Below are 72,089 nucleotides of genomic sequence, written 5' to 3'. Positions count from 1 at the left end.
GCCTCCTCTGTGTCAGGCATTGTTAAAAGCACAGGTGATACACATTTTTGTCAGTAAAACAGGTAGCATTCTGTGCTGTCATGGAGCTTAGAGTCTAGTGTCTCTGTCGTCAGGACCTAGTCACGTTCCACTTGCTGGCTGGGTTCTGTGTTGCTTCTGCTGATGCACGAGAGGAGAGAGCTGGTCTGTGTAGGGTGGGGACAAGGGGACCAGGGGCCCTAGTTTCTTAAGCAGACTTTCAGACAGTCTTTCTGCCGTTAGGGTCCCCTCGTCTACTGCCAGTGCTGTTAATTCCTGAACCTTAGGGAGAGTCCGTGATGTAAATCTGGCTGTTTTTTGGCTTTCCCCACTGTCTACTTAGGATTCAACTTTCTCGAGTCTAAGTTTATCAATGATCCACAGGTTTTCCAGCTTCCAAAAGTTCGTGGCTATTGTCATTTCCCTTTGGTCCTTTCTCTTATAGGTTTATACCTTAAAATATTCCCTTTACTGTCTGTCATTTTAGTGGAATTTCAGAAGGGAATGAAATAAATGTATTTGTTAAATTCATTACAGTAATCAAAATGACCATTAATTTATTTTCATAAAATAAAATATATTGTGCATTTTATTATGATAAAATCAAGAGATGCTTATTGTAGGTAATACAAAAGTGTGTGAAGAAAAAAAGAACAATCCCTTCGAATCCCAGAAACACCATAGTTATATGACCAATTACCTGCTGAACATTTCTAATTTTCTGATATTTTAAACAACATATATTGAGAATCTTACAGCTAAATCCTTATGAACATCCACAAATATTCTTTTGGAATCAATTCCTAATCAGGGTCAAAGAGACTGCATAATTTTATTGCCTTCAAGAAAGACTATATACCATGTATTAATTTCTAGACAACAGAATTTTCTTTTTTCTTTTCATTTTTTTAAAGTTTATTGGGGTGACAATTGTTAGCAAAGTTACATAGATTTCAGGTGTACAGTTCTGTAATACATCACCTATATATCACACGGTGAGTTCACTACCTAGGGTCAGTTCTCCCTCCATCACCATATATTTGACCCCCTTTACCCTCATCTACCACCCCCAACAATAGAATTTTCAAAACTAGAGTGGATGGGGAGTAACAGCTAACAACACATAAGATTAATGTTTATATGCCTGAACTTCAGCTTTTGTAGAAAAATTTTTATGGGGGCGGTACACTTAAAAGTTATTATGAATAATAAAGAGGAAATTTCAAATTATTATTAACTGAAAGAAAGATATTTTTTAGTAGAAACAGTAGAATGAAATAAGAACATAAATGACTGTTTCAGCATTTGTGTTTTAATCCTTTGTTAGTTACTATCCACACGGTAAACTTCACCCTCCTTTTTCTTCAATAAGTTACCTTTTGTTGTTTTTAAGGAGCAACACTTCTCAGCCAGGAGTGAGGACAGGACCAGTGGGATCTGTGCCCCTTGGTGGAATATATCTTACTAGACGGTCATTTGCTTTGTGCGTAGGGGCTGGGATGTTGCCTTCTTCATCAATAGTTTGTTATGATCGTCATCATGATTCCCAGGAGTGCCTCTTACAATTTACTCTCACAATCACCATCTCCTTTTAATCTTCAGAACCACCTCGTGAAGTTGGTGGCACAGATTATTTTATCATTCCTAATTTACAAATGGGGGTCATGCAGAACCCAAGTTAAAGGACTCATCTCTCCAGCTAGAAAGAATCAGAAGAAGGTCTTTTATCTGAATCTTCAACTTCAAAAGTCACTGCTATTTCTACCAGGCAACACATGCTCCATCTTGTCTAGCACCAGGCCTTCAGATAATAATATTTGAGTGAATAAATTTGAAAGGTTGTGGAGTCAGAACTGATGTTCAAAAGGCAGTGACCATAAGAAAAAAAGTGGAAAAGTGCCAAATGCAAAATTGTACAATGTTTTTCCTGGCATCTCTATTTCAACTTGATTGCCTATAATGACTCCAGGAATGATATGGTTCTTAATAAATGGCTGAAGCTGTAATTATTGCAAATTTTATGCAGAACATCACCCCAGATGGTAGGAGAAATGCATATTTTCTCTTATATTTGTCTTAAGTTGTTTGCAAAGAAAATCCATTTTTATAGAAACAAACTGCTGCATTGGATTTGATATGCTGAACAATCTTTATAGTTGTTTACCAATTCCTGAAAAGTGAGAATTTACCAAAGCCGTCCTTCTCTTGGGGTTTGTACAGATTGCAAAGTGTTTTTTATTCTTTACCACTGATTAATAGACTAATAGGCAATTGGTGGCAATGGATAAACGTCTGAAATGCAATTATTAGTGGTGAGATTGGGCCAGGTTCACTGTCAGGGAGCTTCTCAGGAATACAGATAAAAAATTAAAAAAAAAACAAAAAACCTTTGGATAGTTTTCATGGATGATTATTTATTGAATTGACTTGAATCCAGTACACCTTGACTAATTTGATAAATTTCTCAAAATATTAATACTACCCAGATCTTACCCATATACTACGTCAGTCATTATGCCTAGAGTTTTAATAACAAAAAAGAGGACCCAGTTCTTTCACTTTGACATTAGTTGAGGATACTTTTTTGTGTTTATCAATTTCAAATAAACATTAATTACATTAGGCTTGGAGACTGTTTCTCCCCAAGGCAAGCATCCTTGGATACATGAGTTATTGAATAAATAGGGCAGTTTTTATAAGTCATTTCTGTAGAATTAAAAATGTTTTATTCTGATAAAATACACATAATATATAATTTATCATTTTGACCATTTTAATGTGTATAATTCAGTGTGATTTAGTACTTTTACAATGCTGTACAACCATCAGCACTATCTAGTTCCAGAATATTTTCATCACACCAAAAGGAAATTTGATTCTCCTTAAACAGACATTCTCTATTCTTCCTCATCCTAACCACTGGCAACCATTAATCTGTTATCTCTCTGCATGGATTTGTCTATTATGGATATTTCTTATAAATGAAGTCATAAAATGCACAGCTTTTTGTGTCTGGCTTATTTCCATAAGTGTAATGCTTTCAAAGTCCATCCATGTTGTAGCATACATAAAAATTCCGGTCTTTCTTACAGCTGAATAATATTCCATTTTATGTATATATTGTACCACATTTTGTTTATCCATTCAACTGTTGTTGGACATATGGTTGTTTCCACCCTTTGGCTATTGTGGATACTGCTGCTATGAACATTGGTGTACAGATATCTGTTGAAGTCCCTCCTTTCAATTCTTTTGTACATATATTTAGGAGCGAAATTGCTGAACCATTTGGTAGTTCTATGTTTAACTGTTTGAGAAACTACCAAACTGTTTCCACAGTGGCTATACCATTTTCCATTTTTACTAGCAATGCATGAGGGTTCTGGTTTCTCTATATCCCTGCCAATGCTTGTTGCTTTCCACTTTTTTCATAGGCATCCTGGCAGGTATGAAGTGGTATCTCATTGTGGTGAATTTCTGTTGATTTTTATTGCAGATTTGTTTACTCTCCCTTGCACCCTTGACTAGGCCATTGTGAATTGTAGCGCAAAGGCTCAGGTCATGTGAGCAGTATCGTGAGTGGTTTCACTAGGTGTGAGGGTGGGTGGAAGATGAAGCTGAAACAGTACATTGAGACCAGATTGTGCAGGGCCTTGAATGCTAAGTAGAGGCATTTCAGAGGGCGAAAGGTAGCTTTTAAGGAAAGAAATGGCAGGTTGGGAGTTGGGGATTAAAACAGTAAAGGGCACCATGATGTAGGCTGAACTGGAATGAACAAAGGCTGGGAATAAACAATGGATTGCTTCCATTGTTGACATGTTCTTAGGGCTCTAAATACATTAATTGCCCATGTATTGCCAGATAGCACCTTACAACTTATCAGATTAGCCCCAAAATGCTGACTGTTCCTACATTCCATAGGAATGCCAAGTATGGAGATAAACATGATTGGAAATAGTTTAGGCTGTGAGCAGTTCCTACACTAAGAACTGTAGGATTCTTTGAGTCTAAGTAGAAATCTCCTTTGAGCTGATGATGTCCATTGGCGTTCTCACATAGAGAGGGTGTTGTGGCTAAAAACACAAGACTTGGCATCTGACAGGTCTGGACCCTGATCAAGTACTTTACCTACTTTGAGTATCTGTTCTCTGTCTTTAAAGTGGGTAGATGATCTATCTCATTGTGTTTCTGGGAAAATAATTGAGATTACACATGTAAGGGGATCATGCCTGGGAAGAACACAGCAGAGAGCCTGCCACAGAGCTGGTGCACAGGACATGTACCACAAAGCCCCCAATACTTAGGCCCCCTATTTTTTAAGTGAGTGCTTGGGTTACGGTCAGGGTAAGGTCTGTAAGAGTAGAAGTCATCCTGGAATGCATAAAAAAGGTAAAAGGAGAGAGAGGGGGGTGGGGAGGAGAGGGAGAGCAGCATCTTTGCCCAGAGAAAGCCTTGGGTCACTTTGATGTGAGTATAACCTGGGAACAAAGGTAGGCTGGTGGGTTCTGATTCAAGTCCACCCCCCTGGTAGTTGCTTTAAATTTGGCTCCTTTTTCATTGACATTAACTGACATTAACTCATCTGTCAGTTGATATGATTTGCAGATTATCTATAGTCTGACTTTGGCTTCATTGGTAAATTAAAATCCCTGTAAAACTGTGGCTGCAGTTTATTCTCAGAGCAGATATATGATGGCAGGCAGCGGATTGCAGAAGCGTGTAGCACATAGCTGGGCCTCTGTCCAGCTCAGTTCTCCTCTCGGAGAGAAAGAAGTAAACAACAGAAGCATGATAAAACACCATCCCTTGCTGTTGGGAGGTGGTGATATTTTTAGCTCTTGGATGGGATGATTTGCCTAATATTTCTAACTATATATTTGTCAGAAAACGTGGCATCTAGGGGATCAGTCCCTGGCGCCAGTGTGGGGTACCATCAGCGGCAACCTGGTATGTCAGCTACTGGTGGGGTGTGTTGGCTAACAGTACTGAAGTAGTGCTGTTCTTAATTACCCTTTCCAATGGAAATTCCCGATGACTAATAACATTAACTACCCTTGACAAGTGTTAGGTTGGGTTTTTACATTTAATCTTCGTAACTACCAAATGAAGTAGGAGAGTGAACTGGGGCTCAGAAAAAATTAATTAGCTTGCACACATCCATACGGCTACTGTGGTGGAAAGGAAAAAAAAATACTACTCAAATAGATGACTACAGTCATTGCATTAATATTCCAAAACATCAATTTGATTCATTTCAGGGGAAGAGAGCTTGTTTTTTGTTATGTAAAGGAACCAACAAACAGTCTAAGATGGAGTCTGAGAAACTGGATGACTCTGTAACTAGAACATTTTAGTTTGTACACTTGCAACAGGAAAGGAGGAGAGGATTTCTGGAAGACAGAGGCATGAAGAGAATGGAGAGAGTACATGGAGACCAAGGATGGCCAGGCACCCAGTAGCAAGTCAGGGCCTGAGGAACAAAAAGACTATCTGATTAGAAATGGTCAAAGCATTTTAAAGGACAGTGAGATCTGCACTGAATACAAAGCTTCTCTTTGCACTGTGTTGAGTTATTCTTGGTTGCAATCAAAACTCAGTGAAGCCTTGTTACACTTAAGAGTCTTGTGTTGATAGTGCTTTGGCTGTGTGGGCTATGCTTAGGGTGAAGTGAGGGAGAGAAAGGAGAGCAGTAACAGGAGGGAAGATCTGCGTGGTGATTGAGAATTGAACTTAGAGCAAGAAGGAATCAAGACATAAGTTCCTTCCTCCTAAAATCCTCAGAAATGTTGAGGAGGTTGTGGACCTCTCTCAGAGTATAAGTTATTTTATTTAAATAATACAAAACAAGGCTAATCCTAGAAAGCAAGAATCTTTGGACTTTTTGATCACATTAGTGTGTGACAGAAGCACCTCAAGGCCGGTTCTGCCTGACCCCGATGCCCCGTGCTTACTGCCCTGTACTGAGCTGCAGCATTAGCACAGGATGAAAGGCAGATGGCTCATTTGTACAGTCTCTTACCACGTCCTGAGGTCCCAGGCTGGAGTGGACCCAACGCTGGGGACTCTCTTGTCTCTTCCAGCTTGTGAGAGTTCTTCCTCTTTTACACACTACTCCAAAGTCAATTTTTATTAAAACAGTTTCCTGGTGTCAAGGAATTTCTATTGGAGGGCAATGAAACACTAAAGAAATAATCATAGCTTAACAGCCACAAAGTTCTCAGATGATCTAAAAGTACCGGTAGATTTATCTTTTAGCTAAAAGTGGGTTTACTGTTTATGAGAAAGGGCTACTTTAAAGCTGAGTTTGTTCTATTTTATTTCTAGCAGAATCCCAGTGTTTCAGTTAAATATGAAGTGACACTGTGCAATATGAAGTGGATAGACCAAGAGGACGGGGCTGAATTGATGACAGTATTGTGTGGGTAACCGATAATTCCTACAAGTAGGGTTGATGACAAATATGGGTTGGACATTTTGAATTAATGTCACCTTTGTAAAGATTTTCCCAAAAAGTCTTTGTAAAAAAACAAATGTTTTTCTCTCTGCAAAGCAATGTTATATAGCAATGATATCCCTACAGCAATGTCATTTAACCCTTTAAAAAATTGGATGGATGTCCTTTAAATTGCATGTTCTCTGAGTGACTATTACAGTTTCCCCTTACTTATTCCACATTATGTGGGAAAAAACATTTATTTGAAGCCCAGCTGGGAGACAGAAAATAAATCAAGCAAGGTGTGTGAGTAGCTGAATCAGGTCTAACTCTAGCCTTTACTCTGAGTGATAGCCCAGAGGTAAATTCAAATACATGTTGGTTGAATGAAGAAATGAATGGATGAGCCTATTTATGTACTTATTTTAAAGAGGGTTCTAATAAACTTGCATATTGATTTTCCTAGTCAACAGGGCATTAGAAGAAGCACCCTAGCAGGAATGAAAGGAATTAGAAGACTAAGACTGTTAGGGACAGGTAGACTGATAGCTGACCAAAAATGTGGGGGGAGGGACAGCTGAGACATGATGCAGAATGACAACAAAATGCAGACACAAGAAAGAAGAAAGACAGAGCTGAGATCACCACTAAGTATAGTGCGTGCTTTTCAACATGTGATCCCAAGACCAGCAGCATCAAGATCACTTGGAAATTTGGAAATACAGATACACAGGCCCCACCCCAGACCTATTGAATCAAAAACTCTGAGGGCAGGGCTCAGCAATCCCACAAGCCCTCCAGGGGTCCCAATGCCCACCACAGTGTGAGGTTCCCTGGTATAGTGGGATGAAGCACTCTCAGTGCAGAGGGCAGCACTGCATTTCAACAGTGAAATGACTGTTCATGACTTGGATCAGAGTGGAGCAGTTTCTTTACCTGGAATATCCTGTCAAAGACCACAGGAGAGTTACGATCGGTGACCATATGTCTGGTTTCATTGGGACAGTCCTGGTTTAGGCAGGTTTTGCAGGCACATTAAAAATAGTATCCCCTTTTACTTTTGAATATGTGTCTATCTGGTTGGTGAATTATATGGTCACCCTATGAATATAGTAGGCTTAGAAAGATTACAGTCAAGATTGGTATAATCAACAGATGTATTGGAATTTAAATGGAAGTTGAGTTATTTGGTAAATTCCCACCACTCATCTCTTGATAATACATAATGTGATTTCAGCTTCTCAGTACTGTCCTTGCCCAGACATATTACTGACTTTATTTGGTTAAAGGTGGAGGGTCATCATTTTTCAAGCCAGGTTTTGGGCTGCTCTTATCCTTTGCAGAACAGTACCTAGAGACCTCCATGGTACCTAGGCAGGTCTGTTCCCAACCGAAAATCTGGGTTCTGGCCAGTTAGCCTTTGCATTCCGCCCTCTTCATTACTCACATTTTATTTTATTATTTTAATTAAAGTTTATTGGGGTGACAATGGTTAGTAAAGTTCCATAGGTTTCAGGTGTACAATTTTGTAATCCATCATCTATATATCACATTGTCTGTTCACCACCCAGAGTCAGTTCTCCTTCTAACACCATATACTTTTTAACCCCTGATGGTGCAGCACTGTCTGCTTTCTTCTCTTTCCTCATCAAAATGTTATCCAAAGAGAGAATCTTTACATTCATGTGTGCCAGGAAAAAACGAAATATAGTCTCATCTTAGGATGTTTGCTTTGGAGCTGGAGAGACTGTATTAAGTGATTGAAATACCCTGCAGGTGCCATTTAATGAGTGGCATAGTTGTAAGGTGCAGGAAGTGATGCAGTGATCAGGGGCCACAAGATTGGAGCCTCCCAGACTGAAGCTTTGAACCTAATCTTCTAACTAACCTACATAAGGTATCATGGGGCTAGTGACAGGATCTGACCTCAGCAGTGTCCAGCACTCAACCCTACTGTCAGTGATAGAGCAGGGCTGATAATCAGCTTGTCTTGCTCATCTCAATTAGTTCCAGATCCCAGTAAAAACATACTTTCTTACAAGTAAATGTAGTGACTGTATTCTTTCTTTTCTCTTAGGTCTCCAAACGCCTACTCCCTCCCACCCCCCAACCTGATCAGATGCATTCTTCCTAATGTCGAAACTAGAGATTGACCTGAATGAATCTGTACATGAAGTTTTTTCACTGAATTGGCTGTTAAAAATTATTTTAGTGCTATGCTTTTTTATAGCTAAAGAGATGGCACTTGGAGAGAGTCAAGTTCAATTCTGTCATTTTGCAGATGAGGCTCAGAGAGGTTAAGTGACTTGTCTACCACCACACAGATGGTTGTTTCAATAATGAAGAGGAGGAGGACCCAGGTTTCTTGACAAAATTTCCTCTCTTTCTTGCTCTTAGTTGGACACTCAGGTTTGAGGGTGGGTGGAATTTCATGTTTACCTCAATTCTGGTTTAGAACTAGAAATAAGGAGTAAAATGTTAACAGTGGAGACCGTGGCACTGCTTTTATGGGTGAAGATATGAGAATACTTTTCTGAAGCCTCTTTTGGGAATGAAAAAAGTGGAAACACCATTACATAGACTCTCACTGAAAAAAAACCTGCTGCTGTTTAAACAGAACACACTGTGTAGTCCAGTAGGCTTTCATGTTCAAGTGATAGAATAGAATAAGTTTATTTATGCACATTTTTACACCTCCCTTTATAACAGGAATCCTATGTTAGACAAACGCTTTTTTGAAATGAATGATCAACTTCTTCCCATTTTGGGTGAAACAGGAGGCTTCCCATGTTACAGTCAATGCTGAGAGTGGCATGGTTTGGTACTTGGGATAGTGATACCAAATAGTTGTATTTCTCTGCTTCCTCCACTTTCCTCCTGGGTCTAGGAGGAAGGGCAACTATTCCTTGAGCGAGCTGTCACTTCTTGTTCCTATAGGTAGTAATAGACAATGCAAGGGCATCACTCTGCACTGAAAGACAAAAGCAGGAGCAAGGATGATGACAAAACATGTTCAAGGTACAGAGTTTTGTATAGCAAAAATTTCTGTTTTGTTTTATGAGATAGTACAGATATTGGGTTGAAATTTAACATAAAATATGACCCCTCATTAATGGATAAAAAGTGTTATTAAGTGCTCATATTTCATTAAGTTTTAAAACATGAACAATGTAACAAAATATTTTTAAATAATCATCTAATACTGGGGAAAGGATTGTTTATTTCAAGGAAGTACATTTCTCAATTAACTTTCCCAACAGAAAGATCATTGGTTAAACTATATTTTGTTGTGCTACTCTATGCTATTTCTTATAAGTGCCACAAGCAATATAAATGGTTGTATTTTTTAGCATGTGTTTGATTAAAGACAAATTTTGTATCTGTAGGGAAGCTTAGAGCTTATTTATTCAACCTCTTCTTACTCAGAAAGCAAAAACAAAAGCAAAAAACCAAGGCTCAGGAAAGTTGAGATTTATATGTCCAACACAGGAGAGCAAGAAGAAACTGGCATCCATCCTAGGACTGTGGAGCCCAAACAAGACATGACTGCATCTTAACATAGTTTAGATTGTTAGAGTACTTTTTGTTCCTATCATTTCTATTTCCAAAAGGTTAAAAATGAGAATTTACTTAAATTGAACCCCAAGTCCTGTATTTAAAATAGAAGGTAAAGAAGAATATAAAAAACAAACAAGTAATAACAAAAAAAGATAGTGAAAAGAAAGGAGAAGCAAGAATGCCTCGTGGACTAGTTTATTGGCAAGAATATAAACAAATTTGTTATTCCCCTCATGAGAACCTTTAATTGTATCAAATGTAAGGAAATCTAGGAAGATTAGGGGTTTTTTTGCAACAAATATTGAAGATACTCAGAAAACATTTGAAAAAAATCAGTAAATAGCCAAAAAGAGGTCAGGATGGTAGAGGTTAAGGAAACCAGCCCTTAAGACCAAATATATAATAGTAAGGAAAGACCCGGAGGATGCAATTGTCTCTCCAAGGCCTCCACTCACTACCTCACAGGATAGTTTCTCATAAAGGTGAATTAAAAAAAAAAAAGAAAGAAAAAGAAAAAGGAGAAACCCTTAAGATATAATATTTATGGCTTAAAAAGAACCAAAAATGCAAATGCAGTTTTATTCAAGAGGAGAAAGACAGTTTTCATAGATGAAATACTTAAAATCATCCCAAGAAATAGAAAACAACTCAAAGTAAAGGTAAGAACTCATGAATCAATGTTATGAGCATAAACTTTATCTTCCTGACACATCATGCATTATGCAACCATAAAAAAATAGCAAAACAGTAACTGGAGAAAGTAGCTCATGTGAATGTTTTGTATTCTTCAGTTTAATAAAGATAAATGAAAAGAGAATTGAACTATATGTACAAAAGCCCAATATAATCCAAACTGGGAAATGTAATAAGTCAATTAGTTCAAGGTATATTTACAATATCGACCTGGTTTATTTGCAACAGAAAAAGACCAAATAGCCCGATTCAAACACATGTAAATACTTAGCAGTCAACGTATTATGAGTATTTATTATACTTATTAAACATGTATTATATATTTGCTACAGGCTAAATTGTGATAAATGCTTTACATGGATTATCTCATGCAGTCTTTTCAACAGTTTTTTGAGCGAGATACTGTTATCATCATCATCATCACAGTTTTGTTAAGGAGGAAACTGATTCCTGGAAAAGGTTCACTAACTTGTCCAAAGATTACACAGCTTATAGTGGTAAGCTTAGTATTTGAACCAGGCAGCCTAACTCAAGAATCTAAATACTGAGCCGCTGTTTTATCAACACCCTGCTAAGTGATGTCTTGTCTATACCATGGTGAACCAAATGGACATGGTCCCTGCCCTCCTGGTCCTTGCTACCTATAGCTTAAATCCTTAACAGAATTATTTTAAATTGTAAACTTCAGAGCAGTAATAATAAATTCAACCTGTCCTTTAAGACAGAGGCTGGAAATTAAACCATGGCTCTCTCACAAGCATTTTTCCTATTAAGTATAGCTTTCCTATTAAGTATAGAGACCATATATTTAAAATTTCATGGACAGGATGGATGTTAATCCTGATGTTAGAGAAAAAAAAACACCACTCAAAGACAGAGGAACAAAGAAAAAGAAACATGTGGTAGTCTACAGTTGGAAAAGTCCAGGAAACTCAAGATATATAAATGATGAACATGTTGGTATTCAGGGAGATGCCTGAGACTGGTATCAGTGGATTAAGTCTTCTGTGGTATCTGTGATCCAGAAATGAACTGCAAGGGGCGCTGGTTGGGGATCATATCATCAGGCAGATTGGACCACTTTTTGAGGCCAGTTGACTTCTGGCTGAACTGGGCTATAGCTGCCCATTCTCCCTTTGCTGTTGGGCTTGCTTTCTGAAGTCCTTGTTTGGATCCTCAGCCACTGCTGCTCTCCTTTCTTTGTTGCTTCTCTAGTGTCAGAAAGACTGATACAGAAGATGCTGAACTTTCTCCTAGGACTTTGTCCTTTCCTCAGGTCTCCCAGAAGCCAAACTGACTTCTTCAAAGGAAAATGATGCTACGTTATCAGAGGCAAGAAACAAACCTAAGGGGACTTAATCATCTTGTAGATAGTTAAATATATTAGAAGCTTTAAGTCATTGTCTTTTATACTTTAACTAAAATGCACTTAATATAAAATACATGCCATGATTATGGTGATAGATATTTTAGTCTCACTTCTCTGGAAACTTTTCATGGCGTTGAAATACTTTGCTGAGGCATTGAGAATCCTAGTGCTTAAGAGTTAGAAACATTTATTTCCCATTAGTTGTTTTAGATTATTCAGATAAATTTAGCACTTAATGCGATTTGCTCAGGCAGTTGTAATTTACCTCTAAATGGGCTGTGCTTTGTTAGAATCAGAAAAAGCTTGTTTCAGCAAAGAGGGAATAATTATTGCCAAAGTGTGAAGCAGACACTAGTCATTATTAAGCACATTTTTTTTTTTAGAGAGGGAGATGGGAATCATGTCTTATATGTATTGGGTTCTCATATTTGTTGACTAGTTTGATGGAATTTATATTCCAAAAGAAGGGACCACAACCTAAAGAATTATACTTACAACAGCATCCTTAGTCTTCTGATGTTCAAATAATATACTCCAGAAACACTAGGCTTATGAGCTCAGAATTTTCTGTCTCAGAGAAACAGCTTCCTTCATGGAGCTATTTTGGGCATTTTGCATGAACTGTTGCTGAAAAATATTTTATTATGCAGTTGACTTTACAGAAAAAAACAACTCAGGGAACATAACACTTTATTTCACTAACTTAACTTCTGAATTTCATCAGCTTAAATAGAAATGCTTTCCATAGTTATACTTTATTTCCTTTTCCTTTTTAAATTTCTTCTAATTCATATTATCATGTCATGTGTTATATATTCTTCAAAATGACCAAGTACTTTTTTGAAGGAAGCAGACTCTAAACAGCATGTACATTATATATTACAGTTACTTTTAAAATAAACACCATTTTGTATACATATTTCCATGTACAATATTAGCATAATTTACAGATTTGTGATTTTAATGAAAATACTGTATTTCACTGGTTGATGTATTGTTTGTTTAACCATCTTCCTCCATCCCATGGTAATTCACAGCTGTGGTGCACGGATTTGGGGAAAAGAATGGTGATCATCACCATTGAAAGTATTATCTGGTGTGTTTAATCTTGAATTATATTCTTGACCATTCTTTCATGATGCCCTAAAAAGTACAGCCCCCATGCATAGATCTTCAGTAAAAGAAAATAAAATGCTACACATGCTCCTTTAGATAGGAAAGTTCTTGTTTCCAATTATAAAACATGGACATGAAGTGGTATAATAGTATTGCAGAAAAAAAAGGGAAGCGTAAAAGTACAGTAAAACTTTGGGATTATTTTTCAAGGAGAAACTACCACACACTTACAAAATTAAACTGTGGAACTTGAAGGTCTCAGAGTGAAAGTTTGTGGCGTTTATATACTTTTGAGAAAAATATATGGCTTATTTATCTTCCCTGAAATGAATTCCAAATTTTTTTAAAGATCTATGGTAAATAAACACAGGAAAGTTTTTAAAGGAGATAAAAATTATATGGAAGTTTTTACCATTGAGCAATACTTTAGTGCAAGGGAGTATGACCTTCATTTTTAACTCCATATGGTTTGTTTCACTAATTGTTTTTATTTTAGCAACCATCAACATTGTCTTTGTGTTACTATATGGAACTATAACATGGCTCCAGATTAATTATGGGAAAAGTACTGTCCTGCACTTAAAAATGATATACCTTAATGGCAGAAAGGGGATTTTTTGTAGGTGAAAACAGCAATTATTGCCAGGTCAAGTCTCAGCTGTGTGAAACGAATGAGGCAAGGATGAGGATGCCTAGCTCATTTTGAATTGATGTGTTGGGCACCTATGAAGCAAAAGGCTGAGATACATCAGAGGGAGACCTGGGAGAGAGATTATCTTTATGCCCAGCACAAAAGAATCCTGTGCTTGTTTGCATACTGATCATCCATTTTCATAGTAATTTTGGCATAAAGAACTGGGAGAGGCTAACAATTGATATTTTGTTCCATACTCTATTATATTAATTTGTTCATCAATGTTCAAGTATCTACTCTGATTCTGAGTTTATAAAAATGATCAGTGCTATTAGTTGTCCATTTTCTGACCAAACTCTTGCACTTGGAAAAAGATCGTCTAGAGCTCTCTTAACTGTTTGGAGAAAAAAGACCAAATCTCCCCAGAACGGGTCAAGAAGGAGACCCAGGTATTCAGAATAAGCCCACCCTTTCCCATACTTCCAGGTCTCGATCAGCAGGAATGAAGAGGGGCCACCTTCTTTCTACCTCCCTTTCTGTCCATCTTTCCTACACCTCCTCAACACTCCTGGTCTTGCCACTCTCTGCCATATGCCACGTAGACTGTGCAACAAAATCATGCTGAGAGCTTTTTCCAAATGTAGATTCCTAGTCCCTTAGTCCTCCCTAGTTCCTAGATCACTGACTGGGCATTTCTGGGGACGAATCTCTGGAATCTACAAGTTCATCAAGCTCCTCAGGTGATTCTTAAGCACACTTAAGTTTGAACCACTGTTCCCAAAGTTTAAACACAGAGAATGTGTGATATTTCCTTAAAAATACATAGTAGTTTAAAGTTGGCAAAGCACTTTTGTACAGCAGCTCATTAGATCCTTAGAAGAATCAAATGACATAAACAAGGTAGGCATTGGCTATTTTATAAATGAGACAATGTGTATCCGCAGTGCCTAATGTCCTTCCTGGTCAAGCCATAGATGAGCTGAAGACCCAGGTTCTCTGAACATAGCAAGCTGCCAGTGGATAATATTGGCCCTGGAATGAACATATTTATAGTTTACTCATTCTCTTACATTACCTTATTTATGCTCCCCAATAATCCTGTGAGGTAGAGAAGGCAAACATTATTAAATCTCTTTGACAGGAGAAAACTGAGATTCAGAGAGTTAAAGTGGGGTGCCCAAAGTCATAAGCTAGAAAGTGATAGAATCTGGACTCAAATTCAGGTTTTTCAAGTCCAAGTGCTGCCTGCTGTCTGCTTTTTACTACTACTCAAATGAAGTTGCTAAGTATTAATATTTTAAATTTTTGGATTGCTTAATATTTAATAAATATTGCTTATGCCATAAAGCATTTCTTATGTATGTTTGGCTTTCTTACTAGTGTAGCAAGTAAATATTTTCTTGATTCCACTGTACTATTTTTATACCTGGGCATCATACAACTTTTTATGCATAGTTGCTTTAATAACTGTTCTTTTGAAGGTCAGAGTAACTTTTGAAACATAGCCACCATTCCAGATACCAATTTGTGGTCCTTTTTCTCCTCTTCTCTTTGTAGTACAGAGTTGAACACCCCCTTTCTTCCTGAAAATGTCTTGTTTCCATGAAGTGGCATGCTCATGGTTCTGAGTTTTCCATCTATCCTTTGCTGGCATCTCTTTTTCAGCCTACACCCAAGATTCGTCTGTAACCTTCCTTTCCCTTCATGAATTTCCCCTTGGTAATATATATGTTTCTACAATTTCAGCTATTAGAATTATTCTGACAACTTTCAAATATATCTTTAACATTTTTCCTGAGCTCCGGATCTACTCAGAATCTGGAACCTACTAAATACTCACTAAATATTTCTTGAATTAAACTTCTGTCTGTTTACTAAACATCTCATTTATTTAGTGGATATTTACTGAGCGCCTACTAAGATTAAAGTGTTCTAAGTACTTGGAATACATCAGTGAATAAAACAAAGTTACCCTTGTGGACCTTACTTTTTAGTGGCAGGAGACAAACAAGAAACCACAAGCATGAAAATGACAATAATTAGATTGTATGTGAGAAGTACTGTGACAAAGAAAAGCTAGAACAGGATGAAGGGAATAAAAAGTGCAGTTTGCAGGAGTGGTGGTAGGAGTGCTGGTTGCACTTTTCTATAAGGTGATCAGGGTTGGCCATGCTGAGAAGAAAAACTCTTGTAAAAGTCTTAAAAAATGTAAGGGACTTCCTCCAGGAGAAATGCATTTTAGGCAGAGGAATAGCCATTGAAAAGATCATAAGGCATAAGTGTGCCTGGTTTATTCAAGGAATAATGGTAGGAAAGAAGGTCAGAAAGAAATGAGAAATCAGATTGTGTAGCGTCTTGTCAGCCCTTGTGAAGACTTTGGCTTTTATCCTTAGTGAAATGGGGAGCTATTGGAGAGTTTTGAACAGACAAATGACATAATGTATTTTACATGTTTAAAGGATCGTTCTGGCTACTGTGCTGAGAATGGGCTACAGGGTGGTAAGGGTAGCACTGAGAGACCAATTATAAAGCTGTTTTAGTAATCTGGGCAAGACATGATAAGTGGCTATATCAGAATGATAGAAGTAAGAGTTGATGAGAGGCGGGCAGCTCGTGGATATATTTTGAAGACAGAGCCATTAGAATTTTCTGATGTATTTGATGTGTTTAGCCTGAGCCACTAGAAGGATGGAGTTGCTATCAATTGAAATTGGGAAGGCAGCAGGTAGAACGGGTTTGATGGAGAAGATCAGGAGATCAAATTTGGACACGTTAAATCTGAGGTATCTATTTGATGATCAAGTAGAGATGCTGGATAGGATGTTGAATTATAGCAGTCCAGCATTCAGGAGTGATATTGGGATGGAAATATAAACATGACCATCGGTGCATATAGATGGTATTCAAAGCCATGACTCTGGATGAGATCACCAAGAGGACAGCATGGATGGAAAAGAAAAAAGGACTGAAGAATGAGCCCTAGGGCGCTCCAACATTAAAGCTTTGGAAGAAGAGGAAGGACTAGCCAAGGAGATTAAGAAGTTTATCTGTGACATAGGAGGAAAAGCAAGAGAGCACAAGTCTTAGAGAGAAAGCAAAAACCAAAAAACATCAATAACAAAAATCACAAAACATTATCAGGGAGGAGAGAGAGCATAGTTGTGCCAAATGCTGCTCATAATTTAAGATGAGAGCAGAGAATTGGCCATTGAACTTCACAATGAGGTAGTCATTGGTGTCTAAAACTAGACTATCCTCCTCCTCTCAATCACTCATGGTCAAAGCCGGGGTCATCTTTTACTCATTTATCTCTCTTGTTTCCCCCACATTAATCCGCTAGCAAGTCCTATCAATTTTACTCAAGAAGGCAGAAAGGTACAGTAGAAAAAATATGCACTTTCGAATCACACACACCTAGTTAGCAAGTTATTTAATCTCTCTTAGCCCCAGTTAAGGAGGATAATATTACTTACCTCCTAGGATTCTTGTGAGAATTACAAAAGCTCATATACAAAGAATCTAGAATAAAACAAAGTCTCAATATATACTAGTTTCCCTCCTGTGTGTCACTTGCCCTTGGGTTTCCAAATCTCCTCCTTGTTTCCACAACCTTAGATGGAGGTTCTAAGGCCGTTGTTACTTATCTCTTTGCCACTGCAAGCCATGCCTGTTCTCCCAACTTCCAGTTTTGCCCTGGATAATCTCTCTAAAGCACAACTCAAACCATGTTACCTCTATGCCAAACTTTTTTTTTTTACTGACTCTCCATTACTTAAAATCCAACATACTGTATAAATGATATATGGTGATATCCTGCTCCTATGTAATATAGAGTTCCCCCAATATTTGCCAAAAGAAGCTGGGCGAACTACACTATTTGGTGATTCTTGTGCATCTTACTTTTCTACCCTTGTGCTTTTACTTATGCTCTTCCTTCCATTTTGCATTCCTGCTCCTCGTCTCCATCTGCCAAACAAAATCTTACCAATTTTTAAAAACTTGTCTAAAATGCTACATTGGTTGCAGAAACTTCTTGACTCATATCATCTACCCTATCCACCAACCCAAAGTTCTTTCTCCTCTATCTATCCCTCAAGCATCTTTTTGTTCTTTTAAATAAAATAAATCATTCTTTAATATTTAATAATTATTATGCATGTGTCATAGCTCCCTTTCTAGAATACATGCTCTGCAAAGAGCAAAGATCAGGCATGACTCATCTTTGTGTCTGTTTAGCACCTAGGACAGTCTCTGTACTTTAGAAGTGTTTATAATGTGTACACTGAATTAATTTATTGGGTCCTTTAATTGCATTTTTAAGTTTGAAGTTATTGCCTTAAAAGTTACTCATGTCACTTAATCTTCTTAGTTCATTTTACTACCAGAGAGAATAAATCACAGGAATAATCCAAAAACACTAAAATAAATACACCTTGGATGAAATAAATGCAATTTTTCTTCACCATATCTACTAGAGTAAAAGTGCAGAGTCACTTCTAATTCAAGTTGGCCAAGTGATTTCCAAACTGAAATGCCTTTTCAGTCATAACACATCAAAGTTATATTGGTAGAAGAGCAATTATCTTTACCGTTCTCAGTTCAACATACGTGTTATCTATTCTCTCTTCCCTTTTACCGCTTATTGATTTCATCTCTTTTCACTGTAAACTTAACTTAGTTGATCATAATGAAAAATAGTTGCTTCAAAATCATTTGCACAGTATCACAAACAAAGATTGTTAAAATGCATTTAAAATAAGTATATTAAAACCAAAGTCAGGTTAGTTAATATTGGAACAAAATTATGTAATACCAATCCTGTCATCTTTTGTTTGTAGATTTAAGCTGGGAATTCCAGGATGTGAGCCTGGCAATAACTAGCAAAACCAAATACATCCCAAGAGCTTTGTTTTGTGATGACATATGCCAGTTTGACATGTCAAACCTATCATTTGTTCACAGGATCACTGACACATTCACCCAAATAAAATATTATTTACCTGTTTTGGATGATTCTCAGGAGGAAGCAATATCTTCTCATGTAATGGATATTTGTATCTGTTTGTGTCCTCCAAATTCGTATGTTAAAACCCTAACCCCTGTGATGGTATTTGGGGTAGGCTTTTAGGAGGTAATTAGGTTTAGATGAGGTCTTGAGGGTGAGGCCTTTGTGATGGGATTAGTATCCTTACAAGAAGAGGAAGAGAGACCAGAGTGATAGCACATGCATGTGTTCTCTCTCTCTCTCTCTCTCTCTCTCTCTCTCTCTCTCTCTCTCTCTTCCCCCCTCTTCCTCTCTCTCTCTCTCACTCCCCCATCCCTCCTTTTTCCACCCTCCCTCCCTCCTTCCTTCTCTCCCTCTCTCCCTCCCTCCCTCTCCCACGTGAGGACACAGCCAGAAGGTGGCCATCTGCAAGCTAGGAAGTAAGCTCTTGTCAGGAACAGAATCTGCCAACACCTTATCTTGGACTCTCCAACCTTCAGAACTATGAAAAATAAATGTCTGTTGTTTAACCCACCCAGTCTATGATATTTTGTTATAGCAGCCTGAGGTGAGGAAGATAGTGCCTGTTTATCATTTATTTTTCAAACAAAGATAATCTTGTTCTTTCTATTTTCACTAAAAACCCAGGCTAGTGAAGTCAGCTGTGACTGCACATACTTCACATTCAGCAAATATTTCCTGAGTGCTCAATATGTTCCAGGCACTAGCTACATACATGCATTAACTCATCTAATTGTGACAGTAACCTGAGAGTGGGCATTGCTACTCCCGCTTTCATGATGGGGAAACTGCAGTCCAGATAGGTTAAGTGATATAACTAGTAAATGGGATTGTTGGCTCCACAACGGAAAGCTCTGTTCTGTCTCACCAGTTGCTAGAATTCTAATAACATAGAGGTACTAGTATCTCAGTAAATATGGGTTTGATAAGTTATTGAGAGTAAGGGATAAAGCTGAATTCAAACATGGGTCTTCTAATGCCAAGCCTTCTAACGCTCACTACATTATGTCCTGTATCAATATATTGATAGTAATTCATATTAATATCTGTTGTGTCCTATATTACATTCATTCTTTATTGTTAAAAATATTAAGGCTTTTCCATGTTTTTAAAAAAATGTTAACCAGTTTGTAAAAGGTTTTTATTATAAAGCTAATAAACGGTCGTAGAGATCTGACAGTTCAAAATTGTGTGATGTGAGAAACCCTCTGCCCCACACCAGAAGTTAGCACTATTAAGAGTTAGGTGTGTTTCCTTCCAGATGCCCTAAGTACACACATGGGGTAGTATATATACTTGCCTATATACTTTTAAAGACAAAAAAATCGCACTTTTGGGTTGATCTGTGATTTTTAAAAAAATGTAAATATATATTATAGTTATTTTTCTTATCTCTCAGATTTTATTTTAATGGCTATGTGGTATACCCCTGTTTTTATGCGTTGTTTAGAAACACTTATTGGACGAGGTCATCAAGAGGACATGACTTTTGGTTGACTGGAGCGCTAGACCCCTTCCCCTGCCCTTGTAATGTAGTTGTGCTTAGTATTCCCGTATCAGCAGCCGGTTCAAGTGTGGGGGGGGGGAGGGGTAGCCTTGAGAGCGTTAAGGCCTTGTTGAGGCCAGCTGAACTCAATATGTAAATGAACCCAGTTAAGACCTCTCTATAAACTTAAAAGACTCTAGTGGGCAGGCGCAGAGATCTACATACAATACTTGTCTTGAAGCAGCCCAGATGCAAGCCTCCTATGTAAGTTCCCTTGTTTAATACACCCGCCTAAGGGAGACAGTTTCGAATTTCACAGGGAGGAACGCTGGGGGTTATGAATTAAAACTTATTGGATCAAATGGTAAGCATTTTCAGCATTTTGATATATATTACCAAATTACCTTCACAATTGTGTTCCAGTGTATTTCCACTAATAGTTCATGAGAGTTCCTTTTTAAAAAAGGGACACGTGAGCGCTGGATATAATCCATCTAATTTATCTTCTTCAGTATAATAGGTTAGAAAATGTGGTGTTTAAAAATTGTTGTATTTACTTACCTATCAGTAAAGTTGTTGGGCAGCTGTACTCATTTATCAATGTATAGCTTATTCTTTATTTACTACTTTCTGCTAATTTTTCTTTTGGGATGTTGGTGTTTTAGTATTGATTAGTAAATAACTTTTTGAATAGTGAAAAGGTTGTCTTGCCTTTCCTGTATGTTTTTCATATATGAGAATTTTCGTGCAGTGGACAAGTTTAATTTTCATTTGGCCAGGCTTATTAATCTATTCCACCCCCGCCCCCCTTCGTGGTTTCTAGATTTTCTATAATAATGAGAAAGACCTTCCTAATTCAAAGATTTAAAAAACAAGATTTATATTTTCTTCTGTAGTTTTTATTTTTATTAATTTTTTGATCCATGATTCATGCGTTTATCAAGCAAATATTTATTGTACAACTACTATGTGTCAGGCATCAATCCTTAGTGAATAAAACAAACAAAAATGCCTGCATTTATTGAATGATGTTTGATCCACTTAGATAGTCTTTTGATATACTCAATTAGATTTGCTCTGATGTTGTTAATTATTTTAGCATTGGATTAATGGTTGAGCTATATGAAATTTACTTTGATGAAAGGAATGTTCTGTTTTTCTTCATAGGATTAGCTATTTATCTCAACTGAATATGTTTTACTATTTGTTTTCCAATATCACCCTATGAAAAATTAAATGCTTGTAGGTATTGGGTTTGTTTCTAGGCTCCATTCTGAACATTTGTTGGTTGCGTCTGTTCCTGAACCAGTGTTATAATTTTAAAATTACTATAGCTTTATAACAAATTTTGATTTTGGAAGGGACTCATTTCCCTTTGAAACTCTTACAGATTTATTTTTCTGATTCTTACAGCATGTTTAATCTTCCAAATGAAATTCTTGGTATTGTGATTGGGATTGTACTGACTTTATGGATTCATTTAAGTAGAAATGATTGCTATTCAATAGTGACTCCCCTCACCCAGGTGTTTTAAATTAATTCAAGTCTTTCATGTCACACAGTAGAGTTTTAAAGCTTTCTTCATGTGGCTTTTGGATTTATCTTATTTTGTTCACTTTGTTTTTAGTTTTTGGTTGTTTTTAACAATATTTTTCTATTTTATAATTTCTTTTTGTAGAAAGGAAAACCATTGTTTGTTTTGATTAATTTTGTAATTTACTCCTTTACAAAGGAGTAAATTGTTTTTATGTTTTTTTTTCCTTCAATTTTTTAAGTACACAGTGATGATACCATTTATAAAGACTAATGAAAAATTTGCCTCATTCTTTCCAACATTTACGCATTTATTGCATGTGCCTTTTGAAATGCATTGGCTCACTTTTGCAGAACACTGATGTAGCCATGCCCTTATTGGGAATTGTTGCCTTGCTCTTGACTTTACAGAGGATCGCCTCTGTTATTGCTTTGGTATGAAGCATATTGCTGGCTTTGGGGGTTATGCATGTATTCTTATGTCACATTAAGGAATTAATTGTCTCTTTTTGTTTTATTAAGATTTTTGAATTAGGAAACGATGTTGAATTTTGTTAAATGCGTTCTAAGTATGATTTGATCTCATTCGACCAATGAATAGGGCATACTATTTTAATAAATTCCCTAATATCAAACTATTATTCCACCATGGAGATGAATCTAAATGTGTTGTGGTTTATTATTTTTTAAATAGGCTACTGATTTCTATTTGCAAATTTATTTATAAATGTCAACACGCTATCATAAGATAAATATCAATTTACAACCTGCTCTTTTTGACTCAACAATGTTTTGGTGAACTTTCTTATGTGAACCTATTGATCTATCACTTTCTTTTTGCCTGCTTCACAAAATTTCACAGCATGGATAAATCACAGTTTATATAATCATTCCTGTATTAAAGGGCATTCAGTTTTTTTTTCTTTTTTTGGCTATTGCTAGCCATTATTGCTATTTCTAACAATGCTGCAATGCAATTCCTTAAACATATCTTCTAATCTATGTGCAGCGTTTTGGGGTAGGGGTGGGAAGATGCCTGGAAGTTTTGGAATTCTAGAGTCATATATTATGTGCATTTAAATAGATATTGCCAAATTGACCTCTTAACTGGCTGTAACAATTGATACTGCCTTTGGTCATGAATGTGGTATCTGTTCCCTACACCCATTTCAAAGCTGGTACTCAAACAATTTTATATTTTACTAATCTCTGTAATAAAAATTTTAAAAAAAATCCTTATTGGGATTTAAATTTGCTCCTTTCCTTTTTGATATTGATATTTTTCTTTTGTGAATTTCCTGTTTATGTCCTTTGTCTATTTTCTGTTGGTTTGTTTGTTTTTTTCTTATCAATTGGAGTTCTTCATAATTTCTGCATTTTAATCTCTGCCTGTTATATATTTTGCAAACGTTTTCCCTCATTTTGTTTTTTGCCTTTTACTTTGCTCCTAATGTCCTTTGTTGTAAATATTACATGGTATGGAGCCTCTGGAAAACTCCAATGACATCTTAGAAATATTGGGAAAATAGCTTGGTTTGAAAGGATCTCAAGTCTCTGTCTCACATCCTGAGAGCCACTGCTCTAAACCTTGCCACATCTGTGAAAATAGTTAAATTTATTAAATTTATATCAAAGTTCTCTTATTCGAATGTGCCATCTATTTCCTGCTATAACCCTCACTGATAAACATGGTCTGTCTAGATCAGCGGTTTTCAACCTTCCTAATCACGACCCCTTAATACAGTTCCTCATGTTGTGGTGAACCCCAACCATAAAATTATTTTTGTTGCTACTCTATAACTGTAATTTTGCTACTGTTATGAATCGTAATGTAAATATCTTTTTGTTTTCTGATGGTCTTAGGCAACCCCTGTGAAAGGGTCATTCGACCCCCAAAGGGGTTGCGACCCACAGGTTGAGAACCGCTGTTCTAGATACTAAAAGACAGTCCCAGGGGTTGGAAAAAAAGGCAAGGGAGATATAGGAATAGGGCTAGGGAGAGAGAAAGAGGTTAAAGAGCAAGAGTTCCAACTTTTTTTAAAATTGAATTTCTTGGGTGGCATTGGTTAGTAAAATCATATAGATTTCAAGTGTACATTTCTATAATACATCATCTATATATTGCATTATGTGTTTGCCACTCAGAGTCCATGGATGGATCATGAGATTATCATGCTAAGCAAAATATGTAAGACAGAAAAAGTTGAGAACCATATGACTTTACTCATAGGTGGGATATAAAACTGAAAGCAACAAATGAACAAGACAAGCAAAGAAAAACTCATAGACACAGACAACAATTTAGTTGTTACCAGAGGGTAAAGGGGTGGTGATGGGGGGTAGGGGGGCTACTCTGGTAGAAGAGGGAAAAGGGAGTTCCAACTATGTACACTCCGAGGACAGAGCTGTTGCAAGCCAATTGGGGCTGCAGCCACGTTAACAAATACTAGGTGGCGCTCTATAACTGGCAGGAGGAGACCACCTGGGTCTGCTTTTCTGTGCCTATCTCATGCGGCCTTGCAGCAGGGGCTTAGTATGTATAACTGGGCCCCGGCTGGATAAGAGAAATGGCAGATAGATGTAAGGGACCCCACAAGTGGGAGCCAAGTCGAGTCATCTGGGAGCTTCTCTGGGCTCTGATGAGGGTAGGAGAGCCTGATCCTGCAAGTGCAGACTTGCTCATCAATGTTAGCAGGCAAACTGGGTCACACGGGATTGTCTCCCTCAGAACAGAAGAGGCAGATGACACTGCTCACAGACGCCAACCCTTACCTACTTTCATGAAAATATGAAGGTCGCACCCTCTTCCCATCCACCCAGATACCTTCTTAGGAAGAGTAACAAGGAAAGAGAAGGCTACCTCAGGGACATATATGTTATCCCAGGAAGACTGCAGGCATTTTCTGAAGGGACTGTCCAAATAATTCAATCTTGATGCTTGTTAAAATTGCTTTGGATATTTTGTTACTTTTTTCTCCTTTAGCCTCTGATTAAGTGGTGTTACTTTACAGGGAAAACCAGATTAGTTACAGAAAACATAAAGGGGTTATAAAAGTTAGCAGAATTGATTTTTGATCTCAGTACACTGTTGTTTGCAATGTGAAACTGTCTCTCCAGGTCCCTAGCCCTCTTACCATATATCCAATCTCATTCATGCTCAGAGGTCCTATTTAAAGATGACAACCACCCATAAATGGTTAATGCCATTTTGTTTATTGATGACAGCAATTTTTCTGCCTCAATTTAGTTTCTTAACCCAATGCTAGGGGACTTGTGCAGAGTTCCTAGGCACTGCTGTCCAGCCTGAGCCAAGGCTGTACAATGCCAGACCTGATTTCTTTGTGGCTCAGGCTATTGTCTGATGTGTCCCAACAGAGATAAACTCTTCCTGATCTTGGAGTGGTTAAATTGTGGTTAGAGCCAATCTACTGAATTGTAGAATTGAATGAGAAATAGATCCACAAACACTGGGTGTGGTGGAGAGTAAGGATGGCTCAAACCTAAGGTCCCCTAAAAGATGTTGTTACATGTAATTACCTCACTGTTGCCACCACTGACTTTATATAAGACCTGGGCCAAGTCCTCTCGTACCTTGGTTTCTTAGGTATTCTATCAAAGGGGGATTACCTGTACTATCTATATATTACATGGCCAGAGTTCAGAGGTTTAAATGTGGATGATGGTAAAGTCAAGATTAAGAGCAAACCTGGAAGATGGACTTAGAAACTACAAATCAGTGTCTGAGAAACCTGTTTTAGCCAATATAGTTTCATCAAAGGTAGTTTTCTTCATAAAACTTTGTACAAAAGTTACTTCTAACTAGTTCTTGCTCATGTGTTTTCTAGGAAGGCATTTTTACACAGGGCTTGCCAGAAAAGCAACTACATTTCCAGGAACTGGTTTAAAATCAGTAATGTATATTGCTTAAATAACCATTTTATCTCACTCAGAGAAAAATGTGTGAATTAGGGGATTGGATTTGAGATACACCAAAAACTGATGGCAACCTGGAAAGCATCCTGTTCGGAGGAAATGGGGGTGCTGTATGATTCTAATCAGCAAAATGGCCAGATTTAGAATAACACAGCAAAAGGGAAAGGTCTGCCCTCTTTAGCCAGCCTGTGTTTTTATCATTAATGAATATTGGTCTGTTTTAGCTCTGTTACTTTGCAACACTGAACCAGTTCCTCTGAGTTTAACCCTGAGAATGAGGCAGTCTGGGGAGATGAGTCTTTTCTTCTGGTCTACTATGAGGACGTATCAAGCAGGATGCTTTGGGCTCCAGGAAACTTGTGGGAAGCAGAATTCGAAAGATGTCCCCTCCCCCTTCCCACCAAGATTCCTGTCCCCTAGTGATTCAATCAAATGCTAGTATAGGGACAGGTGTGAAGGGACTTTGTAGACATAGTTATATGTTCTAATCAACTGACCTTAATATAGGGACATTATGCTGAATTATCCTGGTAGGACCAATGTGATCACATAAGCCCTTAAAATTAGATGAAATCAGAAGAATCAGTAAGAGATGAGGCATAAGGGAAGTTCTGAGAGATCTGAAGTGTGAGAAAGACTCAATCTGCCATTGTTGGCTAAGAAGACCAGGAAGAGGGCCTTGAGCCAAGGAATGCAGGCAGCCTCTAGAAGCTAAGTGTGACTTCCATTCCCCGGCTCCTGTGGACAATCATCAAGGAAACGGGTCCTGGTCCCACAAGGGCACAGAGCTTAATTTGGCCAACCACCTGAAGGAGCTTAGAAGCATGTCCTTCTCCAGAGCCTCCTGAAAGGAATGCAGCCTTCCCAAGACTTTGGTTACTATCATGTGAGACGTGAAAGAGAGGAGCCAGTTAGGTCATGCTATGCCCAGACTTCTGACCTACAGACACTGCGAGATAATAAATGGGTGTTGTTTTAAGCAGTTAAACTTGTGGTAATTTGTTATGACAGAAATAATAATAATAATAATAATAATAATAATAATAATAATAAACTAATATAAAACTCAGCTAAAACTGGCTAAAAACCTAAATAAATTAATTTTCTAATAATTAATAGATAACTGCATAATAATAGGATCAGAATTAAGGAAGGCCTCAGGTTGATTCTGTATCATGATAAGATCTTCAAGAACTGAGCTTGTTTCCATCTCTCTTTTCTGCCAACCTTGGTGTTTGCTTCATCCTCAGCCTTATAGTGAGATGGTGACAGCAGTTCCCGGCATTGCGCTAACCACCACAACATGTAGATTAAGGAAAGAGATCATTTGTTTTATGCTGTGTCTCTATGAGTGAAGTCCTTCATATGACTACTACTCTGTGTCAGAGTCTGCTTGCTGTCACCCGATATCCACCTTCCCCTTGTTCCTCACTAACAAAACCCAAGATTTTCAGCTGGACACATGACTGCCCAGAATAAAGAGTTTTTGGCTAGGGATGGCCACATGCCTGAGTTCTAACCCCCGGGATATAAGAAGAGTTGGGAAGAACTTTAAAGGAGCATACTCTCCTCTACCCTTTTATCCTTGGCTGGCTGACGGGAAGGTGACTGTAATGGCTGGAGCTGCAGTGATGACCTTGGAGCATGTGGTGACTTTGGGAATAGTAGGCATGTGTGGTGGAGCAGCAAGATAGCAGGAAAGTCATACTAGGGCTGGGTGATGACCTTCAGACTTTTTGAATATGCTTAAGGTTTATGTGTTAATCACAGTTGAATCCAGTCTCAAGTCATATAACCTTGTAGTTTCCGGGATTGGTTATAGGTCTGACAAAAGGGATAGAAAGACCATGATCAGTTGAGACTAATTTTTCAGGGTGTAATGGAGACTCAGGAGTTCACCTATTTGTCTGTTCTAGGTGGCCAGGGGACTCTATCAAGGAGGTGAATCAGAGAGGAATACTCTGGTTCTCAAGGGTCCCACTTTCAGGGTATAGACTGTAGGCTCTGGGACATAAAATACATAAATTTTGTCTTTATAGTCCCCTATAAAAGAATCATGTGATCCAAAGGAATCTTGCTGGAGAACATTACTTTTATTCTCATAGAGTGGTCAAGTTGGGAACCTCATTAGCTAGGGATTGAAATGTCCCTATAATGTGCCTTAGCTTGAGTTCCCCCAGAAGCTGACATAGCGACAGGATTCAATGCAAGTGGTTTACTTGTGAGGTGCAGGGATCAGTCTTAGGGAGGGCAGCACGTGAAACAGGAAGGAAAGCAAGCTGGGAAAGAGTATGTTATCAAGCCAGCTAGCACCAGGGGCACTGGAACTGGGGAAAATATTGAATCCCTGCCTCTGAGTTATTCCACCAGACCCCCTGTTAGGGCAAGAGGGAGCTAGAAATACCTATACATTGATTGTCAGCACTCACTGGTTGAGAGCCATTCTAGGCACTTGTGTGGTATATGGTTTAGAAGACAGCCCTGAGGTGGAGAGATCACCTACCTGCACTGAAGTGCAGAGGCCTGAGAATAGAGTTAGGGCTGTAACATCTTCTGCGACATGGTACATATTCAAAGGGGGTTATTTACATCCCCATCCAGTAACACCTGCCTTTGTATATACTAGTGAAGGTGGGAAATCAGACCAGGAATGAGTAGATGAACTATATCCCATATTGGAGAATTGTCTCAGAAACTTACATATTGGGTCTTCAGAAAAGTCATGACGTATATTTGCAACAGATGGCATTAGTTCATTTTTGGAAGTACTAGAGTCATTCGCATCTATGTTATTGCTGTGTCATTTGACAGCTGACAGTTCTAGCTTCATCCTAAAAAAAAATGAGCAGTTTGGTTGAGTTTTGGAGATTTTACAAGTTGAAGATGGAAGACCAAAATGTGCATTTTTGCCATATTTTACTGTTTTACTTCCATAAAGGGAAGAACGCGTGTCAAACTTGTGAAAAGTTGCATAAAGTTGACGGTGACAATGCTCTACAAGAATGTCAGTGCCAATGATGGTTCACGAAATTCTGTGCTGATGATTTTGATCTTAATGATGCTCCTCGGTCAGGGAGGCCCACTGAGGATGATGACGACAAAATAAAGGCATTGATTGAGTCAAACCCACGTTACACGACAGGAGAGATTGCACAAACATTGAACATTCGTCATTCAAGCATTCACTGCCACCTGAAGAAGCTGAGATACATAAGCAAGCTCGATACTTGGGTTCTGCATGAACTCAAAGAAGTTCATTGGACGGCACATATAAGCATCTGCAATATGCTCATTAAACGTGAGGAAAACGATCCTTTTTGAAGTGACTGATAACTGGTGATAAGAAGTGGATTATTTACAACAATGTGGTGTGCAAATGGTCTTGGTCCCCACGTGATGATTCGCCTCAAACCACATCGAAAGCAGACATGCATCAGAGGAAGGTTATGCTGTCAGTGTGGTGGAATTTTAAAGGTGTAATGTTTTTCAAGCTCCTACCAAGGAACCAAACAATCAGTTCAAATGAGTACTGTCAGCAATTGGACAGTTTGAACAAATCCATCATTCAGAAACGTCCAGAGCTTGTTAATTGTAAAGGAGTTGTGTTCCATCATGACAACACGAGACCACACACAAGTTTGATCACCCGTCAAAAATGATTGGAGCTTGGATGGGATGTGTTGCCACACCCACCATACTCGCCTGACCTTGCGCCGTCAGACTTCCACTTGTTTTGCTTTCTTCAAAATTCCTTGTGTGGTATAATGTTCAAATTAGATGAGGCTGTAAAAACTGATTTACAGTTTTTCGCAAATAAAGACAGGTCCTTCTATGAATGAGGAATTATGAAGCTCACTGAAAGATGGTAAAAGGTTATTGAACAAAACAGGCAATATATCATTGATTGATCTTTGTTTTTTATATAAATAAATGACCTTTGACAAACATAGACAAATACATCATGACTTTTTCGAAGATCCAATAATTTTGAAACTGAAATGGACCTTAGGGAGATACTAGTTCTATTTCTTTAGGTTACTGATGAAAAACTGAGGCTCCAAGAGCTGCTTGCGTTTACAAAGCACTTCTGTGCAACACCAGACAAACACCCATGTTTTCTGACTGTGTGCAGTGTGGACTTGGCATGAGGGATGGGCAAGGGGGAGCCTCTCTCCCTCCACATCTCCACATTAACTCCTTTTCTTCTTTTATAAGAACAGATGATTTTTTAAAATGTTAGTGTAAATACAGCTCCAAGTCCCCCCTCTCTCTAATTCAAGCCACATGGACACTCCTATGCCCTTCTGACATAGGAATTCCAGATCATTTTTTGGTCTAGGATTCTGGAATTTTTTCTACCACGCTGGTTAAGAAGAAAATAGGAAGTGACTTAGGTTAAATAGAACAAACAGAAATAGCTCCTCTGAAGTTACTTAGACATTAAACTGCATTTGAGAACTGTTGAGAAAACTAGTTTAAACCTGAACAGAAATTTATTCTGTGGAGTTGACTGTATATCAGCAGCCATCTCAATATGTGGAAATGATGACTGGGTTTCTGGTCTTAAAACGTTCAAAATGCTTCTTTCCACACAGGCAGGGTTTTTCCACGTGAGTTGGAACAAGTCAGTCTGTTAGCTTTTCTTGTTTTGGGTTACAAAACGATTATAAAGTATATCTTGTGGACAGGCTCTGCTCGTCAAAAATACTGCCTATATTTGACTTTTAATTGGGTCCTTGTGAGGTGGGTCAGACTAATAGATGTTATTATCCCCATTTCAGAGACTGAGAGAGAAAATAAGGGCCTGAAGGCATCTGGCCCAGTGCTGGGAGCTGGGACAGCAGCCAGGGCTCCACTGACAAGAGAGCTCCTTAAATGCCCTTTAGTTGGCACTATCGCTCCCAGAAATGTTTTGTGCTTGCATTTCTGTCCTTGATCTCATCAAGTGGAAGTTGTAGTTCTGTCCAAGATGGTCCTGTTGCTCACCTAAGGCAAGGACATGGATCAGTGACTCTTTTTGAGGCCTCTTTTAATTATTCTATTTATTAATGCATGCATTTTAAAATGAAAGAAGCTGTGTGGCTTTGGAATCCTGTAGATCTGGGATCTGCTAATTATGCAAGGAGTGACCTTGCAAGATCAATTAACATGCCTCAGACTTGGTTCCTCTATCTATAAAATGAGGTTTTTTTGTGTGAGAATTACGTATGTGAAATGATGCAAACCACTTAGCATAATGCTTGAGTGTCCCGTGTCATAACTATGGCTAGTCCTGTCAGTCCTATCTTCGAAACATTGTGTATCTAGAATTTAACCACTTTCATCACTTCTCACCTACCACCTTAGTCAACGCCACCATTGTCCCTCATAAATTGTGATAGTTCCTGTCTAAACCCTGTTCCCACCCATTCCCTTCCTCCACTTTATTGTCAACACAGGGGCCAGAGTGAATCTTTAGAAATGAAAGTTGGATCATGAAGAAACTCTACTCAAAGCCCTCCAGTGGCTTCCCATCCCATCCAAGTCCAAAGTCCTCACTGTTGCCTCCAGATTCCTATGTGATCGGGCCCTTAGCCATCTCTGCACTGTCTTTTCCTCCCATTCCCCTCATTCTGTCTGTTCCAGCCACTGTGTATTCCTTGCCCTTCCTCAAACTGAGCAAGCTCCTGCTTCAGCATCTTTGTTTTTAATGTTTCTTCTTGGACAAATTTTTCCTTTAGATTCACGACTTGTTTTCCTCCCTCACTTCCTTTGGGTTTCTGCTCAGGTATTACATTATCCATCACGTTTCCAACCTCCTATATTTCAATATGTGATGCATATGTTAATTTTCATATTAATTCAAGCAATAGAGGTTCTGTCAATATTTAAGATGGATAGTAATTTGTAATAAAAAGAATAGCTAACATTCATTGAAGTCTTGCTACGTGCTGTGAATTTTCTTTGCAGGTGGCAGTCTATCTTCTTGGTGGTGTCAGTTGCAATAGATCTTAGCTCAGATGATGCCTCAAACAAGACATCTTTTATTAGACAAGCCAGAAGTGACTCTTCACTCTTCTGTATTCCCTCAGTGATCAGTTTGTACCATTCAGCTTCCCCTAGTCTAAATATCTTCTCTTAAATATAAGACATTTGATGGCAGAGAGCATATCTAGTGCAACTTTATATAATGCGTAATTTGTAGAACAGTCTCTCATTTTATAATCCACTTTAGATATTTAGGAAATGTTACATATGCTCTGTGAAGCTGTGTAAATGAATTCACACTGGTAAGTGTTATTTGGGATCATAGAGTTCAGAACCTGAAATCTCAGAGTTAGTATGTTCAAGACAAAATTAGATAAAGAGAAAAATGAAATTATTAAGATACAAAAGTCAATGAAGTACCAACATTTTGAGACTATTTGCATAAAAAGTTGAATTGTGTAAAGTTACCTTCATGGGTCCATATCATATAAATATGACAAAAACTAGACATATTTATAAAGAGTGCTGGAAGAAGTAGTGGTCATTTCTTCTTAATTCTCTTCAGTGGTACTATATTTCTTTACTTATCTTCTCCGTATTTCTATTTATCATGTTCCAGGAAAACTAGTAACAAAACATGTTTCCTGTGTTAGAGAGCAGAACACTTTTGGATATTGTAGTTTCTTTTTGGGCTATCAGAGTCTCCCTCTTCCTCTCCTCTCCCTCCCTCTTCCCGTCTCCCTCTCTTCCTCTCTCCTCTCTCCCCCTTGTGGTACTTTCAGCTTGTCTCCTTGGAAAAGCCTCAGGCATTGAGCTAAGATCTCAGAGGGATTCTCCCTGTATATATCATGTAGAAAAAACAAGCCCCCCCCCCCACACAAAAAACAACCCTTCCGATTGGGTTGCCAGATTTAGCAAATAAAAATACAAAATACCCAGTTAAATTTGATTTTCAGGTAGACAATAAATAGTATTTTAGTATGTCTCATGCAATATTTGGGACATATACTAAAAATATTGATTATTTGAAATTCAAATTTAATTGGGTGTCCTGCAATTTATCTGGCAACCGACCTCCATAGCCACTCAATTATGTTACCGTTTTATTGTCTCCATGGGACTTTTCACTATCAGAAGTTGTGTTTGTTGTCTGACTCTCCCAGCTCCCTTGTTCATAGCTGCATTCCCAGAACTGATCACAGTGCGAGGAAATAGTAGGTGCTCAATAAATATTTAAGTATTTGTTATAAAGGCAAGAAAAATAGAAAACTCAGAAGCTTTGAGAGGTTGGTAACACCTCCAGGGCATACTGCTAGTTAGATGAGGCTGGAATCAGACAGTGTGGTGCCAAAACTCAGGGAACTCTTGTATGTTTTCCATATTTAGGGGTGCAGAGGGCAGTGCGGGAGGGAAGGGACACCGTGTCATCCACCTTTCACGAGGTTCTCTTAGTAGAAGACCCTCGGATCAGTAGACTTCGGGAGAAGCAAAGTCTGAACGAGCTAAAACGCCTTTTCCATTTGCCTTGTAATGAAGCAACCAAAAGAAAATGCACTTGAGTGAAAAGAACAAGATTCTCCGCGTTTGGAATGGGGTCAGAGGCAGTGCGCATCCTCCACATCTTCATCTACCCTAAACTCCTTGAAACTTTAGGGCTGGCCTTATTGACAGACTCCAGAAACCTCTGGACGTTGATCGCAAGAGAAACTACCAGTGCGCATACAAATAAAGAGCGGGGAGGAGTGGATGGGAATGAAGTCAAGACAGAAGAAATCAAACTCTCGTCTTGGACCCAGGGCGCGCAACGGGGCGGGGACAGCGGTGTTCAGCCCTAGAACTCAATCAGGTTCATCTCTCCGGGAGGACGCTTGGCACCCCACAGGACCCACCCGAGGCGCATAATCTACACTCTAGCTCACTTCATTGGACCCAGACGTTCGCGGCTTGCCCAGAGCGAGCTGCGTGGGGAACTGTGGCCGGATCCTAGGGAGCAAGCTGGCTCCGGTCCCTACCCAGCTCTACCTGGCTGTCGTCTGCCCGTCTTCTCTCCCACCCAGGAGTTGGAGGATGATCCTGGGGCGCTCCCGTGGGGCTGCTGGTCCCCCGTGTGTTCAGCCGGATCCTCTCTGTTGTGTGAGTCCAGCGCGCACCCAGTTTGGAGGCAGCCGCCCACGCCGCTGACAGGTGCTGCCCGTAGGGCGCCGGGTGCGGTCCCTGGCGCAGCTGGGCGTGCACGCCCGGCTGCGCATAGCTTCCGAGCCCGAATCAGCGAGGAGAGGGAGGCAGGGCGCGGCCTGGGAGAGTACAGTGGACTGCAGCCGCCGAGCTCGGAGCTCGAAACTTTGCAGGCACAGCGGCCAGGATTTGGTGACAGCGCTAGCCCACCCCGGCAGGTGCAGGAGGAAGAGGCGGCGCCGGAGTACCGCGGCCCGAGAGCCGCGGCGGCGGCCTCTTTCCCCGGCGCTGGCCTGAAGCCACTGGGCGCTCCGGGCTTCTGCTGCTGCGCCCGCCGCCGCCGCCGCCACCACCACGGTGGGGCTCCCGGAGGAGGCGCAGCGGGAGAGGGCGGTGGAGGAGGAGGAGGAGGAGGAGGGAAGAGGTGGAGCAGGGGGTGGAGGATGGAGCCCCGGGCTGCCGCGGCGGGCTCGCCAGAGCCCGTGGCATCGTCCTCCTCCTTCCAGGCCCGGCTCTGGAAGAACTTGCAGCTGGGGGTGGGCAAGAGCAAGGGCGGGGGCGGCGGGCGCGCGGGGGCTCCCGAGCGCCGCACTGCGGACACCCCGTCGCCCTCCCCGCCACCCCCAGGTGGCAGGCGGGACGCACTGGCCGGCGTGGGTGGCACGGGCAGCAGGTGGAGTGGCTTCAAGAAACGTAAGCAAGTACTGGACCGCGTCTTCTCCTCCTCCCAGCCCAACCTGTGCTGCTCCTCGCCGGAGCCTTTGGAGCCAGGGGGTACCAGCAGAGTGGAGCAGGGGTCAACGCTGCGCCGCCGGATCCGTGAGCATTTGCTCCCCATAGGAAAGGGGCTGGCGGCAGCAGGCGGAGTGACGCCTCCTGGCGGACACTCACCAGACTCGGCTCCCTCTTCGTCCTCGGCCTCATCCTCCCTATCCTCCTCGCCCCAGCCACCCCCGAGGAGGGACCGTGCCCGGGATGAGGGTGCACAGCGACGGGGCCCCGCGGCGCACTTGTGCCATCAGAAGAGTTCCTCCCTGCCCGGCACCGCCTGCTTGGAGCAGCTGCTGGAGCCACTGCTGCCTCCCGCGGAGCCAGCGCGGAGCCCCGCAGAGCCGCGGAGCCCGGAGAAGGGCGCGGAGCACAGCTGCAGCCCGGTGAGTGACTGGTGGGCGTGGCTTGAGACTAGATGCAGGGGGCTTTGTCTCCAGCTTTTGGGGACCACAGACCTGGAATTGCAGGGCGACGCGGGTACTACCAAGTAAATCGGGTGGAAAGAAAACATCTCCCCCCGGCTTAGTAAAGATAGTATCCTGACTTGCACCCTGACTTGACTTTTGACAGAAATAACGCCTGCAGCCAGAAGCTGTCTGGGTAGCTTTATGAGTTGCCAATGAAAGTGGAAGTATTAATGGTAGCCAAATAGGAGAGTAATAAAGTTAGATGTAAAGTGGGTGCTTTTTGGAGGTCTCCTAGAAGGGCTGTCCAGCTGTGTCGCCTTGTCGAAACTAAAAACAAACCCGACAACTTAAAAAAGATTGCAACCATGTATGATGATGATGATGCAGAGGGGCAGGCAGTTGAAACTAATGTTTTGCGGGAAGGAATAGAAATGGGGAGAAGGTGACTTAATGTTAAACCTGAGATCGTGTCTTGGAGAAACCTTTAAAAGCAGAAGTCTACACATTTTCCCTCCGTTGTTAAAACTTCCCGTTGCGAGTGCATCGCTGCCCAACAAGTGGGCAGCCTGAGCGTCTCATCCGAATTAGATATGTTCCTGTGGCTTTTTCTAAGATTTAGTAGTCATCTGAAGCGGTTGCGTTTCAGTTATGCTGCTTTATGCATCATATTGGCTTACTTGGTCAGGCAAGTTTGGTCAGACAAGAATCAAGTAAAAATGTACCTGTAGGATCCGTAAGGTGGTCCACTGAGCGGCTGCTTTTCCTTACTCAGTTTTGTAGAGGTGAGGCTGTCCTTTTATAAACGTTTATCAAATAGTGTTAACGCTAGTGAATAGAGGGTGCCAGAGAAATGTATACACATTTTAAGAAAGGAAAACTATTAAAATTGTAATACTCAATATATGCCGATAACAAAAGATGAATACAAGTCACGTTTGACTTCTGCAGTTACAAGAGGTGCTCAAAGTGGTTACCATCAGCATCCAGACACTTCTGATTATGGCGAACTACTGCTTGAGCAACATTGACCAAAGTGTCCACTTGTATATCGTTTTTTTGGCACCCCCAGTATTTTGAAAGTTCCATTCTGCCAGGGACGTCTTTTCTTTCAGTGTATCTTAGTTTATGTAAACTCTTATTCTTTTGATTCTGAATTATTGTTAGATTAATGACATATACATATATATTAAAACTTCGATTAAAAGTTGAACTACAACAAACATAAGGCCATGTTTCAAAGGGTAAGATATGGGAATAGATGTATTTTCAGTTGAAAATAATTTTAGTTTATTAGCTAATGTATTAACATAGTTTCAGAAAATAAAGCAGAATACAACAAGTGTTTTATTGTTTCATAAACAGAATTGCTTGCAGTGACCTAATATTACTGATGTTCAAGAAAACACCTAATGTTCTAGAAAAAGGGGTTTAATTATTCTCAGAAGAGTGGGTAGAAATATCATTGACAAAAAGCCTAAATAAACCTACCTTTCCTTCCATCTCGAAAGAGAATTGAATTGAACTGTTTCTGGTTCCAAAATTAAGGTAAAAAGTCATTTTAAAAGGATGTTTTAAATTCAGTATAGATGAATATTATGTATTTAAAAAGCATTTATTTTTGAGTGTGTCCATTATACTAATGTATAAGAATTTTACAGTTGGGATATTGTTTACGTTTATTGTTATGAACTTTTGCAATCTAGAATAATCAACAAATAATAATTGAATTATTTTGGAAGGTTGGTGTCATATTACTGCATATGTTAACTTACTAAATTACTTTGCAGTTCACTGAAGCAAGATATTTTCAAAGCAAAAGCAGAGAATCTGAAGTGATTTTTATGTTCATTTTTACCAAAAAGTTTTCAGATACCATCAATCTTTAAAAAAACACCACTATGTAAATACAAATTTTGTGTTCCAAACACCTAAACCTATTTTGGAAAAGATACTAAACTAACATTATTAGTGTGTCTTCACTGTATGCTGGGCACTTTATAGCCTTACATGATTTAATACAGCAGTCCTACATGATAGAAGTTCTTGTTGCCATTTTTATGGATTAGGAAACCAGTTCTCAAAATAATTAAATAACTTTTTCAGGGTCACATGTTAATAAATGACAGAGAGGTTTTGTACTCAAGTCATTCTCTAAAATCTTTTTCCATTACTACAGTTACCTTTGACAATTTTTAGAACTCGCTGTGTTTCTGAGATTACTTCAGTTCTATTATTAGTACTTGCAAGTTTATGTACAAGTTTATATTATATTAGTTTCAGGTATACAAAACAACACAATGATTTAACAGTTACACCCCTCACCAAGTGATAACCCCCCAAGTCTACTACCCCTCTGACATGGTATATAGCTGTTACAATACCATTGACTATATTCCCTTTGCTGTACTTTACATCCCATGACAATATATGTGTGTGTGTATAAAAATTATAGTTGATATTCAATATTATTCTACTTCAGCTTTAGGTGTATAGCGCAGTGGTCAGGCATTTACACTATTTATGAAGTGATCCCCTGATAAGTCCAGTACCCATCTGACACCACGCATAGTCTTTACAATGTTATTGATTGTATTCCCCATACTGTATTTCATATCCCCATGACTTTTTTGGAATTTTTTCTTCATCTCTAGAATCAGCTCTATGATGGAGTAGTTATATTAATTTGTTCTCTATTCTCTGTGATGCATTGTTGCATATCTACTATATCACATTTACAGTGACATTATTAATCATACCATCTATAGCTGTAAAGAAGCTTTTAATTATAAAGAACTAGCATTTCAATGAAGACATAGGAGGAATAAGAAAGCTAAAATATCTTTCCAAGAATAGGTGAAAGGTAGGGTATAAGCAGAACTATAGGCCCTGAGGAGCTTGTCCGGAACCAGACACAGTCCCAGAAAGAGGAACCATTGTTGATTCCCAGCATGTCCTGCCCATGGAGCCTTGTTCCCTGAGAAGTGGACAGTTTTCCCTGTTATGAGTCACAAATCCAGCTGCTAGCAGCAGCCTCTCATGAATGTACAAAAGAGGATTCCTCAGCCCTCTGCATACCTCTCTGCCCAGCTCAAAGGAGCCCACTCACCTCTCTGAATGGGGAAGAGGAAGAAATAAGGTCAGAACCTGGAACAGGAAGAGGACTCACTGAAGTGTCCAGGAGTAGGCTTCTCTCTGCTGTGCCCTTCCCAGCTTCCTCTATATCTCACAGATCTTTCCTTGCTTTCCTAGCACCTCATCTCTGAAGATACTTGGGCTTGAGGAGGGAGTATAGAGCACATGCAGATTTCAGTTTTATTCACAGTTCACAAGAACAGATGGGAACACATGAAAGAAAAGACGGTAAAAGCATTAAATCCGTCTCCAGATTGCCTGGATAAAACAAAACACAAAAAAACTTTCAAGGAAGAAAGAAAATTCTTTGCAAAAACAAGGGAAATGGCTCAATGCTTCTCTTTTTCTCTGCTTGATCCTGGTGTCAGCCATGTTCTCCAACGCACTTCCCACCCCTCCACCCCCTGGCCCAGCATGAGGCCCCAACAACATTTGTGCGCATACTCTGACACTGGGTAGAGATGTTAATCAAAAGCCAAAGATCAGTTTGGGTTTCTGGGGAAAGAGATTTGGGAGTCACTGATGTACAATAGTGAAAAGTGAACAAACTACCTCTCATACCCTGCCAGCCCTCTTGCTATTGTTTTCTTTAGCCAAATATACCTTTGAAACACATTATAACACACTTGATAAAGACTTGCACATTAAATAATGTGCATTATTTAAAATATTCTGCTTTGAAAAAAATAAAGAAACCACTTTCTTCCCACTGATTCTAATTCACATGTCAGGCCATATTGTCACACCAGATGCATTTCATTTTCTGCAGCACAGTTGGGAAAGATGCTTTCTCAATTTGTGTGCATATCAAAAATATGCCAATTTTATGTATTCTGTCTTGAGTTACTAAAATTATATTTTGCCTGCATCAGAAAGTCAGTATTTTAAGATAAAGAGTAAGGAATATGTTGTGTTTTTTAGTGTTTTAATGAAAAGCTTGTAGTGTTTGTGAATGTTAAACTTTTATTCTTTTAAATTCATTTTGTTACAATTGTCTACATAGAGGACTAAAAATGTTTTTTAAAAAAATGGGTAAATTATTCAAGGTATGATAGAAATGTTTCAAAACATAGTAAGAGGAATGTTCATTTATTGGGATGAAATTCCTAAAACACACCTGTAAGCCCTAACCAAAAGTGCAAACATATTTTCTAACATAGTCTGTATGGGAAATGCATCTTGCTTTATTAATTTTCTGACCTTTTAAAGAAAGCCTGTATTTTAAAAAAACTATTTAAAAAGGTGATTTGGGTTAATATCTGCTATCTATTTTTTCAGGTTTTAAAAATATTGCTTCAAAGAATATAATGTTAGGGAAGACACAAATTAAAAATATATAATTTTTTTTACCATTAAATTTTTTTATCAAATTTATCAGCGTGACATTGGTTAGTAAGGTTTTAAGTGTACAATTCTATAATATATCACCTATATATTACATTGTATGTTCACCACCCAGAGTCAATTCTGCCATCACCATGTATTTCACCTACTGTACCCTATTCTACCATCTCCCTCCCCCCTTACCATCTGGTAACCACTAAATTGTTGTCTGTGTCTTGAGTTTTTGTTTGTTTGTTTGTTTGTTGCTTTCAGTTTTGTATTCTACACATGGGGGAAGTCATATGATTCTCAACTTTTTCTGTCTGACTTATTTCACTTAGTACTATAATCTAAAGGTCCATCCATGGTTGCCACAAATGGCAGTATTTCATCTTTTCTTATGGCCGAGTAGTATTCCGTTGTATATATGTACCACATCTTCTTTATCCAGTCTTCTATCAAAGCCCACTTTGGTTGTTTCCATATCTTGGTCACCATGAATAATACTGCAATGAACATAGGGGTACATATATCTTTATGGATAAATGTTTTCAGATTTTGGGATAGGTACCTAGAAGAGGGATTGCTGGGTCATATGGTAATCCTATTCTTAACTTTTTGAGAGACCTTCATACAGTTTTCCATAGTGGCTGTACCAATTTACATTCCCACTGGCAGTGTATGAGGGAAAACCGCTAAAAAATCTACTAATCACAAAAAGAAGACCCTAAAGGTAGCGTTAGTAGCTTTTTCAAAGTAAGGGTGGTTGGGGATTTGATCGTAGGACATTTTGGAACAGAATATGAAGTGAAGTTTCATGTGTGATAGCATTCTGGAAAAAATACTGTGATCATCAGGTTATTCCAGAGAAAGGGAGTCATCAGTGAGAGATTTACTTTGGGGTGGGATTATTTCCCAGTAACCTTTAGTTATTATCCTGTTTATCTGGCAGATTTGAATAGAGCTATGACTCTTACATAAATGGAAGTGTTATAACATACATATTATATGAGATTGGCTTGTAAGATAGCTGAATAAACACTAGCAATTGCTGTGTTAATTGTTATTATTAAACAGTATTTTAAACTTTTGGCACTGCCATCACTACAAATAAGTGGGTGGTTGGAAAATATTAACAGGGATCTTTGCTGGTTCTTTTCATTTAATTTAAGGTATGTATTATTTTACTTGCAGTGGTGGCAAAAGTAGCTCAAAATTAACCAAGGCAGTATTGGTGACATCACAACTTCACACAGAAATGAAAAAAATCTTATATTACTTTTGGCAAGTATGTGCACATTATCATGGAAAAGCAAATGAATGCTTTGAGGGATAAAAGAGGATTAATGGATTCTTAAAGAAAATAGGACAAACATCCCCCTTTTTCCTTCTGCCCCACTGTTTGGAAATAAGGGATGATTTCACAAAATTTAAGTTTAATAATATAGTTTTGATACCTCAAGGAAAAATGTAGTGTGGTTTCTTTGCTGATGATGATTATCAAAACGTTTTCCAACTCTAGATTGACAAAGAGTAAATAGTATGTCTAGATAGCATCATAAGCATTGACAAAATTGGGAGTCAGAAAATAGGTTTATGGGGGTTTTTTGTTGTTAATTCACAGTCATTTACAGTATCATAGTAGACATCTGTTTTAGATAAGCAGACATTAATTTTTTGAAATCTGAAACTTTTTGGTTTTGACTTTTTTTTAGTTGGAAAAGTTCTAAAAATTATTTATCCCCCTGCCTCAATAAGCCAAGCATGCCAACTAAATAAAACCTTTTCTTGACAATTAAGGATAATTGCTTGAATACTGGCTTTTTGGGGGCTTGTTTAATGTGAATGAAATAGTTATTGTCCTAGAGCTTGCTTTAAGTAAGATTGCTTGCTTTCATAAAACTATAGTATAAAGCATACCTATTTATGACAAGTTTATCTTTCTAGAAAGTTAATTATTGAAAGGTATGAGGCAACCTTCCTCAAGTCCTTTTTTTTTACTTTCCAAATAATCTTTACTGTATTTCTGAATTTTTATTTGTCTGTACCATTAAAAACATCATCTATTTTTTTCCAACATGGTTAACTTTATGTGCCATTTTGATTTCCTTGTTACTATCAATCTTTTCTTCTAAATTACATTGCTTTTTATCAATCAGGTGTGGAAAGTGATTGCTATCCCTCAACATTTCAAGGTTTTATGCAAATAGATTTTCCCCTCCAGTGAATACCAGTTTCTTATTAGCATTTTTTTTTTCAGCAGAATATCAGGCCATGATTTCCCTGTCTCCAAATATTTGTATTTAACATTAATCTCAATGTAAGCAATGTGAAAAACTGTATTTTCAGTATAATGAGATATAAAAGTCCAGCATACTACCTTCTTGAGAGAGCAATTTTCCTGTGAAGTCTGAGATATTTAACACCAGTCCATTTCACATTCTCTTGAGTTCTAGCCAATCTGGAAAATTACAACACATGATAGACTAATGGGCCTCTGGATGTTTCAGGATCAGTGTCTTCTTCGAATCTCACGGGTTCTATGCAAAGAGGCCCCTTCAGCTTTAGCAATCGCACCCTGTTTTGGTGAAGCGTGAGCTACCTACACCAGAGCTGCTAGCATAAGATTTGGCAAGCCTTAGTACAATCGACCTATTTAATAGGCGTCGTAAAACGGTTCAGGGAAGACCGCTCAATAAATGGTTGCTGAATGAATGATGGGATGAATAATGCCTTCTTGATTCTGAGTCTCTTGAAGCCTGGCAGATGTATTTGACATTCCCCTTTTCTTCCAGCTGGTGGCTTGGCTTTTCTCAGCTTGTATTTTAATTCTAGTTCATGTCTGTGGGTAGGAAAGGAGGACATGATGCCTACTAAAATGGCTGTCATACTCTGCTCATGTGGGGGATGGAGGAGTGGTTTCTTTTTAGAGGTCTGTGGCTCAGGGCTGCGTTTCTTGGTCCTGGTCTCTGATTCAAGGTACCTTGTTTTTGCACCCATGTCTCCCTGTCTGGCCTCTGACTTTGCACCCCCACATCTGAATTCCAAATACCTGCTGATATATTCTTACTTATGATCTCTGAGTCTTGAACTCTGCTTGAATCTTAGCTCAAGATACTTTCCTGCCTGCCTCCCTGCCACTTTTCCTCAAACCCATTTCCTTGTAGTAGAATAAAAATCCCAATCTTGTTCAAGAATCCTGTCCTCATTGGCCTGTCTGTTGCTGCCTCTTGGGTTCCAAGGGTGTGAACTGGGGCTTTCACAGCTGGCCCAGCTGCTTTTCATATTGATCACCTGTCTAATGCTGAGGCTACTTATAAAACACCAAAGCCTCACTCCAGAAAATTTACATTGCCAGTCCACTGCATTTGCCTATAAAGGGTGTTTCTTCCCATGGGGCACTGGACTGGAGCTGATCTTTTCACTCTTCTGTGTTCCTAGTCCCTCCTCTCCTGTTTACAAAGCTCTCACAGGCCTACTCTTTATCTTCATCACCCTTTTCCTTAGCCCTGCCTGCTTCTTGCTCTTTAATCTCTCTCTCTCTCTCTCCCTTCCTCCATCCTCTCCCTCCCTCTCTCCCTCCCTCATTCCCTCCTTGCAAGATGGTTTTTGTAACTCGCCATGAAGCATCTGGAAAAGTGCTGTCCCGTATGGCAGCCACTAGCCGCATGTGGCTTTGAGCCCTGGAAACTGTGCCATAGATGTAAAGTGCACACTGGAGTTTGAAGCCTTAAGGAAAGAAAGTAAAATATCTTATTACTATTTTTTTATATATTACTTACATGTTGCAATAATATTTTGGAGATAATGGATTAAATAAAATATATTATTAAACTTGATCTCACCTGTTCCTTTTCATTTAAAGAAAGGGGCGACTAGAAAATTTAAAATGATGCATGGTGCTGTTGTTTTTATTTTTATTGGACTGCACTGATCTAGAGCAGGCATTCAAACTCCCATTGCCCACAGCGATCATCAAAGTAAAGCGAGTGAGCACATCGTGCTTGATGGGCCCCGGGGTGAAGCAAGGAGATCTTGCCCTATGGAAGGGGCAGCTGCCTCTCAGCTGCAGCTAATGGCTGCCATGCAGTGGAAGAAGCAGTGTTGCCAGAGGTTCTAGATTCTTTCATAGAAGCCCACAATTTCAAATTTTTGTGTTAAAGTCTTAAAGTTTTGATAAATAATTTGTATTTTTAAAAACACATCACAGGCCAAATAAAATATATTTCTGGAGTGAACTGAATTACCGATTTGCCCTTGTGACTCAGAGAGCTCTTGTCTGATTCCTCCTGTCCCCTCCCCAGTGCTAGGCATACGTTGTTTTGGACACACTAGGTGTCAGTACATTTTCAAAGTAATGGAATCGGGAGTGGTGGGATGGACGCCACGATGCAGTGGCCGAAGGGCACGTGGAAAAAGGCGGTGGGGACAGGGCGAGTGGCCAAGCAGTTTGCTTCTATCCAGGGGATGAAAGGAAGTGGTAGAAGGAGAGCTGGAATGATGTTGGCATGGGATCACGAGAAGGGTTTTTGTTTTTTTTTAATGGATATTATCTGAATGGGTTGATTAGTAGAAGCCTGTGGAGAGGTGGAAGTTGAAGTTAACAGGGAAGAAGGGGGCCATCAATGGGATGAGGTCCCTAAGGACATGGGTGGGCGTGGGTCCCAGAGACCGGGGGAAGTGGTAGCCTCAGTCAGAAGGGGGATGCAGGTAAGCAGGACATTTGGTAGCAGCAATTTGAGGGTGTTTTCACCTCTGCCTTGTTTGAGTATAGGTTAGGATTTAGACACAGGGGGATGGGGAGAAAAATATGGCCATAGGCACAGAGGCAAATAGTGCCCTGTATATTTAAGAAACGGGGAGTCAGTAGTGGGATGAAGCCTTGGGTGTGGGAAGGGGGATAGTGGGAAATAAAGATGAAGGTGAAGGTGTGCCAGACTGAGGTGTGTGTCTGATGCAGCAGTGGGGACCCATGGAGGCCTTTAAGCAGGGGACACAGGCCAGGTGAGCCTGAGAAGGGTCAAGTTGGCAGCAGAGACAGGAGACCACGTGAGGCCACAACAATCCCAGTGAAGTTAGGCAGTGATTTGACCTTGGGGTTGGGAAAATGGGAAGATTTGAAAGACCAGGATGTGGCTGAACCTTCAGAGAAAGAGAAAAGTGGAAGGAATTAATCAAAGCACATTTTCCTTTTTACTTTTGCCTTTGCGTTTTCCGGGTCTGTTCAGAAATGCCTGTATTGAAAAGTCTTTTTCTTGGGGAGGGAGCAGGAAGGTTGAGTTTTGAATTTGCTGCTATGCAGAATGACTGAGAATGCCAGGCTCCTGAGTGGCAGATTTATCACCTATTTACTGTAAAAGCTCATTCTTTTTGGTTATTTTGGATTCTTCCTGAATAAAATAGTTCTCCTTTTCTCTGCATGACTAGGCACTGAAAGTAGTGAGTGTTAAAGGAGCAAAAGAAAGGGCAAAATATGTTTGTCAGTTTAATAAAGCAGGTAAAACAAGAAAACCTCCTACATATCCCAGTAGCATAGGCTCTTACGGTGCCTGATGTCAGTTGGCTCCTTATTTGGAGAAATATAATGAAAGGGTGTAGACTCCATGGACTCTGTTGGAAATTTTTATTCTTCAGGCTGTGTACTTGAAATGTGTTAAATATACATTCTCTCTCAGATGGAAGGTTGATCTGTGTATGGCAAAGGATCAGTTTTTGAAAATTGCAAATAGATATTCTCTCAAAATAGAAACTGTATTCTATCTATGCCCTTAAGGCATATTTGACTACTGTTTTTTTTATTGAAATGTAAAATAGTTTTTCATAAAAGAAAAATTCAGCATTGTATAGTTGCCCTTGAATAGTATTTTTGTCACACCAAATTAGAAGAGTTTTCCACAATGTGTTTTCAGATTGGAATAGATTCTGCAGACAAGTTCTAGATCATTATCCAGCTATTGCCAAGCCTCATGTCCTCAGAGGTCAGAACGCTCTGCACCAGCATGGCCCCACTGACTCCTGGCCCAGAGCAGACATGGCTGTGCCTCCCCCCTTCTCCTTTCTTTGCTTCCCTCTACTTTTAAAAGGAAGCGGGAGGTGAGGGATGGGGTCCAGCTGAGATTGGGACCTCATCTGGTTCTCTCTGGACTTGGATATATGCAAATTCCACTCAACAGTTTCAAGTGAGAAACCATTTACTTAACCATTTTGGTCATCACCCCTCAGGCAGCATCCATTTACTCTAGACTCAGGCTGGTGCTCTGTGACTTCCTAGCTTGCTCTCTGGGAACCAGCACAATGAGACTTAGGGGAACAGGCAGAAACGGGAGGGAGACCTACATTTTGTAGTTTCCCAGGCCCCATGCCCTCTGCCTCTTTTCAAGGAAGATGGAACTTTGTAAAGTGTCCTTATATGTATTCCTCTCTACCTGACATTTTCACTTTCTCTGACTTCAGCTTTTGTCTTCTTGGGAATATGTCAGAATGTGAGGAAGAAGTATATGGAACTTGCCATGAGAGAATTGTGGTGTCTGGGATGATCAACCACGGTTAGGGTATTTAACTCTGGACTACCCAGGTGGTATATTATTTGGGTCGTGGCTCCTCATTTTTCGCTTTCCTAATACCTGCCTTATAGCTATTTCACTTCTCTTTCTGGGAACTGGGCAGGGAAACTAAAAATGAAATGAGGCGTCCCTTTTTTTTTTAAACATTTCTAGATTCATTTATTGAGGTGACCATTATACTCATATCGAAGCCAGATAAGAACACTAAAAAAAAAAGAAAATGACAAGCCAATATTCCTGATGAACATAAATGCAGAAATCCTCAACAATATACTAGGAAACTTAACAGCACATTAAAAGAATCATTTACCACAAGTGAGTAGGGTTTCTTCTTGGAATGCAAGGATGGTTTACCCGGGCATTTAAAAAATTATTATTATTAGAGGCTTTCATAATATTTTTTCTCAAAAAATATTATAGTAGAACATTATAAAAATAATAAAAAATATATTTTTGGGGAATTTAAATAATAATTGGCTCCTATGATGTTTTGACATTTTGTGTTGCTTTGGCATATGCTGCACATACACACTCACTTATGCCTTCACCAGGAAAGGTTTATACACATACCTTTATTTCGCACACATTGTATTTTCCACTGGAGTCAAAGATAACCAGGATAACTACAATATTTTTTCATTTCTAAATTTAATATGATAGTGCTAAATTTCAATGATAACATAATTTTTTACAAATGTTTTAAGTTTATCTAGTTTGAGTAACTATAAAATAACCTGGTCAAGCCAATAAAAAACAAAACAAAAACAAAAACCCCGAAGACAACTTTTGTGGTTTATTATGGGGTGTGTTCTATAAAGAGAATGAATAATCATGCTTTGAATTTAAAATGATATATAAGGAATGCCTTTTCTTCAGTAGAATAATCATTCTTCTGTAAGGATCCATCTTGTTTACATCACCATGGAAGAGAGGGTATTGAATTATTCCCTTAATATTTTGAAACCTGGATGTCACAATAACTAATGTCTATCATTAGTATTTTTAAGCCTTGCCTAGCTTTAACATCACAAAGTGATCCTTACAGATAAAAAATGTGGAAGCATTTTGGTAAGCTATTTTATAGAAATAGTTCACCTTTTAATTAGAGGAAAAGTGATACCTTTAGGATAATAAAGATGCATTCTCATAATCACAGGAAACTCATTTTTTGAAATCACCTCAGAGAGTGGGAAAATATCTGAGTTAAGAACAAATGGATCTGGGATAGCTGAGCCTTTGTGCTCCTTTCTGTGAATGTTGCTAATGATTTTTAATAGTTCTGTTTGAAAAACATTGTCTTACGCCACTTTATTATTTTATTCATCCTCTTAATTATATCTGGATTGTATCCTGAGTGGTGTATTTTCAAGTGCTCAGTTCACATTTTAAAATCTACTTTTTTCTTTCCAGGAGTATAAGTGTAATGTGAATTTTAAGCAGCTGCACAAATTTTTTTTTATATTTGGCGCTAGAAATTGGCCGTGTGAATTAATTTTGCATAGTACCCATGAACTTTTTCATAGCGTTACCTATTGTGGCAGGGCTTGGCCTTTACTACCCTGCCTTTGAGCGTAAGTTTTGTTACATCACAATACACATTCCATCTTTCGAAGTTGTGTTATATGAGGTAGGACACACTGATTGTGACCCTCCTCTGCCCACCCTGAACTTGGTTTTCTTTGCTCAATTGTATTATCTCACCTCCGACCTAAGGCTAACTACCACATGGGGCCACTTAAAAATGATACTTTATAACTAGTATTAATCATAGCTAAACATACAGAGCATTTATTATGTATTGGCACTAAGTGCTTTCTACGTATTAACTCATTTATTTATTATAGCCCTTTCTGAAGTAGGTTTATTATTGTTTGCATTTTCTAGATGAGTAAACTGGCCCACAGGAGGTGAAGTGACTTGCTCAAAGTCACACATCAGTGTAATTTGGATCCAGGTCATCTTCCTGAAGCATTAGAAGGGAAGGCTGTCTGACGTAGGTTGTGCCTGAGAAGCCCAGTGGAGGAAAACAGAACTCCAATTGGAAGTTCAGAATGAAGTTTCTGAAGCCTTCTCTTCCTCCCCATCTCAGTAGCGACATTATGGCTCTTCTTTGCTGCTCCCACTGCCCTCCCATCTTTCTTAGTTTTGAAGGTTATCTCATACAAGTAAATTTAAGAAAAACAGATTTAGGATAGTAGTTATAAGATTTGGGTGTCAGACGTAATCCTGGCTGTACCACTTCTTACTGGTGGTAAGCCCACTAAGCTCTCTTTAATTGCTAGATAAAGATATAGCTAACAGCTGTTAAATGTCCTGCTTTAAAAAAAATTCTTCGTCAGCAGGTTCCCCACTAGATGATCCTCAGTATTTCTGTAATTGATATTGTTGTTAGGAATATGTTATTAATTCCAAGACCCTGTAATTATGTATTTTCTATATTTTATAGCCCCATCTCACTTCTGTCATTAATGCTTTCTTGTTCTGTGAAAGGCATGGTATTAGGGGAAAGAAATAAAATAGATTTATCTGCTAGGCATTCTTTATACAATATCTCCAATAAACATTATAGGTTATTAACATTATCTCACTTAAACCTCATGCCAATTTTGACAGAGAGGTACTTTTTATTGCATTTTATATCTGGAACTTCTCAGACTAAGTAACTTGTCTGTAGTCCTGTTCACAGTAAGTGGCAGAGCTTGATTAACAGATGCCTGATTTCTGCCGTAATTTCTAGGGTACTCACCACGCCACCAGTTAGTGAGGCCATGTCAGAGCCAGGTGTGACTGATGCCCACCCACACCAGTGATTCATGCTTGAGTCTGGAATTCCTTCAACTTCAGCCTTGCTAATGGGTCTGAGTGTCACCATTGTTTTAGAGAGACAACCTGAGAAATGTACTATTACTGGTTGGAGAAAAGTGTCCAGAAAGATACAATGAGTGGGAGTGGGTGAATTTGTTTATTTGGGGGCTCAGTTCTGAGAGCTTTTAAGTGAATACTTTTCAGCTCATTCTTGAAAGTTTTGCACATGTATCTTGACTTCCAATCATGTTGTTAAACAGCCGTGAAAAATAAAGCCATACATTCTGCAATTAGCGTAGCTGTTAAGATCTCTGGACAGGAAAACAAATTGCTTTCTGAGCATTTACTTGTTTGTGAGTATGCCCCTTTGGGGTATATTCCTTTAACAAGGAAAAGGCAAGATATAAAATAATGTCTTCTGAATTTGGTACAACGTCTAGCTTCTTGGTAATAATAATAACAGCACTAAAATCTCAGTCTTGTGCCAGTCACCATCTTAAGTGCTTCATAGCTATTACTTTATTTAATCTTTGAGGCAACATTAAAGGAGCAAGAATTCTTTGCCTCATTTTATTGATAAATCAATGGAGACTCAGAAAGGGTGAGGAAATTGCTTTAGGTCACACATTGAGTAAATGGCAGAGCTCGGATTTTGTACTAAGTGCTGACTCTAAAACTCGTGAGTCTACATGGCTTTCCTTTACACTAAGAGCTGCTATGTCTGCTCTTGAGCATTGTTGTGTAGCTCTTTTCCAGATGCCTTAGGATGGGGAAATGTTTCAGTTAAAATATTCTGTATAACAAACCAGCCCCAGATATATGTGTATACCTGGAAGATCTCCTTATATTACAATACCAATGATTCCTTTCTCTCTCCCTTCCTCACACGTTTATTACATATCTACCCTGTGGTAGACATGGTATCTTGTCGATACCATGATAAAGACCAATTCCTGACAAGAAAATTTCATTCAATTAAAAAAAAAACCAGACATATCATTATCAGTTACAAATGTGATAACTGATGTCAGAGGAGTACAGAGAACGGTAGGAATGAACTGTAAGAGGTCCCAACCTAATCTTGAAGGACAGGGAGGCTCAGGGAAGACATTCCAAAAGAGGTGAAATTTAGGATGAAATTAAAAAAGTCACAGGAGTTGGCCTGATTTGGGGAAGGGGGGGAAGTCAGAGATGTGGGATTTCGCTCTGGGCAGAGAAAAGTACAGCAGAAGCCACTTAGGGAAGAGTTGCCTGGGTGGCTGGAATTTGGTTAGTAAGAGGGCAGATGAGGGGGATGGGTGGTTGGCAGGGGCCAGATCACACAGGACCTTTTAGGCTGTGGGGAGATTTTGGATCTCTACAAGCACTGAAGTAGTCTTGAGAGCGCAGCTGCTTGGCCATGAAGATGAGAACCATTTTCAGGAAAGTTCATGACTGGTCCAGGAATAGCTTTTCTTTGCTACTATGTGTGGAACTACTTTCCACTCAGAATTATTTTGTAAAGAGACAGAGAAGTATGTTGGGGCTACCATTCTCTACTAAGATAATGGTATTTTTAATGTCTATAAGAATTAGAAGTACCTCCTGAATGAAAATGTCTTTTCCTCTAGAAAAAACATGCCATTTCATTCTTCCTATTGTGGTATTATTATTATTATTATTATTATTATTATTATTATTATTATTGGAAGATAAAAAAAGCAGGAAAGGCAATCTAATCTCCTGTTTTCAGTACTCAGGGGTGAGATTCTCATAGCACATTTCAGAGCCTAGGTAGAGATAAAGATGAGATAAAGCCCAGTGATCCAGATGTTACAGCTGTAAACTATGGAGAACATATTTTTTTGTGAGCTTCCAATTTTTTTCCTGAAGATAGGGGGTAAGAAAAAATGAAGAACTTTGGAAAGGGATTCTATAAGGAGATGTACATTTAAAAGTCTGTTATTTGTTAACATAATTGTAGGCATGATTAGGAAGTCTGCTTGTTAAACAGATCTAAAGCACAATGAAGGCGATTTCAATTAACTTTTATATTTTTCTATACTAATGAGATATAAAACTTAAATTTTATATTTTCATGTACAGTCAATATTCACATTTATGAAACAAATTTGCAACAGTCCACTCAAGTAAGAAGGAAAGCTTAAAGTATGTAAAAGCTCACCATTATTTTTGTCAACACAATGTAATTGGTTGAAAAAGAGGAAATGTCTAAGTTTCTCATTGAGACTATAGCCTAGCAAACAATCAAAGCTGAAGTGGCAGCATAACCCAGCCTACCTGCCACTCTGAAAGCTCAGGGTATAGATTCTAGCATGTCTGGCAGGCCAAGTGTAAGTGCTCAGAAATTGTACCAAGCCCTGCCCACATCAGGCCTGCCAATCTGTGCTTTGACCTCTGCAGCCAATTACTGTGATGACCAATCCCCAGGCAATGTGGGCTGCCCTGAGCACCCAAATGTTACTGTCATCTGGAATAGGAAGTAGCATTTGGTAAAAACTCAATGACATAAAGCTTATATCATAAGCCATTCCCAAGTCTTTTGAGTACCAAGAACTTACATATTTTCTATTTGCTGTAATGGAAAAATGTGATGTGGTTTTTCTTTTCTTTGTCATCATGTAGCGTTTTGCTGGAGTCATAACTAAGTGAGCCTATACTATTCAAACAGCAAAGAAATTTAACATTAATTCTCATTCTGTTTGGGGATCATAGACCCTTTTCAGAAACTAATGAAAGTTGTGGCATTCTCCTCGTAAAGAAAGACAAGTGTACATAAAACCAATATTGTGTATTCACCTTCAATCAAGGAAATCATGATTTCCAATCCATGGACTCCAAAACCTTGGGATCAAAGGAAAACTAAGTGATAATTCTCATAAATCAGATGGCCCCATTAACTCTAAAAAACATAAAAACTTGAGTCTCTGGGTTTTCAACTATGACATTGTGTATTTATTTATCCCAGAACCTTGCAGGGTATGTGATTGAGTCTTAGGAAACAGCTGTATACTGGCCTCTAGGGAGAAGTACAGACATGCCAGAAATTTAAAAAAAAAAAAAATCACTGTGGCCTGCAACATTTACTGAAGAAATCAGCATATAATTGGAACCCAAATTTGGTCACAGTTGGAGTTTCTTGTTAATATTGGTTTGTTGCCTGGAAGTTGATTTCTGTTCCCTTCTTATTCTTGTATTCAAACTCTTCTTTGGTACTGACCTACTGAGAAGTAAAATTCCTGTACTAGAGTATTGTGCTAATGTACTGTTAAGTAAATGAAACTAACAGAATTCCCAATCTCAGGAAATTAATACAGAGGCTTAATTACCTCAATGTAACAGCTGTTGGGATAATTGGTCTTCTTTGCACCAGTGAACCAGTGTGAATAGAATTTTGTCTTCTCAGTTCTCTCTCCTCATTTTCTTTCAATGAATCCATGGCCATCTTTTAGAAATAAATGTGCTAGAAAGTGTAGAAAAGCCCACAACCTGGACTCACTTGGAAGAAGGAACTTTTTCAAGTGAGAAGGCAGTTCTCAAACCTCAGAGGTGGGTAACTCACAGGGATATGGATCTATGCTGTGTGCGCTGGCCCTTGACAAATGAAAGCACAATTAATCCCTTTAAAATAAACCAAACAGGCCTACCTCAGAGCCCTTTGCCTGGAAGCCTGATTTTCTGCTTAGGGCAGTGGCCTTTGAGAAGGAAGATGGGTGAAGCTGGTGGTGGAATGTCAGTGCCTGTTGGAGAACTAATGCTTGGTGTACCAGGGACAAGGAGTCAGACCTGTCTCTGGGGTTGGCGCCACAGACCCTGTTTGGCTCTGGGATTGGTCCTGCCAGTCAGACTAGGCTTGGGAGCAGAAGAGGTACACAGTGGTTCCCATCATCAAAATTTGAGGAGAGGTAGGTAAGAATGGAAATGTCTAATGAGGCAGATGGAGTTCAGGAATCAGGGATGTCTTCAGGATGCTTTTCTTGTAAGTGACGGGAGCTTAATTCTTCCTGGACATGGCTTCAGGTCTGTCTGTCTCTGTCCCTTTCCTCTTTCTTTCACACAAAATTGCTTGGCTTTGGGCGTCTTCTCTCTCAGGTAGGCTCTCTCTACATGGTGGCCCCAGCAGCTCTTGGCACACATCCTCCTTCCAGTTCTTGGGATAGAGTCTGATTGGAATGATTTGGAGCCCCCCTCCACCCATTGTGGCCAGGGGATGAGGTGTTTGGCCAGGTCACGTGCGGATCCTTGGAGCCCAGGAGTGAGGAGCATCCAGTGTAATGTAGATTGAGAGGGGGAGGGAGAAAGGTTCATAAAGGCAAATCAGATTGCTATTGGCAGGCAAAAATCTCCAGTGTCCACTTGGGGTTTGGTCAATATTCAGCAGTTGGGAAGATGAATGACCAGCCAGTCATTTAGAAAAATCTATCTGTGAGCTGCTGAACTGAGCTACTGGCCTGGGACATAGTGCTCACTCCAGCTCTGCAAAGGGAGACTGTTTTTCCTGTGTTTTTAATATAAAATAAACATAGAGTTTAGAATGAATGAGTATGCCAACTAGATTTTTTTAATGCCTTTCTTTTTGAATGGGTTATACTATTTATAAAGCCAGAGTAGTGAGATGACTAGTTTTAAAGTCAGCTGTGGAACAAATGATAGTACCTGAGTTCATCCAAGGCTTATCTCATTTATTGAGTCCTAGAATGTTGGAAAACAACCTATAAAACATACTTCGCATAAGGGAGATACTGATGCTAAGGGGATAAATACACTGAAGTGGTTAAGATATTATTCTCTCCTTTCTTTCTTAGAGTCTAGAATACAAGCAGTTCCTGATCTATACCTTACTTAGAAACAGTTTCATTTATGCAAATATGCTTTAGTGGTAGTCACTGATCACTGCCTCAGTTTCTCCTACTGTCCCTGCCACCACACTCTGAAAAACAAATGTTACCTTAGAAGATTTGAGGTTTCAGTACAAAGGAAGAGAAGAAATAGTGCAAAAGAAGAATGGGCTAGGCAAGCTGTCTTTCAGAGCCCAGTAACCTCTCCAACCCTCACATTTCTCTTCTGTAAAACCGGGGGAATGACATACCCATTTGATGGTGTTGTTAAGAAGGTCCAGTGAGGCAGTTGAGTTCCTGGCATGTGGTAAGTGCTCAATACACATTCATTATTTTCCCATGCCTCCCCTGCTCCGTTACTGCTAATAGCCTATTAATTTCATTTTGGCTTAACAGATATTTTCTTTAAAAGGTAAATCAGTGATTTCTGGTCAAGATGGCAGAATAGGTAAATGCAGTGCTTGCATGCTCTCATGAACATATCAACTAAACTACTAAACAACTAAATTACAACTAAACTACAGAAACATCATTGTGAATTGCCTGAAGTCTAGCTGAACTGAAGAATTGCAACTAACAACATACAGAAGAAGCCACCTTGAGACTGGTAGGAGAGGTAGAGACATTGAGCAGCCTGGTCTCACACCCATGTGTGACCATTAAAAATCAGGAGGGATATCTTGGCTGCAGAGGTCCCCCACAGGAAGAGCGAGGGGTCCCAACCCCACACCAGGCTTTCCAGCCCAGGGTTTCAGTGCTGGGGAGAGAAGTTGCCATAACTTCTGGCTGTGAAAACCAGTGGAGATTGTGACTGAGTGAAACAAGGGCGGCTACTGTCCCTAGTGCTCCTCTTAAAGGGCCCATGCACAGACTTACTCACTGTCGGACTCACTCCAGTGCTGGGGCAGCAGCTCTAAAGGTGCCAGGGACATATGGTGAGAAAGTGAGTTGTCTGGTTTCAGCTTTCACCCAGATGGAGGAGCTGGGGGAAGCCATCATTTCTTTGTTGAGCCCTAACCCCTCCCTGAGTATAGACACAGGCAGACACCATATCTGAGTCTCTATCAGCCTGGCTAATATCGTTCATTCTGAGACCCTGGCTCACTCAACTTTTGGGCATACCCCAGACACTTCCAGTGTCTTTTCCATACACACGGCCTGCCTTGGCTCATGCTGTGGACTTTCCTAAAATCTCTCAAAGGTTCAAAAACCCCAAACAAACAGCATCTGGATTCGGCATGTCTCATACCACTGGCTGGCAGCCCTAAGTCCGGCACTAGCGACAGCTGGCCTCGGTTCATGGCTTATCCTCTTGAGGCACTTCCAAGCTCAGTGTGGGAAGCAGCCATATGCAGATTGCCTTGTGGCTCATGCCAGGTAGCCCCAGGCAGGGCGTAGGCTGCAGCTGAACTTGGCCTGCAGTGCGTCCCCTCCTAGGAGACCCCAGTGTTGACATGCCCAGTGGCCAGCTTTGGATTGAGCTGGAGCATCTCCCGGCTGCCTCCAAGGTCAACACACCCAAAGGGCAGAATGGGCAGGCACTAGCGTCCCGTTCATGTGAATCCAGCTCTGTAGGGTCAGCCCCTGCACCACAGCTCCTCCACCATAGTCACAGCCAGTCCTTACAACCAATCTGACCGAGGGTCAATCCCTCCCATTGACATGGAGACAGCAACTAAGGCTCAACTACAGCAGGAGGTCATATACCCACACAAGGGACACACACAAGGGAAACACACAAGGGACACACCTGGAGCACCTGGCCCTGGTGACCAGGGAGACTGTGCCACCAGGCCACACAGGACACCTGCTACATAAGGCCACACTATTAAGACTGGGAGACATAGCCGCTATACCTCATAAATAGAAACAAACACAGACAAACACTCAAAATGGGGAGATGAAGAAACATGCCCCAAATAAAAGAACAGAACAAAGCTATAGAAAAAGAAATAAACCAAATGGAGACAAGCAATCTAACAGAACCAGAGTTCAAAACACTGGTTATCAGGAGGCTCAGTGATCTCAGGGAGAACATCAACAAAGAAATAGCAAACATAAAAATGGAGATAGAAAACATAAAAAAGAACTAGTTAGAAATAAAGAATACAGTAACTGAAAAGAAGAATACATTAGAGAGAATCAACAGTAGATTAGATGAAGCAGAGGGTCAAATCAACAATTTAGAAGATAAGGTAGCAGCAAAACTGGAACAGCAAAAAGAAAAAGGAATCCAAAAAAAAATGAGACAGTTTAAGGGGCCTCTGGGACAACATCAAACATATTAACATTCACATTATAGGGGTACCAGTAAAAGAGAGAGAGAGCAAGGAATTGAAAACCTATTTGAAGAAATAATGATAGAAAACTTCCCCTAACCTGGTGAAGGAAATGGATATTCAAGCTTAGGAAGCACAGAGTCCTAAACGAGATAAACCCAAAGAGACCCACACCAAGAAACATCATAATTAAAATGCCAAATGTTAAAGACAAAGAATCCTAAAAGCAGTAAGAAAAAAGCAATTAGTTACCTACAGGGAAGCTTCCATAAAACTGTCAGCTGATTTCTCAACAGGCCAAAGGGATTGACATGAAATATTGAAAGTGATGAAAAGTAGGGACCTGCAACCAAGATTATTCTATCCAGCAAAGCTATCATTTAGAATCAAAGGAGATAAAGAGCTTCCCAGACAAGAAAAAGATAAAGGAGTTCCTCACCACCAAACCAGTATTACAAGGAATATTATAGGGACTTCTTTAAGATGGAAAAGAAAAGACAAAAAATAATAATAATAAAAAGGCAGTAACACCTATCAACAATTACTTTAAATGTTAATGGATTAAATGTTCCAATCAAAAGACATAGGGTATCTAAATGGATAAGAGGACCCATACATATGCTGGCTATAAGAAATTCACTTCAGATCAAAAGACACACACAAACTGAAAGTAAAGGGATGGAAAAAGGTATTTTATGACATTGGAAACAAACAAAAAAGCTGGGGTAGCAATATTTATTCCAGACAAAACAGACTTTAAAACAAAGGCTATACCAAGAGACAAAGAAGAACCTAGTAATCTGTCTTCTGGGTATTTATCTGAAGGAATCCAAAATGCTACTTTGAGGGGATGTGTGCATCCATTTGTTCATTGCAGCATTATTTACAATAGCCAAGATATGAAGGCAACCTGGGTGTCCCTGAATGGATGAGTGTATAATGAAGAGGTGGTACATATATACAATGGAATATTACTTAGCCATAACAGAAGAATGAAATCTTGCCATCTGCAACAACATAGATGGACATAGAAGGTATTGTGCTGAGTGTAGTAAGTCAGATAGAAAAAGACAAATGTTGTATGATTTCACTTATAAGTGGAATCCAAAGAATAACATAAACAAATGAAAGAAACAAACTCATAGATACAGAGAACATTTTTATGGTTGCCAGATAGGAGAAGGGGTTAGAGGTGAGTGAAAGTTGGGAAGGGATTAAGAAATACAAATTGGTAGCTACAAAACAGTCATGGGGGTGTAAAGTAAAACATAGGGAATATAGTCAATAATATGGTAATAACTATATATAGTGCCAGGTGGGTACTAGACTAGTCAGGGCGATCACTTCTTAAATTATATAAATGTCTAACTGCTAGCTGTACACCTGAAATAAATACAAAATAATAAAAAACACTTGAAATAAAAAAAAATGTTCTACCAATGTCTTTTGGAGCCTCAAATGATGATCATTCACACTTAAGTGTGATTTAATTTAAGTATATCTTTCCTTCTAATTGCTGGATAGAAAACTATAAATTTTGAATAGGGGGTGCCATGGGGAGGGATGGAAATGAATTAGCTCAATCTGTAGAATGTGTGACAATGAATATGAACTTAATATGAGGCAGAAGGGTGCTCAGAGACTAGAAAATAGTGGAGGGGTTTGGAAGGGAGAATGCTAACTAAAGGCTTTCTCTGATCTGGAACTTTGCCATTGAAAGGCTCTGGATTTGGCAAGGGAATGGGAGTTGCCACGTTCCCCTCCTCTCCCTCATAACTTCTTGCTTCTAGAACTTGGGCTGGAACTACTAGTACTGAATTAAGTCATCTCATCTGGAAATGAGCCCCTTTTATGACATTGCTTACTTGGGCAAATGAAGTCAGTAAACAGCTTTCGAATGAGCTTCTGGAACCTTATTAGTTCAGGAAGCCAGGGGCTGCCTGTACTATATAGATAATGTTTTCATAATGATTAGCCTTCCTACACTTGCAAATTTTTTTTTTACTACGTCTTAAAGTGGAGGGTCTCAGAAGGGGTTACTTTTAGTGACTTCTTTTGCTTAATATATGCCTTTTACATACTAGATAACCCACAAATGTAAAATCAAAATGGATAATTAATGTATAAATGTCTATTAATTGAAGAAAAGCTTTTAATTTTTAAAGTACTAGGGAGAGATAATACGACATAAGTGAACGTCACCTTTTATTTTCTGATATTTATTGAACAGTTTGGTTATTCATTTTATTAAAAAATATCTTAAGGTGCTGATTAGCCATAAGTTTAAAAAAATATTTAACATCTCTTAATTTCCTGATATCTGTACAATAGTGAATTTTTTCAAATAAAACATTTTATAAATCTAAGCCCCTGTTTTTAAAAAAAGGATTAGTTAATGTTTGAACCTATGAGACCCAGACAATTCCATAAAGTCTAAAAAAACAAACAAACAAAAAAACCTGACACAAAACAGGTGAACCCAACATAGGAAAGTTGAATGCAAAGTTTTGTTCACAAAATCATAAGCTTTTGAGTTAAGCTACTTTTTATTCTCCTGAGTCTATCCCTCATTGCTGCAACTATGTCTTCAGGGATTTTATTTTTCAAGGTTAAATAATCAGTTTTTCAAATATATATCTTCTAATGTGATTCCTAATCTTTCTAAGCACCCAGCAACCCATAGTTTTTCCTCAGATTTTGTGCTGAGAACTGACTTAGGCATCTGGATCTTATTGTTGCTCTTTTTATATTATTTATATTTTAGTTTTTGTGTGTTTCTTTTTACTTCTTAAAAATGAGTGTAATGCTTAAGAATAATGATGCTTTTAGTATATTTTAAAGGTATTTACAGAGTACCTACCTAGGCAGGCACTGTGCTAAGAATTGCCTGTAGGGGTACCTACTTTGCTTAACCATTTCACATCTGAAATGAACTATGTGCTCTCAGAAGTCTCTGGTTAAAAAGCTGTGTTGATGATAGATTTCATTTTTAAGAGCTTGATCCTTTTAATTCAAAATGCACTGGTGAAATTAAATGAGCAGAAAAAGACTTAATGAGGATGGACCTATAGTGGAAGCTTTGATGCTCTGTCCAGATCCCGTCTGGTGATGCAGCCATCCTCCGGCTGATGGGGCGATCAATAGACCGTAAGGGTTTCGCAAGCTGTGTTCCTCACTGGGAATTGTCCTTGGCCACGGGAGGTTTCCTCTCAAGGTTGTCCCACTGCAAGGGGACACTTGGAGTCAATGACTGCTTGATGAGGGGATTTAAAGGCCCAGCCCTCTTGGCGCAGTTTGGGGCACCTCTGCAGTCCCAGCTCCAGGGCTCCCTGTAGGGTTGCGCAGGCCTCTGTTGGAACCACTTGTAGGTCACCTTCTCCCTCTGTCCAACCCTGCCCCTTCACTTCCTTAGAGGTATTTTCCCCAGGGCCCCCCACCTCACCCTAGTAAACCATCTTCATACAGCTCTCTATAGCAGAGACCATTTCCAAGGAACTCAGTCTGACCAACACCATTGTTCAATTTCTTGAAGTGCGCTCTACATTTTAGGAAGAAACAATTAGACGTCATGGAAACAGTGGCAACAGTTTTGAAGACTTGGTGACACATGGACATTTTGAAGACAATCAAGGGAAGTTCTGCTGGTGGGGTTACACCCAGGTTTAAAATAACAAGGGAGGATGAAGAAGCACAAAAATGCCAGAGGAGATGGGCGTTAGGTGGCACCAGAGGGCAGCGAAGTTAAACATTAAAAGTACTAAAAAAAAAAAAAATTAATTATAGATTAAAAAATGTAAGATGTTAAAGAAGTATTTTTAAAAATCACCAATTGCTAATGTGGGAGGGATCTTTGTTAGCTACAAAATCACATTGTGGCCTGGAGATTCAAGTGCTACAAAAATTTGTATAAAATCGCCTACTTACTTACTATTCATATACTATTTCATTGTAAGGATCTGGAAGTGGTCTTTAGCTGTCAGATGTAAGAATTCTGTGAAGTGTTCCTGTATTATGTATCAGGGCATAAGGTCTTAAGGTGGTTAAATGATTTTCCTAATAGTACGTTTGCCTGGTGCATAACAGGTACTCGGATGTTTATTGAATGAATATGTAAATCATGGAATCAGGCTGGAAGTTGAATGTAAATTTTGGATATTTTTCTCCCTATTTAGAGGAATGGAACTTACTTTAAAAAAATTGTGCAACCTAATGGAACTTCCAGTGCTTTTGGTTATTGCTTCAGTTAGAGCCTATTGTAGATAAATGTGTCATTTTGACTTTTTAAAAAAATGAATGAACTTCTGGGAATCTATTGTTAAACATAATCAAAGGTATGAACCAAATATGTGTGTAGACTCTGTTACTTTTAACAAGGAAAAGTTGACAATGGCTCAAATTTTCAACAATAGGAAAATGCTTAAATAATTATAATAAACTCTAGACTATTATGTAGTAATTTAAAATGTTTCAAAAATATTTTTTGGTATGCATTTTAAATAGGCTTTATTTTTAGAACAGTTTAGATACACAAAAATTGCAAAAGCAGTTCAGAGAGTTCTCACATATTCAGCACCCAGTTTCCCTTATTAACATCTCACTTAACTATGATGCGTTTGTTACAATTAATGAACCAACCTGGGCACATTATTATTAACTTAAAGTCCACGCTTTATTCAGATCTTCTTAATTTTTACCTAATATCAATTTTCTGTTCCAGAATCCTATTCAGGACATCAAATGACATTTCGTTATATCTCCTTAAGCTCCTATTGGCTATGACACTTTCTCAGACTTTCCTTATTTTTGATGATTTTGGTAGGTTTGAGAAGTACTGATCAGATGTTTTGTATAATGTTTGTCAGTTGGGATTTGTTTGATGTTTTTCTCATGATGAGACGGGAGTTATGGGTTTGGGGGAGAAAGACCAGATAAAGTGCCATTTTCATTACATCTTATCAAGGGTACATACTAGAACATGACTCATCCTGGTTAATGTTAACCTTGACCATTTAGCTGCAGTTGTGTTTGTCAGGCTTCTCCTGTGTAAAGTTATCCTCTCCCCACCCTATACAATGTGCTCTTTGGAAAGAAGTCACTATGAACAGCTTACACTTAAGGAGTGGGAAGTTATGTTTCACTTCTTTGAGGGTGGAGTATTTACATAAACGATTTGGAATTCATCATGGGAGATTCGTCTCTTCTCCCCCATTATTTATTTATTAAATCATTTATATCAGTATTAACTCATGGATATTTATTATATACTTTGGATTATAACTCAATACTAATTTGTTTACTTTTGGCTCAGATTGTTCCAGCTTTGGCAGTTGGGGGTTCTTTCAGTTGGCCCCTGTGTCTCTTTGACATCCATCCTTGTGTGCACTTGTTTGCTTGAGCAATTCCTTACTTTCTACTACAGGACGCTCCAGGCTCTTGTATGTTTTCTGCCCTCGCCCTAGAAATAGCCACTTCTCTAAGAATCCCTAGTTCCTTTTTGTGGAGAATTAGAAACCAAGATCTGGATACTAGGTGTGCTTATTACTACTGGGGAGCATTTTTAATGGCCTAGAAAAATGTTATGTCAACAATTCATTTATCAAAGGGTTGGGAGGTTTTGCTTTTTTTTTTTACACTTTTCCCCCCTGCAAGTTCTGGATTATGAATCATATACCTTGCAATTAGAAAAAGGAAACAGTAGTTAGTGTTCTTTTAACATTAAAAGTATTTTTTAAAAGTAAAATGAGGCAGATCTTGTTAAAAATAGCCATCTCCTCAGGCTGTATTTTTAGTAATCATTATGCTCCTGTGTCCCACAAATTCTCATAATATACACCAGGAATTGAGCCAGAAGCTGTTATCAACATCTGTTTAGAGGAGAATTTGAGGACAGTTAATGTAATGATGGAAATTTTCTAGCAATCACAATATTGTGAAATGTCCTTACCAGTATTGAAATTATTCAAGAACATTTCTATTTCTTATATTAAGGTTTATTAAACTTCACTAATTCAAATTTTGTGTCCTATCTACCCACCACTGTACAATATTTATTTAACAGTTTTCTCTAAATTGATTTTTTTAAAACTTTAGATACATTTACAAAAACTTTAGATACATTTAGATACCTTTTTCACTACCCTAAAAATCTCATGTCAAGAATAGAGCATAAATATAAAACGAAACAGCTCAAAACAATGTTACTTAAGTTAAAAGATAAAATGAAGGATGTTTTGATATAAAGTCGACATGTAAATATGGCCTAAAATGTTCTGCATGGTTTTGGGCTCTACTTTACCATGTCATCTTGACTTTTCTTGCTCCCTCCAACTAACCCACACTGTTCTTACTTTAGAGCTTTTTATTGGTCATGACCTTTCCTGCCAATCTGTTTATTTTTTCTGTCAGGAACATTTAGTTAACGTCTCCTCATTTGCTGGCTATCAGTTTATCCTCAGGGAAGCCATCCTGCTCTTCCAGACTTGGTCAAATCCCCAGCTATCGTTCTGTCCTAGCCCCTCCTACCTTATTCATTCTGGGCCTTCTCTCATTTGCCTATGTGTAGGAGTCAGTCAATTTTAGGTTTTTTTTTTTTTCTTTCTTTTTTTTTTTTTTCTTTCAGAGGAAGTTGTTCCATATGTAGGTATAGATTCAGGGTGTTTGTGGCAAGAGGTGAGTTCAGGATCCTCTTATGTCAACATCTTGAGTCAGAGCCCTTGGAAGTTTTAATTTTGGCAGGATCTTTAATGACTTCTTTGTGGGAATGGTATATTATGAGCAGATAGTTTGTTTAAAAAATGATAGCTTTATTCTTTTAAATAAAGATAGTTTTATTTATTGGAGAATACTTGTTATATAATACATTTCACATATTAAAAGTATACCGTTTGATGAGTTTTAAAATATATCTATACCTGTAAAATCTTCATTATAATCTAGATTAAAAAAACCCAAATAAACCTTTCTATGGGACAAGAAAGTTTCCTTGTGCTACTTTTTATTCCCTTCCTCCCTCCATTCTCTTCCCTAGGCTACTACTGATCTGATTTACATCATTGTAGATTTAGTTTGCATTTTCTAGAATTTTATTTAAGTGAGATTATATAGTATATAGAGTTTGGGGGGGCTAGATTTTTTTTTTCTACTCAGTGTAATGATTTTGAGATTTATTCATATTGTTTTAGGTATTAACAGTTCATTTCTCTTTATTGCTGAGTATATCCACTGTATGGACGTACAGTAATACCTTGGTTTGTGAGCATAGTTCGTTCCAGAAACAAACTACTTGTACTGCAAGACATTGCTCATTTACCACATTAAATGTATTAGAAATGTTTGCTCATCTTGCAGAAAACCCGCAAGCCACGTTACTCACAATCCAAGGTTTTACTGTACTTTAATTTGTTCTTGTATTCACCTGTTAATGGACATTTGGGTTATTCCCACTTTTACAAATAAGGCCAGAATTCAGAAATTTATTACTGATTCTGGTAGAATATTGTTTTACTGCTTCTCACAATTTAGTAATTTAGGGACTCATTAAAAAAACTGGCTTTCAGGGCCAGCCGAATGGCTCAGTTGGTTAAGAGCTTGCTCAAGAGTTTGAGCTCTGAGCAACAGCAGTTTGAGTCCCGGCCCGAGCTGAGCAGCCGCTGAGCTGCCAACAGGTAGCAGGATGGCTCAGCTAAAAAACAAAACCAACAAACAAAAAAACTGGCTTTCAAATGATTCCAGCCATTAAACAATTTTCAGAATCCCAGTTAAATCTCCAAATGACTGAGCTTTCATAGTACTTTTCCATTTTGCTTTTCCTTTATTTTTTTCCCATTAATACCTCACCAGAAATCAAAGGGAAACAAAAAAAGGGAAAAAAGATGAAGAATGATGTAACAAATTAGAAAAATCTAATTGTTGATGACTAGAGATGAATCTATTCATTCCTTAGGTGAAAATTGCTAGAGTTGAGTTTTAAATGAATAAGGGCAGTTTCATCTGAATGAAATATTACAAACATTGTTCTGAGGACTTTTTTTTTCTCACTAAGCCATTGTTATTGCTGTTCATTAAACCTCATATTCAATTTATATTTTTGTTTTCTCTGCCTATTTTCACTCAGTGAGACTGTGGTTCAGTGTCTCCTTTTTTTGGTAAGTAGGTAACTTTTTCACTCTTCAGAATGTTTTGCTTTTCAAAGTTGTGCTTTAAAGCTCTTCCAGTAGAGGAAGTGACTCATTTCTATACAGTAGCATGTAGGTGTTTGATGAATGTTGCTGCTAGGTAGAAATAGGCTATAATGCCAGTGTAAATGGAGTTTTACAGCTACTAAAATATGAAGAGTTTCAATTTTCTTAGACATTTAAATCGAAGAAAAATAGCTTCTGAAGTTGGTAAGGACTCTGTGTTAGGAAGAGCTTTGGTTAAATTAACAAATGGTATGAATGTTATGAAATTGCCGATGACATAATGCAAGAGTGGTGTATTCCCTGAGATACTTTGTTGTCTCTGAAATATTGGCTTGGGATTGTGCAAAGTAGAGCAAGGTGATGCCCCCGTGTAGTGTAGGCCTGTTATGTTAGATCACCCAGATCTATTTTTAAGACTTCTGACTGTTGTGAATTTGCAGAAATCTCCCAGTCTACATATTCTTCAGACTGCTGTTGTATAAAGGAATGAGGAAGTGGGCTGTGTAGTTATCTTCCTTTGCAGACTTCTTAATATTCTAAAAATAATGGCATTGTCCTCATTTTGGAGACTATGAGAAGATGAGTTGCAAGTATCACATTGTCTCCTGCCAATCAGCTGCCATCCTGAGATGCGAGAATGAATTTTACTTGTGTGGACAAGCTGATGTTAGAATTTTTAGGCTTAATTGTCACTTGGATAGGGTTCATTAAATATGAACAGTAATATGTAGTGGATATTTGGCCAATTAAATGTTTTTCTTAATTTATGGCAGTGCCTAGAGCAGCACCTTATGCATAGTATAGACTTAATAAAATTTCATAAAAATGGATAAGGTAAAAACTGAAAGATGGTGCTGAAAACTTTTAAATCCTTCCTTGAGGTGTGATTGTGAAAATATGAGTATGTTTTAAATTTTGCAATTCATTGAAATAACATGTAACCATTTTGATTTTTTTACAACTGTTACACTTTTATTATTTTGTTTTGATCATTTAAAACTGTACAGTATTATACTATAGCATCTTCTTGGATTTGTGAAAACTGATGAAGAATTTGTACTTAAGAATAGAATGCCAAAAAGAAAAATATTGGCATATCTGGCTGTTAGAATAAGATATATTAGTATAAAATATTCTAGGATATTTTCTAATGTTCCCTTAATCAACATGAAGAAAAGAGTGCCTGTGTGTATTCTAGTAGGCAGCAAAGAAGGAACTATTAGGACCTAATTGGTCAGAGTATAAGCTATAAGTATGAAAAGAACTGTGGATAATAAAAGAAGGATGAGAGATTCTAAAGGTAGAAGATGTGTTTGATTAAGCCCCAAATGGTATACTGCTAAGACTTCAGTGTGCATGACCAAATTTGAATATGATGAGGTATATGCAGCTAACAAAGATCTCTGGCCTGAACCTGCTATCAGGTCTCAGCCTTGTGGACAGCTCAAGAGCAAATGTCCACGATAACACTGTTTCTGTCATCCCTGAACATGTTAGCATCTTGTCTACTCTGTATGCATGCAAGGCATGGAATGCAAATTTAAGGTCAGTGTCTGAATGTTAACTTTTAAATATAGGTAAGCATTGTACATTTAACTTTAAGTAATAATAACTTTATGTGCTTTTTATGTTAAATGTTTTTGAATTCCAAATAAATAGAAGACCAGTTGGACAGATAACACAAATACTGAGAGATTGCGTTAACTAGATAACTTTACGAAGAATATTACATATTTTCAACAAATAAATGTTTATAAAAATGATAAAATTTATATATGCATTATAAAAATTTAACAATACATGGAAGAAGAGCATAGATGAGATCATTATATTTCTAATCTTTATAGAATTCTAATCTTTGTAGAAAACTTTAGGACTCAAAATTTTATGAGGAGGAAAAATTGCACAATAATGTGTAATAGCATCCATGAGAAATCTTCTGTAATTAGACATAATAAATAACATACAATGTGTGAAGAAGAAAGTGGTAGAAAAAGTGACGTGCCTCAAAATCTCAACCAATCTCTGTTGAAAGTGAGCATCTGTTCAGTGAAGCAGATGCAGCATGATAACTGTAGGAGCAATCGAGTGACTATCAGAGATGAGAAAAAAAAGTGAAATCATTTTTACATGAAATTATAATTATTCTAATACTCACATATCTGGTAAAGTTTCATAGTTATTCTTACAGTCCATAAATTCATTGTGTTATGGGGAACTTGACTTCCACCTCATCTTTGGCTACATGTGCAGCCTGGAGGGAACTGCCAGAGCAAAGGTCAAAGGTCCTGACTTGGGAGTGCGTCTGGGGTGAACTAGGAGCATGGAGGAGGCCAGAGTGGCTGGGATGGAGGAAGGAAGGAGAGGAGATCATAGAGACAACAGGGCAGATCACTCAGGTCTTTATAGTTTTTGTGAGCACTTTTGACTTTTCCTCTGTATGAACTGTGAAGTGTATGAGGGTTTTAAGCCAAGAAATGACTTGACCTGACTTAGATTTTAAAGGAATCACTGTGGCTTTTGGGCTGGGAATAGACTGGGGATAGAGACCAAAGTGTAAACGAAGACCATAAGGAGGCTGATGCAGTAATCCAGGGAGAGCTTCCAGCCATATCTTCTGTTGGATCCTGGGCTCATGGCATATGTGCTTCTCTCTCACCTCAGGACCTTTGCACATGCAGATCTTCTTATGAAACGCCCTTCTCCTTGCCATTATTCTTTGCCTAGTTAACCCCTCCTGTCTTTCAGATCTCTTTTATACACCACTTTCTCAAAAAGAAATCTTCCATGACCATCTCTACGACTACATTAGGTCTCCACTGTTATATATTTTCAAGGTTCCTAGTGATTTTCCTTCTTGTAGCTTGTTTGTGAATATATGAATTTACATTCCTTGGAATCTTTACTGCATGAAGAGTCTATACTTCATGAGGACAGAAACTTATGGCATCTGATAAATATTTGCTGGGTGACTTGTGGATGAGTACATGTGTGAATGAATGGATGAAATAATGAAGTGGAAAAAAGACTCTAAGCCTGTGACTAAAATATTCAGTAAATTGGCCTCCTGACTTTGTGACTGCAATGAGGAGGGAGATAGGGTGGCATATTCCAGTGTGAAGAGCCTCATAGGAGGAGAGGTCATCGGTCTTGACCCATCATTGAAAGCAAGTGTCCTTTGCCTCTCTTTATTACCTTAGTCCTTTAGAAATTAGAAAAGCCAAGAAGAGAGTTGTAAACAAGTACCCAAGAGTCTATGTATAATAACTAAGTGCAAGAAAATGCCTGTAGCAAGAGAAAATAATTAGCAAATTCTTAGAACATTTTTAACCCTAGCCAGTCAGTCTCTGAATTAAGACATTTAGTCTTTGATTATAGATGTCTATGAGTGACTGCTGTTTTTATCTTACGTTTGATTTTCACAAGTCTTATAATTCAGTCCCGGAACGAGACTCACCAGGTTTGTCTTGTGACAACACCTTTAATTAAACTCTGTTAAAACCTATATCTGTGAAAATAAATAAACCTGAAAACACAGTAAATAAATGTGAGGACCTTTCTCTTATAGGCATTACCTGGAAGAGATTTTTCCTGAAAATGGAATGCTTGGACAATGGTCACTATCATACATTGGGCTGACCAATGTCCAGGAACTTGAAAACCCCAAACCCCTGAACTGACTTAATTTTGTCTCTTCTGTTTCTACCTGTCTTCAAGAGCCTTCTCCAGGGTGCTTGGATGTGCATCATAACATTTTCATAATTTTGCCACTGGAGGGCTCAATGGCCTTTTGAAAGTTCTTTTTAGGAAACCAAATCTTATGTTTGTATAACAGTAAGACTTTGAGACAAAATTTTTTCTCCCTCTTTTGAGGAAACCTGCTTTTTTTCAGGGGGTATACCTTTAGATGCCAAAGTGCATGTGTCGTTCCAGCCAAAACGCTTTTGTAAATGCCCTCAAAGATGAAAAGCCTTGTTGTTGCTGCATGTAGACTGAAGCTGAAGAGGCTGCACTGATGTCTCTCCCAGAGAATAGAAGGAAATCGGGATTATATTGAGCAGGACTTTCGGTGTGTGCATGTGTGTTTGCGGTGTGCTTGTGTGTGTATGCTAGTGGCAGTATGGTGGAGAGGTGGAGTAGGGTGGGCCAAGAGGTTTGTAGCAGTCCAGGAATTACATAGCTAATGTAGTTGGGTTGGCGAAGGACCATTTTTAAGGACTAACAGAAAGGATACAGGGGTGAGTGTCAGGGTGGTAGTGGTCATGGATGCTTCCAGGGTTCCTTGTTGAGTGTTCTTATAAAAATTGTGCTTGCTGTTCTTTTCCTTCATGTGTCATATGCATGGTGGTCCAGCTTTTCTGAGGCTGATGTTGCAGCATGGATTAAGCAAAGAAATTCTGATGTGAGTGCTACATCCATTTGGCGTGTGCATGATTTTTTGTGATATTTAGGAGGCACCCAGAGGGTAACAATGAGGTATTATGCAAAAATGTGGAGGCAGTGTTGGCCCCCAAGTGAAAGTAGAAAATCAGTGTACAGCCTGGAGATGGAAATACTAGAATTACCCTCACAGATTTGGTAAGGCTTGATTATAAACTAACTGAAGAATTAACACAAATTCCCATTAGAAGGGAGATGACTACTCAGACTGAAACCTACACAGGGATAGGGGAGAGTCTGAGAAAGAAGCTTTGGAGAGGCCTGGCTAGAAACTACTCAGGAAGGCTGGCTGGCTGGAAACTTCATTGCTTGTGTCTTCCCCACTATGGCGAGGAATGCTTGTGTCTCTAAAATCAAGAATCATTAATGAATTCTCCTTATTTTGATTTCATGCTTATTCAGCTATATTTGGTTTATGCCTTGGTCTTCCGTGTGTTTTGCCTATTGCAGAGAATATACTGGTTATACCAATATAAGTATTCAGGTTCATGTGTCAGTTAGGTTTTTCACACCAGCTCGGCATCTACACACAAGTGTGGTGTGCCAGATGAACCAGGTTCTGAGCTGGCAGAGTTGAGAACAAGGCTCTGGACCATGACAAGGTCACCAAGGTGTAAATGCTACTTTCTTAGACGGTTTGCGGCTTGCCAGCAGGCCTGTCATAGTGACACCTTTCACTGTTTACCTTCCTTCCATGCTCTACAAATCCCACTAAATGTCAGAGAACAAATCAGAAAAAGAGGCCGAGACCAGGAAAACTGTAATTTTTGAAAGGAAATACCAAGTATAACTTAAATTTTTTTCTCATCACATTTGACTCATGAATCAAAGAAGGAGATTATGAGCATTTATTATGCACTTAACATTTTGTATTTTCCGCTGTGGTGTTTGTTCCACTGCAATTTGCCAAGAAAACAAAGTGGAATAGCTCTCTTCCTTGGAAGCTTGGTTTCCTTTCTGTGAAGCAGAAGCCACACCTTCTACATAGTAGAGGCTCCTTGGGTAGGCAGAGAACAGCCGACGTGGACTTCGTGGATTTCGCTGCTGGGCTCCCTACCTCTGTCGTGCCTGGAGGAATGGAAGCAGTTCGTTTACACACAGGTTTGCGCTCCATTCTACCAGACTTGTTTTCTTCTGGGTAGAGTCCAAGCTTTCTCCAACTGTGTCCCTAACAGCCGATTTCGAAGCCACCAGCAGCAAGTGTTTTGGGGAACTTTAGTCTGGGCTCAGCAATGTTGCTTGCTGGTTCTGGGGCAGCCACCCACCAACTCTTCTGGACAGCCTATGCACGAGTACCTCACCTGGCAGAGTGCCACCTTGCCGATCCTTAGAGGATCTTTGGGATTACTGGTTCAAGGAACAGGCCAAAAAGAGGGACTAGTGATAATTTCAAAACACTCAGCATTCGTAGGAACTTTCTGGGGATGTTGGCTGATAGGAAAGTGACTTAGACGACATGGGTTATAAGGAAGTATCAGAATACCCAACAAAAAATGGCTTTGGTAAGAAGCCCAGCGTAAGTCTTACTTTTTTTTTTTTTTTTTAAAGATTTTTATTGGGGAATTGGGGGGATGGGAACAGTGCTGGGGAATTGGGGGAAGGGGAAAAGACAAGTTGCTGTCCTTTTGTTCTTCAGTCTAGTTGTGGAGGACGTTGCTTCACTGGCCCAAGTTGGCACCATCATTGCGCTCTTCCCGGGCCAGGCAGATCAGTCGCTGGCTTCTGGACGGCCGCTCACTGCGGCTGCTGGCCGCTCACGCTGGCTGCTGGCTACACACGGTAGCTCATGGCAACCCACTGCAGCAGGGGCTGCAGCCTATACCGCCGCTGGTGACTCACAGCAGCCCAGCTCCAGGTTGAGCTGTTGTTCAGCATCTTAGCTGTAGAGGGCAGTGTCACTGGCCCTCATATGTGGGATCCGAACCGGGGCCCTCTGGCATACCAAGCCAGCTCTTAACCATAGCGCCACTCGGCCAGCCCCTAAGTCTTACTTAATGGGAGGTTCCAGTGTAAGTTTGGCAGCTCACGCGAGTCTTCAAACACTGAGGTGCTCTTCATATTTTCCTTTTAGATCCATTAGGATGTCAGTGAAGTCTCCTTTCATGGTCACAGGATGACTCCAGAAGTTCTGACTATTTTGTGGTTCCTGATGTGTTATACTTATATGCACATGTGTTTCAACCTCTATGAGGCTGACTCAGCACAGATTGGACAAAGGAATTCTGACATGAGCACCACATTGATTTGGCATCTGTGTACATTTTTGGTGTGTTTGATTTTTAGCAGGGAACAAGTGATGAGTATGTTTGTGCATCTCCCTTTTTATTAAAGAGGAAAATCCTCCCCATGATCATCCAGCAGGCTTCATTTTAGGTCTTTCTAGTCAGAACTGGTCTGCATGCCCACTTTTATCCACTTATCAGCAGAAACCACAGAATAGTCTTAATCTAGACCAATTATAAATGATCTCCTACAAATGGCACATCATTACTCAAAGGTCCTCAAAGGAAATAAATGATGTAACATAAAAAGAAAATGGCCAGTTGTTAACTATCTCCTACAAGATATAAAAAGAAAAAGTTCATTTAAATGACTTTAAAAATTTGAAAGCCTCTAAACGAAGAATGTGCAGACAAGAAAGTGGTATTGTACACTGGATCATATTGTTGAGCATTGAGAATATTTATTCAGTAAAGATTTTTGGAAAATAGAATGAATGGATTTTGACTACAACATAATTCAGCCGTGCTAGGAGGCTGTCCAAATGACTTTGATAAGAGTTTCCTTTATCATGCTGATAAGGAGAAAGGTCATCAACAAGGAATTGACTAGGATCTGTATTCAAATTGTTCTAATGGGTATGGCCTGTTAAGCTTTGAGAGACAAGTTCAAAAGTATAATGTGTTTCATTCCTGTGATCATGTTCTTCTCCAGTTTGCCTTATACTTAACTGTGTATAAAAAATTAACTAGGAGCTTGTTACACATATGCATTCTTAGGCACCACTTTCCAGAGATATTAATTCAGAAGGTGTTACCAGTTTTCTATTGCTGCATAACAAATTAATAAACTTAGCTGTGTAAAACAATACCTATTTATTATTTCACAGTTCTGTAGTCAGAAGTAGGGTGGGTTTCATTGGGTTCTCTACTTAGGGTCTTGAAAGTTGAAATCAAGATGTCAGCTGGGCTGGGCTCTTAGCTAAAGGATCTAGGTAACAATCTGCATCCGTGCTCCCTCCAGTTGACAGAATTTACTTCCTTGTGGTTGTAGGATTGAGGCCGCCTTTGTCTTGCGAGCTAGCTTGACTAAGGATTCCTCACCTCCTTGTTACATGACTCCCTCCATTTCAGCAGCAGAGACCCTCCCTCATGTCAACTCCTTTTCACATTGGCATCTCCCTGATTTACCCTTCTGTAACTAGCCAGAGA

General features: G+C 39.0%; 1 protein-coding gene across 1 annotated transcript; it reads left to right on the top strand.

Annotated features, from left to right (window-relative positions):
- The first annotated feature begins 25,524 nt into the window (after nucleotides 1–25,524).
- On the top strand, nucleotides 25,525–35,074 carry LOC109390150 (uncharacterized). Its single transcript, XM_019656266.1, has 3 exons — nucleotides 25,525–25,623; nucleotides 33,581–34,277; nucleotides 34,652–35,074. Exons 1-3 carry the CDS (start codon nucleotides 25,525–25,527, stop codon nucleotides 34,741–34,743), a joined length of 888 nt encoding a protein of 295 aa, XP_019511811.1. The 3' UTR covers nucleotides 34,744–35,074.
- Nucleotides 35,075–72,089: the final 37,015 nt, after the last annotated feature.

Source organism: Hipposideros armiger, unplaced genomic scaffold (genome assembly GCF_001890085.2).
Source record: "Hipposideros armiger isolate ML-2016 unplaced genomic scaffold, ASM189008v1 scaffold_257, whole genome shotgun sequence".
NCBI classification, from domain to species: domain Eukaryota; kingdom Metazoa; phylum Chordata; class Mammalia; order Chiroptera; family Hipposideridae; genus Hipposideros; species Hipposideros armiger.
This window is presented reverse-complemented; position numbering and strand designations above follow the sequence as displayed.

What these genes read in the sequence shown, in the direction of transcription:
- LOC109390150 (XM_019656266.1), top strand. Translation starts at nt 25,525, where the DNA reads ATGGTAAAGTCAAGATTAAGAGCAAACCTGGAAGATGGACTTAGAAAC. An exon ending in CCAATATAGTTTCATCAAAG is followed by an intron (nt 25,624 to 33,580) that starts GTAGTTTTCTTC and finishes GTTCAGCCCTAG; the next exon opens with AACTCAATCAGGTTCATCTC. An exon ending in CCGCCGCCGCCACCACCACG is followed by an intron (nt 34,278 to 34,651) that starts GTGGGGCTCCCG and finishes TCCTCCTCCCAG; the next exon opens with CCCAACCTGTGCTGCTCCTC.